The sequence below is a fragment of the Colletes latitarsis genome, unplaced genomic scaffold (assembly GCF_051014445.1).
Source record: "Colletes latitarsis isolate SP2378_abdomen unplaced genomic scaffold, iyColLati1 scaffold0025, whole genome shotgun sequence".
Classification (NCBI taxonomy): Eukaryota; Metazoa; Arthropoda; class Insecta; order Hymenoptera; family Colletidae; genus Colletes; species Colletes latitarsis.
Genome location: NW_027488375.1, coordinates 8851741 through 8923829, shown reverse-complemented (window position 1 = coordinate 8923829; position 72089 = coordinate 8851741).

Below are 72089 nucleotides of genomic sequence, written 5' to 3'. Positions count from 1 at the left end.
AGACCTAACCCTGACCTAACATGAATTATTCTCTAAAATATTGATCGAAACCAGGTTTAATTGACTGTTTCTGTGTGGTCCCACATTACTACGTGATCCAAACCAGAAAAAACCCAGGATCCGTTCAACAAGAATGTGAAGAATGCGAAAGTATGAGTCTGATGAGGTCAAAACCCAGACATATCCCAGACCTAACTTGCGTTGTCCTCTAAGATATTGATGGAAACCAGGTTTAATTGACTGTTTCAGTGTTGTACTTCATTACTACGTGATGCAATCCAGAAAAAGCCCAGGATCTAGCCATGAAGTATGAGAAATATGCGAAAGTATGAGCCTGATGAAGGCAAATCCTAGGCCTATCCCAGACCTAACTTGCGTTATCCTCCAAAATATTGATCGAAACCAAGTTTAATTGACTGTTTCAGCGTGGTACCACATTACTACGTGATACAATCCAGAAACAGCCCAGGATCTAGCCATGAAGTATGAGAAATATGCGAAAGTATGAGCCTGATGAGGGCAAATCCTAGACCTAACCCAGACCTAACATGCGTTATCCTCTAAAATATTTATCAAGATCAGGTTTAATTGACCGTTTCGGTGTGGTACCACATTACTACGTGATCCAAACCAGAAAAAACCCAGTATCTAGCCGTCAAGTATGAGTAATATGCGAAAGAATGAGCCTGATGAGAGTAAATCCCAGACCTAACCTAGACCTAACATGCGTTATCTTCTAAAATATTGATCGAAACCAGGTTTAATTGACTGTTTCAGTGTGGTCCCACATTACTACGTGATCCAAACCAGAAAAAACCCAGGATCCGTTCAACAAGTATGTGAAGAATGCGAAAGTATGAGTCTGATGAGCTCAAATCCCAGACCTATCCCAGACCTAACTTGCGTTATCCTCTAAAATATTGATCGAAACCAGGTTCAATTGACCGTTTCGGTGTGGTACCACATTACTACGTGATCCAAACCAGAAAAAACCCAGGATCCGTTCAACAAGTATGTGAAGAATGCGAAAGTATGAGTCTGATGAGTGAAAATCCCAGGCCTAACCTAGACCTAACATGCGTTAGCCTCAAAAATATTGATCGAAACCTGGTTTAATCGACTGTTTCAGTGTGGTACCACATTACTATGTGATCCAAACTAGAAAATAACCCAGGATCTGTTCAACGAGTATGTGAAGGGTGCGAAAGTATGAGTCTGATGAGGTCAAATCCCAGACCTATCCCAGACCTAACTTGCGTTATCCTCTAAAATATTGATCGAAACCAGGTTTAGTGGACTGTTTCAGTGTGGTACTACACTACTACGTGATGCAATCCAGAAAAAGCCCAGGATCTAGCCATCAAGTATGAGAAATATGCGAAAGAATGAGCCTGATGAGAGCAAAACCCAGACCTAACCTAGACCTAACATGCGTTATCCTCTAAAATATCGATCGAATCCAGGTTTAATTGACTGTTTCAGCGTCGTACCACATTACTACGTGATACAATCCAGAAACAGCCCAGCATCTAGCCATGAAGTATGAGAAATATGCGAAAGAATGAGCCTGATGAGAGTAAATACCAGACCTAACCCTGACCTAACATGAATTATTCTCTAAAATATTGATCGAAACCAGGTTTAATTGACTGTTTCTGTGTGGTCCCACATTACTACGTGATCCAAACCAGAAAAAACCCAGGATCCGTTCAACAAGAATGTGAAGAATGCGAAAGTATGAGTCTGATGAGGTCAAAACCCAGACATATCCCAGACCTAACTTGCGTTGTCCTCTAAGATATTGATGGAAACCAGGTTTAATTGACTGTTTCAGTGTTGTACTTCATTACTACGTGATGCAATCCAGAAAAAGCCCAGGATCTAGCCATGAAGTATGAGAAATATGCGAAAGTATGAGCCTGATGAAGGCAAATCCTAGGCCTATCCCAGACCTAACTTGCGTTATCCTCCAAAATATTGATCGAAACCAAGTTTAATTGACTGTTTCAGCGTGGTACCACATTACTACGTGATACAATCCAGAAACAGCCCAGGATCTAGCCATGAAGTATGAGAAATATGCGAAAGTATGAGCCTGATGAGGGCAAATCCTAGACCTAACCCAGACCTAACATGCGTTATCCTCTAAAATATTTATCAAGATCAGGTTTAATTGACCGTTTCGGTGTGGTACCACATTACTACGTGATCCAAACCAGAAAAAACCCAGTATCTAGCCGTCAAGTATGAGTAATATGCGAAAGAATGAGCCTGATGAGAGTAAATCCCAGACCTAACCTAGACCTAACATGCGTTATCTTCTAAAATATTGATCGAAACCAGGTTTAATTGACTGTTTCAGTGTGGTCCCACATTACTACGTGATCCAAACCAGAAAAAACCCAGGATCCGTTAAACAAGTATGTGAAGAATGCGAAAGTATGAGTCTGATGAGCTCAAATCCCAGACCTATCCCAGACCTAACTTGCGTTATCCTCTAAAATATTGATCGAAACCAGGTTCAATTGACCGTTTCGGTGTGGTACCACATTACTACGTGATCCAAACCAGAAAAAACCCAGGATCCGTTCAACAAGTATGTGAAGAATGCGAAAGTATGAGTCTGATGAGTGAAAATCCCAGGCCTAACCTAGACCTAACATGCGTTAGCCTCAAAAATATTGATCGAAACCTGGTTTAATCGACTGTTTCAGTGTGGTACCACATTACTATGTGATCCAAACTAGAAAATAACCCAGGATCTGTTCAACGAGTATGTGAAGGGTGCGAAAGTATGAGTCTGATGAGGTCAAATCCCAGACCTATCCCAGACCTAACTTGCGTTATCCTCTAAAATATTGATCGAAACCAGGTTTAGTGGACTGTTTCAGTGTGGTACTACACTACTACGTGATGCAATCCAGAAAAAGCCCAGGATCTAGCCATCAAGTATGAGAAATATGCGAAAGTATGAGTCTGATGAGCTCAAATCCCAGACCTATCCCAGACCTAACTTGCGTTATCCTCTAAAATATTGATCGAAACCAGGTTCAATTGACCGTTTCGGTGTGGTACCACATTACTACGTGATCCAAACCAGAAAAAACCCAGGATCCGTTCAACAAGTATCTGAAAAACGCGAAAGTATGAGCCTGATGAGGGCAAATCCCAGACATATCCCAGACCTAACTTGCGTTGTCCTCTAAGATATTGATCGAAACCAGGTTTAATCGACTGTTTTAGTCTGGCACCACATTACTACGTGATCCAAACCAGAAAAAACCCAGGATCCGTTCAACAAGTATGTAAAGACTGCGAAAGTATGAGTCTGATGAGGTCAAATCCCAGACCTATCCCAGACCTAACTTGCCTTATCCTCTAAAATATTGATCGAAACTAGGTTTAATCGACTGTTTTAGTCTGGCACCACATTACTACGTGATCCAAACCAGAAAAAACCCAGGATCCGTTCAACAAGTATGTAAAGACTGCGAAAGTATGAGTCTGATGAGTGAAAATCCCAGACCTAACCTAGACCTAACATGAATTATTCTCTAAAATATTGATCGAAACCAGGTTTAATTGACTGTTTCAGTGTGGTCCCACATTACTACGTGATCCAAACCAGAAAGAACCCAGGATCCGTTCAACAAGTATGTGAAGAATGCGAAAGTATGAGTCTGATGAGTGAAAATCCCAGGCCTAACCTAGACCTAACATGCTTTATCCTCTAAAATATTGATCCAAACCAGGTTTAATGGACTGTTTCAGTGTGGTACTACACTACTACGTGATGCAATCCAGAAAAAGCCCAGGATCTAGCCATGAAGTATGAGAAATATGCGAATGAATGAGCCTGATGAGAGCTAATCCCAGTCCTAACCTAGACCTAACATGCGTTATCCTCTAAAATATTGAGCGAAACCAGGTTTAATGGACTGTTTCAGTGTGGTACCACACTACTTCGTGATCCAAACCAGAAAAAACCCAGGATCTGTTCAAGAAGTATGTGAAAAACCCTAAACTGTGAGCCTGATGAGGGCGAATCGTAGACCTAACCCAGACCTAAGATGCGTTATCCTCTAAAATATTTATCCAGATCAGGTTTCATTAAATGTTTCAGTGTGGTATCACTTTACTACGTGATCCAATACAGAAATAGCCCAGGATCTAGCCATGAAGTATGAGAAATATGAGAAAGCAAGAGCCTGATGAGGGCAAATCCTAGACCTATCCCAAACCGAACTTGCGTTATCCTCCAAAATATTGATCGAAACCAAGTTTAATTGACTGTTTCAGCGTGGTACCACATTACTACGTGATACAATCCAGAAACAGCCCAGGATATGTTCAACATGTATGAGAAGTATGCGAAAGAAAGAGCCTGATGAGAGCAAATCCCAGACCTAACCTAGACCTAACATGAATTATTCTCTAAACTATTGATCGAAACCAGGTTTAATTGACTGTTTCAGTGTGGTACCACACTACTTCGTGATCCAAACCAGACAAAACCCAGGATTTTCAACAAGAAAGTGAAAAACGCGAAACTGTGAGCCTGATGAGGGCAAATCTTAGACCTAACCCAGACCTAAGATGCGTTATCCTCTAAAATATTTATCCAGACCAGGTTTCATTGAATGTTTCAGTGTGGTACCACATTACTATGTGATCCAAACCAGAAAATAACCCAGGATCTAGCCATCAAGTATGAGAAATATGCGAAAGAATGAGCCTGATGAGAGCAAATCCCAGACCTAACCTAGACCTAACATGAATTATTCTCTAAAATATTGATCGAAACCAGGTTTAATTGACTGTTTCAGTGTGGTCCCACATTACTACGTGATCCAAACCAGAAAAAACCCAGGATCCGTTCAACAAGTACGTGAAGAATGCGAAAGTATGAGTCTCATGAGTGAAAATCCCAGGCCTAACCTAGACCTAAAACGCGTTATCCTCTAAAATATTGATCGAAACCTGGTTTAATCGACTGTTTCAGTGTGGTACCACATTACTATGTGATCCAAACCAGAAAATAACCCAGGATCTGTTCAAGGAGTATGTGAAGTGTGCGAAAGTATGAGTCTGATGAGGTCAAATCCCAGACCTATCCCAGACCTAACTTGCGTTATCCTCTAAAATTTTGATCGAAACCAGGTTTAATCGACTGTTTCAGTGTGGTACCACATTACTACGTGATCCAAACCAGAAAAAACCCAGGATCCGTTCAACAAGTATGTGAAGAATGCGAAAGTATGAGTCTGATGAGTGAAAATCCCAGTCCTAACCTAGACCTAACATGCGTTATCCTCTAAAATATTGATCCAAACCAGGTTTAATGGACTGTTTCAGTGTGGTACCACACTACGACGTGATCCAAACCAGAAAAAACCTAGGATCTAGCCATGAAGTATGAGAAATATGCGAAAGTATGAGCCTGATGAGGGCAAATCCTAGACTTAACCCAACCCTAACATGCGTTATCCTCTCAAATATTTATCAAGATCAGGTTTAATTGAATGTTTCAGTGTGGTACCTCATTACTACGTGAAACAAACCAGAAAAAACCCAGGATCCGTTCAACAAGTATGTGAAGAATGCGAAAGTATGAGTCTGATGAGGGCGAATCCCAGACCTATGCCAGACCTAACTTGCGTTATCCTCTAAACTATTGATCGAAACCAGGTTTAATTGACTGTTTCAGCGTGGTACCACATTACTACGTGATACAATCCAGAAACAGCCCAGGATCTAGCCATCAAGTATGAGAAATATGCGAAAGTATGAGCCTGATGAGGGCAAATCCTAGACTTGACCCAAACCTAACATGCGTTATCCTCTCAAATATTTATCAAGATCAGGTTTAATTGAATGTTTCAGTGTGGTACCACATTACTACGTGAACCAAACCAGAAAAAACCCAGGATCCGTTCAACAAGTATGTGAAGAATGCGAAAGTATGAGTCTGATGAGTGATAATCCCAGGGCTAACCTAGACCTAGCATGCGTTATCCTCTAAAATATTGATCCAAACCAGGTTTAATGGACTGTTTCAGTGTGGTACCACTTTACTACGTGATGCAAAGCAGAAAAAACCCTCGATCAGGTCAACATGTATGCTAAAACTGCGAAAGAATGCCCCTGATGAGGGCAAATCCCAGGCCTAACCTAGACCAAGCATGCGTTGTCCTCTAAAATATTGATGGAAACCAGGTTTAATTGACTGTGTCAGTGTTGTACTTCATTACTACGTGATGCAATCCAGAAAAAGCCCAGGATCTAGCCATCAAGTATGAGAAATATGCGAAAGAATGAGCCTCATGAGAGCGAATCCCAGACCTAACCTAGACCTAACATGAATTATTCTCTAAAATATTTATCAAAACCAGGTTTAATTGACTGTTTCAGTGTGGTACCACATTACTACGTGATCCAATCCAGAAATAGCCCAGGATCTAGCCATGAAGTATGAGAAATATGCGAAAGTATGTGCCTGATGAGGGCAAATCCTAGACCTAACCCAGACCTAACATGCGTTATCCTCTAAAATATTGATGGAAACCAGGTTTAATTGACTGTTTCAGTGTTGTACTTCATTACTACGTGATTCAATCCAGAGAAAGCCCAGGATCTATCCAACAAGTATGAGAAACATGCGAAAGTATGAGCCTGATGAGGGCAAATCGTAGACCTAACCCAGACCTAACATGCGTTATCCTCTAAAATATTGATGGAAACCAGGTTTAATGGACTGTTTCAGCGTGGTACCACATTACTACGTGATGCAATCCAGAAACAGCCCAGGATCTAGCCATCAAGTATGAGAAATATGCGAAAGTATGAGCCTGATGAGGGCAAATCCTAGACTTAACCCAAACCTAACATGCGTTATCCTCTCAAATATTTATCAAGATCAGGTTTAATTGAATGTTTCAGTGTGGTACCACATTACTACGTGAACCAAACCAGAAAAAACCCAGGATCCGTTCAACAAGTATGTGAAGAATGCGAAAGTATGAGTCTGATGAGTGATAATCCCAGGGCTAACCTAGACCTAACATGCGTTATCCTCTAAAATATTGATCCAAACCAGGTTTAATGGACTGTTTCAGTGTGGTACCACTTTACTACGTGATGCAAAGCAGAAAAAACCCTCGATCAGGTCAACATGTATGTTAAAACTGCGAAAGTATGACCCTCATGAGAGCAAATCCCAGGCCTAACCTAGACCTAACATGTGTTGTCCTCTAAAATATTGTTGGAAACCAGGTTTGATTGACTGTTTCAGTGTTGTACTTCATTACTACGTGATGCAATCCAGAGAAAGCCCAGGATCTATCCATCAAGTATGAGAAATATGCGAAAGAATGAGCCTGATGAGAGCAAATCCCAGACCTAACCTAGACCTAACATGAATTATTCTCTAAAATATTGATCGAAACCAGGTTTAATTGAGTGTTTCAGTGTTGTACTTCATTACTACGTGATGCAATCCAGAAAAAGCCCAGGATCTAGCCGTCAAGTATGAGAAATATGCGAAAGAATGAGCCTGATGAGAGCAAATCCCAGACCTAATCTAGACCTAACATGAATTATTCTCTAAAATATTGATCAAAACCAGGTTTAATTGACTGTTTCAGTGTGGTACTTCATTACTACGTGATGCAATCCGGAAACAGCCCAGGATCTAGCCATGAAGTATGAGAAATATGCGAAAGTATGAGCCTGATGAGTGAAAATCCCCGGCCAAACCTAGACCTAACATGCGTTATCCTCAAAAATATTGATCCAAACCAGGTTTAATGGACTGTTTCAGTGTGGTACCACTTTACTACGTGATCCAAAGCAGAAAAAACACTCGATCAGGTCAACATGTATGTTAAAACTGCGAAAGTATGACCCTCATGAGAGCAAATCCCAGGCCTAACCTAGACCTAACATGTGTTGTCCTCTAAAATATTGTTGGAAACCAGGTTTAATTGACTGTTTCAGTGTTGTACTTCATTACTACGTGATGCAATCCAGAGAAAGCCCAGGATCTATCCATCAAGTATGAGAAATATGCGAAAGAATGAGCCTGATGAGAGCAAATCCCAGACCTAACCTAGACCTAACATGAATTATTCTCTAAAATATTGATCGAAACCAGGTTTAATCGACTGTTTCAGTGTGGTACCACATTACTACGTGATCCAAACCAGAAAAAACCCAGGATCCGTTCAACAAGTATGTGAAGAATGCGAAAGTATGAGCCTGATGAGAGCAAATCCCAGACCTAATCTAGACCTAACATGAATTATTCCCTAAAATATTGATCAAAACCAGGTTTAATTGACTGTTTCAGTGTGGTACCACATTACTACCTGATCCAATCCAGAAATAGCCCAGGATCCGTTCAACAAGTATGTGAGGAATGCGAAAGTATGAGTCTGATGAGTGAAAATCCCAGACCTAGCCTAGACCTAACATGCGTTATCCTCTAAAATATTGATCCAAACCAGGTTTAATGGACTGTTTCAGTGTTGTACTCCATTACTACGTGATGCAATTCAGAAAAAGCCCAGGATCTGTTCAACAAGTATGTGAAAAACGCGAAAGTATGAGCCTGATGAGGGCAAATCCTAGACCTAACCCAGACCTAACATGAATTATTCTCTAAAATATTGATCGAAACCAGGTTTAATTGACTGTTTCAGTGTGGTCCCACATTACTTCGTGATCCAAACGAGAAAAAACCCAGGATCCGTTCAACAAGTATGTGAAGAATGCGAAAGTATGAGCCTGATGAGTGAAAATCCCAGGCCTAACCTAGACCTAACATGCGTTATTCTCTAAAATATTGATCGAAACCTGGTTTGATCGACTGTTTCAGTGTGGTACCACATTACTATGTGATCCAAACCAGAAAATAACCCAGGATCTGTTCAAGGAGTATGTGAAGTGCGCGAAAGTATGAATCTGATGAGGTCAAATCCCAGACCTATCGCAGACCTAACTTGCGTTATCCTCTAAAATATTCATCGAAACCAGGTTTAATCGACTGTTTCAGTGTGGTACCACATTACTACGTGATCCAAACCAGAAAAAACCCAGGATCCGTTCAACAAGTATGTGGAGAATGCGAAAGTATGAGTCTGATGAGTGAAAATCCCAGACCTAACCTAGACCTAACATGCGTTATCCTCTAAAATATTGATCCAAACCAGGTTTAATGGACTGTTTCAGTGTGGTACCACACTACTACGTGATCCCAACCAGAAAAAACCCAGGATCTGTTCAACAAGTATGTGGAGAATGCGAAAGTATGAGTCTGATGAGTGAAAATCCCTGGGCTAACCTAGACCTAACATGCGTTATCGTCTAAAATATTGATCGAAACCAGGTTTAATCGACTGTTTCAGTGTGGTACCACATTACTACGTGATCCAAACCAGAAAAAACCCAGGATCAGTTCAACAAGTATGTGAAGAATGCGAAAGTATGAGTCTGATGTGTGAAAATCCCAGGGCTAACCTAGATCTAACATGCGTTATCCACTAAAATATTGATCGAAACCAGGTTTAATCGACAGTTTCAGTGTGGTATCACACTACTACGTGATCCAAACCAGACAAAACCCAGGATCTGTTCAACAAGAATGTGAAAAACGCGATACTGTGAGCCTGATGAGGGCAAATCTTAGACCTAACCCAGACCTAAGATGCGTTATCCTCTAAAATATTTATCCAGACCAGGTTTCATTGAATGTTTCAGTGTGGTACCACTTTACTACGTGATCCAATCCAGAAATAGCCCAGGATCTAGCCATGAAGTATGAGAAATATGCGAAAGTATGAGCCTGATGAGGGCAAATCCCAGACATATCCCAGACCTAACTTGCGTTGTCCTCTAAGATATTGATGGAAACCAGGTTTAATTGACTGTTTCAGTGTTGTACTTCATCACTACGTGATGCAATCCAGAAAAAGCCCAGGATCTAGCCATCAAGTATGAGAAATATGCGAAAGAATGAGCCTGATGAGAGCAAATCCCAGACCTAACCTAGACCTAACATGAATTATTCTCTAAAATATTTATCAAAACCAGGTTTAATTGACTGTTTCAGTGTGGTACCACATTACTACGTGATCCAATCCAGAAAAAGCCCAGGATCTAGCCATCAAGTATGAGAAATATGCGAAAGAATGAGCCTGATGAGAGCAAATCCCAGACCTAACCTAGACCTAACTTGCGTTGTCCTCTAAAATAGTGACGGAAACCGGGTTTCATTGACTGTTTCAGTGTGGTACTACATTACTACGTGATGCAATCCAGAAAAAGCCCAGGATCTAGCCATGAAGTATGAGAAATATGCGAAAGTAAGAGCCTGATGAGGGCAAATCCTAGACCTATCCCAGACCTAACTTGCGTTATCCTCTAAAATATTGATCGAAACCAGGTTTAATTGACTGTTTCAACGTGGTACCACACTACTTCGTGATCCAAACCAGTCAAAACCCAGGATCTGTTCAACAAGAATGTGAAAAACGCGAAACTGTGAGCCTGATGAGGGCAAATCTTAGACCTAACCCAGACCTAAGATGCGTTATCCTCTAAAATATTTATCCAGACCAGGTTTCATTGAATGTTTCAGTGTGGTACCACTTTACTGCGTGATCCAATCCAGAAATAGCCCAGGATCTAGCCATGAAGTATGAGAAATATGCGAAAGTGAGAGCCTGATGAGGGCAAATCCTAGACCTATCCCAGACCTAACTTGCGTTATCCTCTAAAATATTGATCGAAACCAGGTTTAATTGACTGTTTCAGCGTGGTACCACATTACTACGTGATACAATCCAGAAACAGCCCAGGATCTGTTCAACATGTATGAGAAATATGCGAAAGAAAGAGCCTGATGAGAGCAAATCCCAGACCTAACCTACACCTAACATGAATTATTCTCTAAAATATTGATCGAAACCAGGTTTAATTGACTGTTTCAGTGTGGTCCCACATTACTACGTGATCCAAACCAGAAAAAACCCAGGATCCGTTCAACAAGTATGTGAAGAATGCTAAAGTATGAGTCTGATGAGTGAAAATCCCAGGCCTAACCTAGCCAAACATGCGTTATCCGCTAAAATATTGATCGAAACCTGGCTTAATCGACTGTTTCAGTGTGGTACCACATTAATATGTGATCCAAACCAGAAAATAACCCAGGATCTGTTCAAGGAGTATGTGAAGTGTGCGAAAGTATGAGTCTGATGAGGTCAAATCCCAGACCTATCCCAGACCTAACTTGCGTTATCCTCTAAAATTTTGATCGAAACCAGGTTTAATCGACTGTTTCAGTGTGGTACCACATTACTACGTGTTCCAAACCAGAAGAAACCCAGGATCTGTTCAACAAGTATGTGAAAAACGCGAAAGTATGAGCCTGATGAGGGCAAATCCCAGACATATCCCAGACCTAACTTGCGTTGTCCTCTAAGATATTGATGGAAACCAGATTTAATTGACTGTTTCAGTGTTGTACTTCATTACTACGTGATGCAATCCAGAAAAAGCCCAGGATCTAGCCATCAAGTATGAGAAATATGCGAAAGAATGAGCCTGATGAGAGCAAATCCCAGACCTAACCTAGACCTAACATGAATTATTCTCTAAAATATTGACCGAAACCAGGTTTAATTGACTGTTTCAGTGTGGTCCCACATTACTACGTGATCCAAACCAGAAAATAACACAGGATCTGTTCAAGGAGTATGTGAAGTGTGCGAAAGTATGAGCCTGATGAGGTCAAATCCCAGACCTATGCCAGACCTAACTTGCGTTATCCTCTAAAATATTGATCGAAACCAGGTTTAAACGACTGTTTCAGTGAGGTACCACATTACTACGTGACCCAAACCAGAAAAAACCCACGATCTGTTCAACATATATGTGAAAGACGCGAAAGTATGAGCCTGATGAGGGCAAATCCCAGACCTATCCCAGACCAGACTTGCGTTATCCTCTAAAATATTGATCGAAACCAGGTTTAATTGACCGTTTCAGTGTGGTACCTCATTACTACGTGATCCAAACCAGAAAAAACCCAGGATCCGTTCAACAAGTATGTGAAGAATGCGAAAGTATGAGTATGATCAGTGAAAATCTCAGGCCTTACCTAGACCTAACTTGCGTTGTCCTCTAAAATAGTGATGGAAACCAGGTTTCATTGACTGTTTCAGTGTGGTACTACATTACTACGTGATGCAATCCAGAAAAAGCCCAGGATCTAGCCATCAAGTATGAGAAATATGCGAAAGTATGAGCCTGATGAGTGAAAAGCCCGGCCAAACCTAGACCTAACATGCGTTGTCCTCTAAAATATTGATGGAAACCAGGTTTAATTGACTGTTTCAGTGTTGTACTTCATTACTACGTGATGCAATCCAGAGAAAGCCCAGGATCTATCCATCAAGTATGAGAAATATGCGAAAGAATGAGTCTGATGAGGTCAAATCCCAGACCTATCCCAGACCTAACTTGCGTTATCCTCTAAAATATTGATCGAAACCAGGTTTAAACGACTGTTTCAGTGTGGTACCACATTACTACGTGACACAAACCAGAAAAAACCCACGATCTGTTCAACAAGTATGTGAAAAACGCGAAAGTATGAGCCTGATGAGGGCAAATCCTAGACCTAACCCAGACCTAACATGCGTTATCCTCTAAAATATTGATCGCAACCAGGTTTAATGGACTGTTTCAGTGTGGTACCACACTACTACGTGATGTAAACCAGAAAAAACCGAGGATCTGTTCAACAAGTATGTGAAAAACGCGAAAGTATGAGTCTGATGAGGTGAAATCCCAGACCTATCCCAGACGTAACTTGCGTTATCCTCTAAAATATTGATCGAAACCAGGTTTAATCGACTGTTTCAGCGTGGTACCACATTACTATGTGATACAATCCAGAAACTGCCCAGGATCTAGCCATGAAGTATGAGAAATATGCGAAAGAATGAGCCTGATGAGAGCAAATCCCAGACCTAACCTAGACCTAACATGAATTATTCTCTAAAATATTTATCAAAACCAGGTTTAATTGACTGTTTCAGTGTGGTACCACATTACTACGTGATCCAATCCAGAAAAAGCCCAGGATCTAGCCATCAAGTATGAGAAATATGCGAAAGAATGAGCCTGATGAGAGCAAATCCCAGACCTAACCTAGACCTAACTTGCGTTGTCCTCTAAAATAGTGACGGAAACCGGGTTTCATTGACTGTTTCAGTGTGGTACTACATTACTACGTGATGCAATCCAGAAAAAGCCCAGGATCTAGCCATGAAGTATGAGAAATATGCGAAAGTAAGAGCCTGATGAGGGCAAATCCTAGACCTATCCCAGACCTAACTTGCGTTATCCTCTAAAATATTGATCGAAACCAGGTTTAATTGACTGTTTCAACGTGGTACCACACTACTTCGTGATCCAAACCAGTCAAAACCCAGGATCTGTTCAACAAGAATGTGAAAAACGCGAAAATGTGAGCCTGATGAGGGCAAATCTTAGACCTAACCCAGACCTAAGATGCGTTATCCTCTAAAATATTTATCCAGACCAGGTTTAATTGACTGTTTCAGCGTGGTACCACATTACTACGTGATACAATCCAGAAACAGCCCAGGATCTGTTCAACATGTATGAGAAATATGCGAAAGAAAGAGCCTGATGAGAGCAAATCCCAGACCTAACCTACACCTAACATGAATTATTCTCTAAAATATTGATCGAAACCAGGTTTAATTGACTGTTTCAGTGTGGTCCCACATTACTACGTGATCCAAACCAGAAAAAACCCAGGATCCGTTCAACAAGTATGTGAGGAATGCTAAAGTATGAGTCTGATGAGTGAAAATCCCAGGCCTAACCTAGCCAAACATGCGTTATCCGCTAAAATATTGATCGAAACCTGGCTTAATCGACTGTTTCAGTGTGGTACCACATTAATATGTGATCCAAACCAGAAAATAACCCAGGATCTGTTCAAGGAGTATGTGAAGTGTGCGAAAGTATGAGTCTGATGAGGTCAAATCCCAGACCTATCCCAGACCTAACTTGCGTTATCCTCTAAAATTTTGATCGAAACCAGGTTTAATCGACTGTTTCAGTGTGGTACCACATTACTACGTGATCCAAACCAGAAAAAACCCAGGATCCGTTCAACAAGAATGTGAAGAATGCGAAAGTATGAGTCTGATGAGTGAAAGTCCCAGACCTAACCTAGACCTAACATGCGTTATCCTCTAAAATATTGATCCAACCCAGGTTTAATGGACTGTTTCAGTGTGGCACCACACTACTACGTGTTCCAAACCAGAAGAAACCCAGGATCTGTTCAACAAGTATGTGAAAAACGCGAAAGTATGAGCCTGATGAGGGCAAATCCCAGACATATCCCAGACCTAACTTGCGTTGTCCTCTAAGATATTGATGGAAACCTGATTTAATTGACTGTTTCAGTGTTGTACTTCATTACTACGTGATGCAATCCAGAAAAAGCCCAGGATCTAGCCATCAAGTATGAGAAATATGCGAAAGAATGAGCCTGATGCGAGCAAATCCCAGACCTAACCTAGACCTAACATGAATTATTCTCTAAAATATTGATCGAAACCAGGTTTAATTGACTGTTTCAGTGTGGTCCCACATTACTACGTGATCCAAACCAGAAAATAACACAGGATCTGTTCAAGGAGTATGTGAAGTGTGCGAAAGTATGAGCCTGATGAGGTCAAATCCCAGACCTATGCCAGACCTAACTTGCGTTATCCTCTAAAATATTGATCGAAACCAGGTTTAAACGACTGTTTCAGTGTGGTACCACATTACTACGTGACCCAAACCAGAAAAAACCCACGATCTGTTCAACATATATGTGAAAGACGCGAAAGTATGAGCCTGATGAGGGCAAATCCCAGACCTATCCCAGACCAGACTTGCGTTATCCTCTAAAATATTGATCGAAACCAGGTTTAATTGACCGTTTCAGTGTGGTACCTCATTACTACGTGATCCAAACCAGAAAAAACCCAGGATCCGTTCAACAAGTATGTGAAGAATGCGAAAGTATGAGTATGATCAGTGAAAATCTCAGGCCTTACCTAGACCTAACTTGCGTTGCCCTCTAAAATAGTGATGGAAACCAGGTTTCATTGACTGTTTCAGTGTGGTACTACATTACTACGTGATGCAATCCAGAAAAAGCCCAGGATCTAGCCATCAAGTATGAGAAATATGCGAAAGTATGAGCCTGATGAGTGAAAATCCCCGGCCAAACCTAGACCTAACATGCGTTGTCCTCTAAAATATTGATGGAAACCAGGTTTAATTGACTGTTTCAGTGTTGTACTTCATTACTACGTGATGCAATCCAGAGAAATCCCAGGATCTATCCATCAAGTATGAGAAATATGCGAAAGAATGAGCCTGATGAGAGCAAATCCCAGACCTAACCTAGACCTAACATGAATTATTCTCTAAAATATTGATCGAAACCAGGTTTAATTGACTGTTTCAGTGTGGTCCCACATTACTACGTGATCCAAACCAGAAAATAACCCAGGATGTGTTCAAGGAGTATGTGAAGTGTGCGAAAGTATGAGTCTGATGAGGTCAAATCCCAGACCTATCCCAGACCTAACTTGCGTTATCCTCTAAAATATTGATCGAAACCAGGTTTAAACGACTGTTTCAGTGTGGTTCCACATTACTACGTGACACAAACCAGAAAAAACCCACGATCTGTTCAACAAGTATGTGAAAAACGCGAAAGTATGAGCCTGATGAGGGCAAATCCTAGACCTAACCCAGACCTAACATGCGTTATCCTCTAAAATATTGATCGCAACCAGGTTTAATGGACTGTTTCAGTGTGGTACCACACTACTACGTGATGTAAACCAGAAAAAACCGAGGATCTGTTCAACAAGTATGTGAAAAACGCGAAAGTATGAGTCTGATGAGGTGAAATCCCAGACCTATCCCAGACGTAACTTGCGTTATCCTCTAAAATATTGATCGAAACCAGGTTTAATCGACTGTTTCAGCGTGGTACCACATTACTATGTGATACAATCCAGAAACTGCCCAGGATCTAGCCATGAAGTATGAGAAATATGCGAAAGTATGAGCCTGATGAGTGAAAATCCCCGGCCAAACCTAGACCTAACATGCGTTGTCCTCTAAAATATTGATGGAAACCAGGTTTAATTGACTGTTTCAGTGTTGTACTTCATTACTACGTGATGCAATCCAGAGAAAGCCCAGGATCTATCCATCAAGTATGAGAAATATGCGAAAGAATGAGCCTGATGAGAGCAAATCCCAGACCTAACCTAGACCTAACATGAATTATTCTCTAAAATATTGATCGAAACCAGGTATAATTGACTGTTTCAGTGTTGTACTTCATTACTACGTGATGCAATCCAGAAAAAGTCCAGGATCTAGCCGACAAGTATGAGAAATATGCGAAAGAATGAGCCTGATGTGAGCAAATCCCAGACCTAACCTAGACTTAACATGAATTATTCTCTAAAATATTGATCAAAACCAGGTTTAATCGACTGTTTCAGTGTTGTACTTCATTACTACGTGATGCAATCCAGAGAAAGCCCAGGATCTATCCATCAAGTATGAGAAATATGCGAAAGAATGAGCCTGATGAGAGCAAATCCCAGACCTAACCTAGACCTAACATGAATTATTCTCTAAAATATTGATCGAAACCAGGTTTAATGGACTGTTTCAGTGTGGTACCACACTACTCCGTGATCCAAACCAGAAAAAACCCAGGATCTGTTCAACAAGTATGTGAAAAACGCGAAAGTATGAGCCTGATGAGGGCAAATCCCAGACATATCCCAGACCTAACTTGCGTTGTCCTCTAAGATATTGATGGAAACCAGATTTAATTGACTGTTTCAGTGTTGTACTTCATTACTACGTGATGCAATCCAGAAAAAGCCCAGGATCTAGCCATCAAGTATGAGAAATATGCGAAAGAATGAGCCTGATGAGAGCAAATCCCAGACCTAACCTAGACCTAACATGAATTATTCTCTAAAATATTGATCGAAACCAGGTTTAATTGACTGTTTCAGTGTGGTCCCACATTACTACGTGATCCAAACCAGAAAATAACACAGGATCTGTTCAAGGAGTATGTGAAGTGTGCGAAAGTATGAGCCTGATGAGGTCAAATCCCAGACCTATGCCAGACCTAACTTGCGTTATCCTCTAAAATATTGATCGAAACCAGGTTTAAACGACTGTTTCAGTGTGGTACCACATTACTACGTGACCCAAACCAGAAAAAACCCACGATCTGTTCAACATATATGTGAAAGACGCGAAAGTATGAGCCTGATGAGGGCAAATCCCAGACCTATCCCAGACCAGACTTGCGTTATCCTCTAAAATATTGATCGAAACCAGGTTTAATTGACCGTTTCAGTGTGGTACCTCATTACTACGTGATCCAAACCAGAAAAAACCCAGGATCCGTTCAACAAGTATGTGAAGAATGCGAAAGTATGAGTATGATCAGTGAAAATCTCAGGCCTTACCTAGACCTAACTTGCGTTGTCCTCTAAAATAGTGATGGAAACCAGGTTTCATTGACTGTTTCAGTGTGGTACTACATTACTACGTGATGCAGTCCAGAAAAAGCCCAGGATCTAGCCATCAAGTATGAGAAATATGCGAAAGTATGAGCCTGATGAGTGAAAATCCCCGGCCAAACCTAGACCTAACATGCGTTGTCCTCTAAAATATTGATGGAAACCAGGTTTAATTGACTGTTTCAGTGTTGTACTTCATTACTACGTGATGCAATCCAGAGAAAGCCCAGGATCTATCCATCAAGTATGAGAAATATGCGAAAGAATGAGCCTGATGAGAGCAAATCCCAGACCTAACCTAGACCTAACATGAATTATTCTCTAAAATATTGATCGAAACCAGGTTTAATTGACTGTTTCAGTGTGGTCCCACATTACTACGTGATCCAAACCAGAAAATAACCCAGGATGTGTTCAAGGAGTATGTGAAGTGTGCGAAAGTATGAGTCTGATGAGGTCAAATCCCAGACCTATCCCAGACCTAACTTGCGTTATCCTCTAAAATATTGATCGAAACCAGGTTTAAACGACTGTTTCAGTGTGATACCACATTACTACGTGACACAAACCAGAAAAAACCCACGATCTGTTCAACAAGTATGTGAAAAACGCGAAAGTATGAGCCTGATGAGGGCAAATCCTAGACCTAACCCAGACCTAACATGCGTTATCCTCTAAAATATTGATCGCAACCAGGTTTAATGGACTGTTTCAGTGTGGTACCACACTACTACGTGATGTAAACCAGAAAAAACCGAGGATCTGTTCAACAAGTATGTGAAAAACGCGAAAGTATGAGTCTGATGAGGTGAAATCCCAGACCTATCCCAGACGTAACTTGCGTTATCCTCTAAAATATTGATCGAAACCAGGTTTAATCGACTGTTTCAGCGTGGTACCACATTACTATGTGATACAATCCAGAAACTGCCCAGGATCTAGCCATGAAGTATGAGAAATATGCGAAAGAATGAGCCTGATGAGAGCAAATCCCAGACCTAACCTAGACCTAACATGAATTATTCTCTAAAATATTTATCAAAACCAGGTTTAATTGACTGTTTCAGTGTGGTACCACATTACTACGTGATCCAATCCAGAAAAAGCCCAGGATCTAGCCATCAAGTATGAGAAATATGCGAAAGAATGAGCCTGATGAGAGCAAATCCCAGACCTAACCTAGACCTAACTTGCGTTGTCCTCTAAAATAGTGACGGAAACCGGGTTTCATTGACTGTTTCAGTGTGGTACTACATTACTACGTGATGCAATCCAGAAAAAGCCCAGGATCTAGCCATGAAGTATGAGAAATATGCGAAAGTAAGAGCCTGATGAGGGCAAATCCTAGACCTATCCCAGACCTAACTTGCGTTATCCTCTAAAATATTGATCGAAACCAGGTTTAATTGACTGTTTCAACGTGGTACCACACTACTTCGTGATCCAAACCAGTCAAAACCCAGGATCTGTTCAACAAGAATGTGAAAAACGCGAAACTGTGAGCCTGATGAGGGCAAATCTTAGACCTAACCCAGACCTAAGATGCGTTATCCTCTAAAATATTTATCCAGACCAGGTTTCATTGAATGTTTCAGTGTGGTACCACTTTACTACGTGATCCAATCCAGAAATAGCCCAGGATCTAGCCATGAAGTATGAGAAATATGCGAAAGTGAGAGCCTGATGAGGGCAAATCCTAGACCTATCCCAGACCTAACTTGCGTTATCCTCTAAAATATTGATGGAAACCAGGTTTAATTGACTGTTTCAGTGTTGTACTTCATTACTACGTGATGCAATCCAGAGAAAGCCCAGGATCTATCCATCAAGTATGAGAAATATGCGAAAGAATGAGCCTGATGAGAGCAAATCCCAGACCTAACCTAGACCTAACATGAATTATTCTCTAAAATATTGATCGAAACCAGGTTTAATTGACTGTTTCAGTGTGGTCCCACATTACTACGTGATCCAAACCAGAAAATAACCCAGGATGTGTTCAAGGAGTATGTGAAGTGTGCGAAAGTATGAGTCTGATGAGGTCAAATCCCAGACCTATCCCAGACCTAACTTGCGTTATCCTCTAAAATATTGATCGAAACCAGGTTTAAACGACTGTTTCAGTGTGGTACCACATTACTACGTGACACAAACCAGAAAAAACCCACGATCTGTTCAACAAGTATGTGAAAAACGCGAAAGTATGAGCCTGATGAGGGCAAATCCTAGACCTAACCCAGACCTAACATGCGTTATCCTCTAAAATATTGATCGCAACCTGGTTTAATGGACTGTTTCAGTGTGGTACCACACTACTACGTGATGTAAACCAGAAAAAACCGAGGATCTGTTCAACAAGTATGTGAAAAACGCGAAAGTATGAGTCTGATGAGGTGAAATCCCAGACCTATCCCAGACGTAACTTGCGTTATCCTCTAAAATATTGATCGAAACCAGGTTTAATCGACTGTTTCAGCGTGGTACCACATTACTATGTGATACAATCCAGAAACTGCCCAGGATCTAGCCATGAAGTATGAGAAATATGCGAAAGTATGAGCCTGATGAGTGAAAATCCCCGGCCAAACCTAGACCTAACATGCGTTGTCCTCTAAAATATTGATGGAAACCAGGTTTAATTGACTGTTTCAGTGTTGTACTTCATTACTACGTGATGCAATCCAGAGAAAGCCCAGGATCTATCCATCAAGTATGAGAAATATGCGAAAGAATGAGCCTGATGAGAGCAAATCCCAGACCTAACCTAGACCTAACATGAATTATTCTCTAAAATATTGATCGAAACCAGGTATAATTGACTGTTTCAGTGTTGTACTTCATTACTACGTGATGCAATCCAGAAAAAGTCCAGGATCTAGCCGACAAGTATGAGAAATATGCGAAAGAATGAGCCTGATGTGAGCAAATCCCAGACCTAACCTAGACTTAACATGAATTATTCTCTAAAATATTGATCAAAACCAGGTTTAATCGACTGTTTCAGTGTGGTACCACATTACTACCTGACCCAATCCAGAAATAGCCCAGGATCCGTTCAACAAGTATGTGAAGAATGCGAAAGTATGAGTCTGATGAGTGAAAATCCCAGACCTAACCTAGACCTAACATGCGTTATCCTCTAAAATATTGATCCAAACCAGGTTTAATGGACTGTTTCAGTGTGGTACCACACTACTCCGTGATCCAAACCAGAAAAAACCCAGGATCTGTTCAACAAGTATGTGAAAAACGCGAAAGTATTAGCCTGATGAGGGCAAATCCCAGACATATCCCAGACCTAACTTGAGTTGTCCTCTAAGATATTGATGGAAACCAGGTTTAATTGACTGTTTCAGTGCTGTACTTCATTACTACGTGATGTAATCCAGAAAAAGCCCAGGATCTGTTCAACAAGTATGTGGAGAATGCGAAAGTATGAGTCTGATGAGTGAAAATCCCTGGGCTAACCTAGACCTAACATGCGTTATCCTCAAAAATATTGATCGAAACCTGGTTTAATCGACTGTTTCACTGTGGTACCACATTACTATGTGATCCAAACCAGAAAATAACCCAGGATCTGTTCAAGGAGTATGTGAAGTGTGCGAAAGTATTAGTCTGATGAGGTCAAATCCCAGACCAATCCCAGACCTAACTTGCGTTATCCTCTAAAATATTGATCGAAACTAGGTTTAATCGACTGTTTCAGTGTGGTACCACATTACTACGTGATCCAAACCAGAAAAAACCCAGGATCAGTTCAACAAGTATGAGAAGAATGCGAAAGTATGAGTCTGATGAGTGAAAATCCCAGGGCTAACCTAGACCTAACATGCGTTATCCACTAAAATATTGATCGAAACCAGGTTTAATCGACTGTTTCAGTGTGGTATCACATTACTACGTGATCCAAACCAGACAAAACCCAGGATCTGTTCAACAAGAATGTGAAAAACGCGAAACTGTGAGCCTGATGAGGGCAAATCTTAGACCTAACCCAGACCTAAGATGCGTTATCCTCTAAACTATTTATCCAGACCAGGTTTCATTGAATGTTTCAGTGTGGTACCACTTTACTACGTGATCCAATCCAGAAATAGCCCAGGATCTAGCCATGAAGTATGAGAAATATGCGAAAGTATGAGCCTGATGAGGGCAAATCCCAGACATATCCCAGATCTAACTTGCGTTGTCCTCTAAGATATTGATGGAAACCAGGTTTAATTGACTGTTTCAGTGTTGTACTTCATTACTACGTGATGCAATCCAGAAAAAGCCCAGGATCTAGCCATCAAGTATGAGAAATATGCGAAAGAATGAGCCTGATGAGAGCAAATCCCAGACCTAACCTAGGCCTAACATGAATTATTCTCTAAAATATTGATCGAAACCAGGTTTAATTGACTGTTTCAGCGTGGTACCACACTACTTTGTGATCCAAACCAGTCAAAACCCAGGATCTGTTCAACAAGAATGTGAAAAACGCGAAACTGTGAGCCTGATGAGGGCAAATCTTAGACCTAACACAGACCTAAGATGCGTTATCCTCTAAAATATTTATCCAGACCAGGTTTCATTGAATGTTTCAGTGTGGTACCACTTTACAACGTGATCCAATCCAGAAATAGCCCAGGATCTAGCCATGAAGTATGAGAAATATGCGAAAGTGAGAGCCTGATGAGGGCAAATCCTAGACCTATCCCAGACCTAACTACCGTTGTCCTCTAAAACATTGATCGAAACCAGGTTTAATGGACTGTTTCAGTGTGGTACCACATTACTGCGTGATCCAAACCAGAAAAAACCCAGGATCCGTTCAACAAGTATGTGAAGAATGCGAAAGTATGAGTCTGATCAGTGAAAATCCCAGGCCTAACCTAGACCTAACATGAGTTATACTCTAAAATATTGATCGAAACCTGGTTTAATCGACTGTTTCAGTGTGGTACCACATTACTATGTGATCCAAACCAGAAAATAACCCAGGATCTGTTCAACGAGTAAGTGAAGTGTGCGAAAGTATGAGTCTGATGAGGTCAAATCCCAGACCTATCCCAGACATAACTTGCGTTATCCTCTAAAATATTGATCGAAACCAGGTTTAATCGACTGTTTCAGTGTGGTACCACATTACTACGTGATCCAAACCAGAAAAAACCCAGGATCAGTTCAACAAGTATGAGAAGAATGCGAAAGTATGAGTCTGATGAGTGAAAATCCCAGGGCTAACCTAGACCTAACATGCGTTATCCTCTAAAATATTGATCCAAACCAGGTTTAATGGACTGTTTCAGTGTGGTACCACACTACTACGTGATACAAACCAGAAAAAACCCAGGATCTGTTCAACAAGTATGTGAAAAACGCGAAAGTATGAGCCTGATGAGGGCAAATCCCAGACCTATCCCAGACCTAACTTGCGTTGTCCTCTAAGATATTGATGGAAACCAGGTTTAATTGACTGTTTCATTGTTGTACTTCATTACTACGTGATGCAATCCAGAAAAAGCCCAGGATCTAGCCATCAAGTATGAGAAATATGCGAAAGAATGAGCCTGATGAGAGCAAATCCCAGACCTAACCTAGACCTAACATGAATTATTCTCTAAAATATTGATCGAAACCAGGTTTAATTGACTGTTTCAGTGTGGTCCCACATTACTACGTGATCCAAACCAGAAAAAACCCAGGATCCGTTCAACAAGTATGTGATGAATGCGAAAGTATGAGCCCGATGAGTGAAAATCTCAGGCCTAACCTAGACCTAACATGCGTTATCCTCAAAAATATTGATCGAAACCTGGTTTAATCGACTGTTTCAGTGTGGTACCACATTACTATGTGATCCAATCCAGAAAATAACCCAGGATCTATTCAACAAGTATGTGAGGTGTGCGAATGTATGAGTCTGATGAGGTCAAATCCCAGAACAATCCCAGACTTAACTTGCGTTATCCTCTAAAATATTGATCGAAACCAGGTTTAATCGACCGTTTCAGTGTGGTACCACATTACTACGTGATCCAAACCAGAAAAAACCCAGGATCTGTTCAACAAGTATGTGAAGAATGCGAAATTATGAGTCTGATGAGTGAAAATCCCAGGGCTAACCTAGACCTAACATGCGTTATCCTCTAAAATATTGATCGAAACCAGGTTTAATCGACTGTTTCAGTGTGGTACCACATTACTACGTGATCCAAACCAGAAAAAACCCAGGATCAGTTCAACAAGTATGTGAAGAATGCGAAAGTATGAGTCTGATCAGTGAAAATCCCTGGCCTAACCTAGACCCAGCTTGCGTTATCCTCTAAAATATTGATCGAAACCAGGTTTAATCGACTGTTTCAGTGTGGTACCACATTACTACGTGACCCAAACCAGAAAAAACCCATGATCTGTTCAACAAGTATGTGAAAAACGCGAAAGTATGAGCCTGATTCCCTCAGGGGCTGCCAGCCTTTCAGCTGCAGTACGGGCTTAACGAACCCGGGGTACCCGAGTCATACACACACCGTAAGCCTCCTGTTGGTCGTCACAACGACCCATTCACAATTCCCTATTGGTTTTGTGAATGGTACGTGACGGCAGGAGGAACGGGGTTCTTGGCTTAACCGCCTGGGCCACGAGTATGGCGACTCTATAAAATCGCCCTCCAATCCTAAGCTATGGTGCGCGGCGATGGGATGCATGGTTGGGGGAGAAGGCCCAATCCCAAGCGACCACCTCCGGGGAACCTGCCGAACCCCCGGAGTATTAGGCTTACCCGGGTAAGGCGGCTCTGCCCGGGTGGACCTTTATTTCCGACCATCTCGTGGGATTTTTATGGACACAGAAAATAAAATGGGGATGGGGCGGGTTTTGTCGGTTGGGGAGGACGGAGACGGGCTTGGGGTTAGGGTGGCGGCGCTCGCGCCCCACTCAGCGCCAGGTCCGGCTTCGTGGAGGGTGGAGGAGGACGACGAGACGGCGTCGGTCTCGTCCTTCTCCTCCAGCACGAGCCACATAGGCTCTAAGAGGAAGAGGACGGGGCAGGCCGTCGTCGAGGTGGGCGGGGCGATGAGCCCGTCGGTGAGGCTGAGTTGCCTCAGGGACGAGGTGACCGAGGAGATATCGGAGAGGATCTCCTCGTCCCTGAGGCGGGTGGAGAAAGTCGCCGCTGCCTGCGCCTTTAAGGGGCAGAAAAGCGGTGGCGCGGAGGCCCTGAAGGCCGCGGCGGAGGAAATGAGGGAGGCGGCGCGGGAGCTCAGAGGGCGGAACGCCCGTCTGCAGCTCCTGTTGGAGGAGGAGCGACAGGGAAGGAGGAGGGCAGAGGCGCTGTGGAACAGCGCGGCCCTCCCTCCCATCCTCCCTCCTCCTCCACCGCCGCGTCCCTCGGCGGAGGTAAATAAGCGGAGTGCGGCGGCAGTGGTGCGGGGCACCGCGGGCCCCTCCACCCGCACTCCGCCCGTAAAGAAGTCCCCGTCCTCCTCAGAAGACGATCTTCTGAGGAGGATTGGGGACATGATTGATGGCAAGCTGGCCGCCTTCCGGGAGGAGCTCCTCGCCGGAAGAGCGGTCAGCAGGAAGGCGGTGCCTCCCCGACCTGTTCCGGTACAGTCGGGGAAGGCAAAGAAGGGCGGAGTGAAGGCTCCGCCCAGCGTTGCGGCACCAGGGCCACGGGTCGCGACCCCCAAGGGGGGTGGTGTACCCGTGGTCGCGGTGGTCGCGTCCTCCACAGCACCCTCTCAAGGGGGGGTGGCGTGGAGTGAGGTGGTGGGGCGGAAAGCGTAGCGGGCGGCGAGGAAGGCCTCGCAACCGCAGCCTCCGCCTCCGCCGCCGGCGGCCAAGGTAAAGGCCGCGAAGGTCGGGAAGGCACGACCAGGTCGTCCCCCTAAAACGGCAGCGGTGACGCTGACCGTTGCGCAGGGGGGCGACCTGACCCTCGCGGAGGCGATGCGGCTCGCCAGGGAGAATATCTCCCTGGAAGAGCTGGGCATCGCCTCCGTGAGGGCGAAGAGGGCCGTGACCGGGGGTCTCTTGCTGGAGATCCCCGGTGCAGAAGGCGGCGCGAAGGCGGATCGTCTCGCCCAGAGGCTCCGGGAGCAGCTGGGCGAGCGAGGTGTTCGGGTCGTCCGGCCCACGAAGCGCACGGAGATGCGCGTTTGTGGGCTGGACGACTCGGTCAGCGCACAGGATGTGTCCCGTGCCCTTGCGAGGGCGAGGGACTGTCCTGTGGAGGACCTGCGGATCGGAGAGATCCGCAGGTCGCCCTCCGGCCTCGGGTCGGTGTGGGCCCGGTGCCCCCTCTCCGCCGCCCGTAAGGTGGCGGAATCCGGGAGGGTGTTGGTGAGGTGGGTTTCGGCGCGAGTGGAAATCCTCGCGCCGCGCCCGCTCCAGTGTCACCGCTGCCTCGAATTGGGGCACGTGAGGCAGTGGAGCACCTCGCCGGTGGACCGCAGCGGTCAGTGTTACCGCTGCGGTGCCAAAGAGCACCGTGCGAGCCAGTGCTCGGCGGCCCCCCACTGCCCGCTGTGTGCGGACATGGGGAGGCCAGCCGATCACAGGGTGGGGATCAAGAAGTGCTCCTCCCCCTCCCGGAAGGAGAGGAAGAGGCGGGCTGCACCGGCTCCGGTGCCGAGGGCGGTGGCATCGTCCTCCATGGAGGTGGACGGTGCTACGGGGACGGACGGCCGGGAGGAGGCTGGCGCGGCCATTAATTAATGCCGCCCCGCCTCCTCCTCCAGGCCAACCTCAACCACTGCCGCGCGGCACAGGACTTGATGTCCCAAGTCCTCGCGGAGTGGGGGGTTGGCCTGGCGGTCGCCGCCGAGCCGTACCGCGTCCCTGATCACCCTCATTGGGTGGGCGACGCGGACGGCTTGGTGGCGACGGTATGGGGAGGAGGCGACCGGTCCCCACCGTTCTCCTTGTTGGAGCGCGGTCGGGGATTCGTCGCCGTGGACTGGGGGGGGAGTCGCTGTGGTGGGGTGCTACATTTCGCCCCGTAGCGGTCACGCTGCGTTCGAGCTGTACCTGGCCGAGGTCGCGGCATGCGTGCAGCGCTACGTGGCCCGGCCGGTGCTGGTCCTGGGGGATTTTAATGCCAAGTCGGTGGCTTGGGGATCCCCCAGGACCTCCGTTCGCGGCGGGATCCTGGGCGATTGGGCGGCGGGGCTCGACCTCCGGGTATTGAACCGGAGGTCGGAGCACACATGCGTGCGGCGATATGGGGTGTCCATCGTGGATGTTGGATTCGCGACCCCCAACGCCGTGCGCATGGTGTCGGGTTGGCACGTGGTCGCGGGGGCAGAGACACTCTCCGATCACCGGTACATCCGGATGGAGGTCTCTGCCGCCGCGAGTGCATCCCGACACGGCCGCCTGCGTGGCACCCCACCACGCCGCTGGGCGCTTCGGCGCCTGGACAAGGACGCCCTGATGGCAGCTGCCCTCGCTGCAACTTGGCCGCAGGGAGCGGCCGAGTTGCCGAGCATAGAGGAGGAGGTCGCCCGGCTCGGAGCATTGGTTGCGGGTATTTGCGACGCGGCGATGCCTCGGGTCGGGCGGGCTTCTCCTCGCCGGGCGGTGTACTGGTGGTCGGACGCGATCGCGGAGTTGCGAGTCGCGACTGTCCGCGCCCGACGCCAGTACACCCGCGCGCGCCGTCGTCAACGTACAGGCGACGGCGTGGCGCGAGCGAGGGCAGCTGATGACCTGTATGGAGCATACCGCGTGGCGCGGGTTGCTCTGCAGGTCGCCATCAAACGGGCCAAGACCCAGGCATGGAAGGAGCTCCTCCAGACCCTTGATGACGATCCATGGGGGCGCCCATATAAGGTGGTGCTGAATAAGCTCCGCCCGTGGGCGCCACCCGTCACCGAGGGTCTTGACCCCCGGCTGCTGGAGGACGTGGTCAATGCACTCTTCCCAATTGGGGAGAGGGGACCGCGTCCTCCGGCGGCGGCGGCTGTCCCAGTGGAGTGGACGGCCGAGCTGGGGGTCACGCAGGAGGAGCTGGCAGCGGCCATCAGACGGCTCGGGGTTCGTAACACGGCCCCGGGTCCGGATGGTGTGCCCGGCCGGGTTTGGGTCTTGACCCAGGGCGTCCTTGGGGCCGACCTCAGGCGGTTGTTCGACCGCTGCCTGAGGGACGGGCGATTCCCCCCCAGTTGGAAGGTGGCGAGGATGGTCCTCCTCCGGAAGGAGGGTCGGCCCGCGGAGTCTCCCTCCGCATACCGGCCCATTTGTCTCCTCGACGAGGTGGGCAAGCTCTTCGAGCGTGTGATTGCTGCCCGCCTCGTCGAGCACCTGTCGCGGGGTGATCCCGGTCTGGCCGACTGCCAGTTCGGTTTCCGGGGGGGCCGATCGACTATCGACGCGATAGGTCGTGTGAGGGCCCTCTCGGAGGCGGCCGTCTCCCGGGGAGGGGTGGCATTGGCAATATCCTTGGATATTGCCAATGCCCTTAACACCCTCCCCTGGGAAGAGATAAGGAGGGGACTCGAATATCATCGTGTCCCCCCTTGTCTCAGGGCGGTCGTCGGGGATTATCTCCACGGCAGGTGGATCGAGTATCCGGGCCGGGATGGTGATATGCGGAGGGAGGTGTACTGCGGTGTTCCGCAGGGATCGGTCCTTGGGCCACTCCTGTGGAGCTCGCGTACGACTCGGTGTTGCGGGCCGGCCTCCCCGACGGCGTCAGCACGGTGTGTTATGCGGATGACACACTGGTGCTGGCCGTCGGGGCGCACTGGGGGAGGGCCATGCGTCGCGCGGAGGAGGGGTCGCAACGCGTCGTCGACCGGATCAGGGGGATGGGGATGACGTTGGCGGTCCATAAGACCGAGGTGAATGCGTTTCATTCACCTCGGCAGGATCCGCCACCCCCTCTGATTCGGGTGGGTGGGGCTGACATCGAGGTGAAGCCCCAGATCAGGTATCTGGGGCTGATCCTCGATAGCCACTGGCGTTTCGAGAAGCATTTCCGCTGCCTGGTCCCCCGGTTGGAAAGGATGGTTGCGGCTCTGGGCCGGATCCTGCCCAACCTGGGGGGCCCGGCGGGCCGAGTTCGTCGCCTCTATGTGGCAATGGTCCAGTCGGTGGCCCTATACGGGGCCCCCGTCTGGGCGGACGACCTGGCTGCCTCCCAGCGCAGCATGACTATGCTGCGTCGGGTGCAGAGGCGCATGGCGCTCAGGGTCGTCCGCGGGTATCGGACCATGTCACATGAGGCGGCGACGGTTCTAGCGGGGATGCCGCCCATGGACCTGCTCGCGCGGTCGCACGCGGCGATGTACCGGCACCGCGTCGACCGTCGCGCGGGGGTGGGGGCGGTCCCGGGCGGGCAGGAACCTGCTTGGGGCGATTTGAATCGCCAGGCCCGGCAGTCCGTGTTGCTCGCGTGGCAGGAGCGGCTGGCTCTGCCAACCGCGGGGCACCGGACTGTCGGGGCTGTTCGGCCACTCCTGAAGGAGTGGCTGGACAGAGGCCATGGCAGCCTCACCTACCGGCTGGCACAGGTATTTTCCGGGCATGGCAGCTTCGGAAGATACCTGTGCCGGATAGGGAAGGAGCCGACGGCGCGTTGCTGCCACTGCGACGCTGAGCAGGACACGGCGGATCATACCCTGGAGGTATGCCCCGCGTGGGAGGGGGAGCGCCGTGTCCTGGTCGGCGTCGTCGGGCGGGATGTCTCGCTGCCGGGCGTGGTGCGCGCCATGCTCGGCAGCGAGGAGAAGTGGAGGGCCGTGGCCTCCTTCTGCGAGAACGTAATGTTGCAGAAGGAGGCCGCGGGGAGGGGGCGCGCTGAAGCTCGCGCTCGTGCGGTGGCCCGAGGTCGTCGCCCGGTCGCGAGGCGTCGCGGGCGGCCGCCTCGGCGTGGCGGATGACCTAGGCTGGGAGGGGGGTCCTGAGGGGACCCTCCTCCCGCCAGGCGGCGCCGGGTCGGACCGGTTGGGGGTAGGAGTGCCTCCCCCTACCGGTCCGACGCAAGGGGAGGCACCCTCGGCGGTCTGGTGCGGCCATGAACGCCCGGCCGCCGAGGGGTGGAAACGGGGTCGCGAGCGGTTGCGAGTTGGGGCTCGCAGCCGCCACTAAACGCGGCCCCGGGACGGATAGCGGCGGGATGGAGTGGCCCCGTCCCGCCGCTATGAGGCAGTGTGTCTACTGGGGGGACCGATTGTCCCCCCGGGGGATGGGCGCGAAAGCGCGGGCACGGGGAGGATACCGGAAGAATGCTTCGAGCGATTCCCGGTATCCTCCCAAAGCGTGCCGAAGGGTCACCGTGGGGTTTTTAGTGGGTAGGTCCCGCGCCTGTCGTTGTACGGGCGCGGGGAATCCCACACACCCCTCCAACCTCTCCCCAAGGAGGTGGGAGGGAGTCTTTAGAAGATTTTCCCCACGACAAAAAAAAAAAAAAAAAAAGTATGAGCCTGATGAGGGCAAATCCCAGACCTCTCCCAGACCTAACTTGCGTTATCCTCTAAAATATTGATCGAAACCAGGTTTAATCGACTGTTTCAGTGTGGTACCACATTACTACGTGATCCAAACCAGAAAAAACCCAGGATCAGTTCAACAAGTATGTGAAGAATGCGAAAGTATGAGTCTGATGTGTGAAAATCCCAGGGCTAACCTAGACCTAACATGTGTTATCCACTAAAATATTGATCGAAACCAGGTTTAATCGACTGTTTCAGTGTGGTATCACACTACTACGTGATCCAAACCAGACAAAACCCAGGATCTGTTCAACAAGAATGTGAAAAACGCGAAACTGTGAGCCTGATGACGGCAAATCTTAGACCTAACCCAGACCTAAGATGCGTTATCCTCTAAACTATTTATCCAGACCAGGTTTCATTGAATGTTTCAGAGTGGTACCACTTTACTACGTGATCCAATCCAGAAATAGCCCAGGATCTAGCCATGAAGTATGAGAAATATGCGAAAGTATGAGCCTGATGAGGGCAAATCCCAGACATATCCCAGACCTAACTTGCGTTGTCCTCTAAGATATTGATGGAAACCAGGTTTAATTGACTGTTTCAGTGTTGTACTTCATTACTACGTGATGCAATCCAGAAAAAGCCCAGGATCTAGCCATCAAGTATGAGAAATATGCGAAAGAATGAGCCTGATGAGAGCAAATCCCAGACCTAACCTAGGCCTAACATGAATTATTCTCTAAAATATTGATCGAAACCAGGTTTAATTGACTGTTTCAGCGTGGTACCACACTACTTCGTGATCCAAACCAGTCAAAACCCAGGATCTGTTCAACAAGAATGTGAAAAACGCGAAACTGTGAGCCTGATGAGGGCAAATCTTAGACCTAACCCAGACCTAAGATGCGTTATCCTCTAAAATATTTATCCAGACCAGGTTTCATTGAATGTTTCAGTGTGGTACCACTTTACAACGTGATCCAATCCAGAAATAGCCCAGGATCTAGCCATGAAGTATGAGAAATATGCGAAAGTGAGAGCCTGATGAGGGCAAATCCTAGACCTATCCCAGACCTAACTACCGTTATCCTCTAAAATATTGATCGAAACCAGGTTTAATTGACTGTATCAGCGTGGTACCATATTACTACGTGATACAATCCAGAAGCAGCCCAGGATCTGTTCAACATGTATGAGAAATATGCGAAAGAAAGAGCCTGGTGAGTGAAAATCCCAGACCTAACCTAGACCTAACATGCGTTATCCTCTAAAATATTGATCCAAACCAGGTTTAATGGACTGTTTCAGTGTGGTACCACTTTACTACGTGATCCAAAGCAGAAAATACCCTCGATCAGGTCAACATGCATGTTAGAACTGCGAAAGTATGGCCCTGATGAGGTCAAATCCCAGACCTGTCCCAGACCTGACATGCGTTATCCTCTAAAATATTGATCCAAACCAGGTTTAATTGACTGTTTCAGTGTGGTCCCACATTACTACGTGATACAATCCAGAAACAGCCCAGGATCTAGCCATGAAGTATGAGAAATATGCGAATGTATGAGCCTGATGATGACAAATTCTAGACCTAACCCAAACCTAACATGCGTTATCCTCCAAAATATTTATCAAGACCAGGTTTAATTGAATGTTTCAGTGTGGTACCACATTACTACGTGAACGAAACCAGAAAAAACCCACGATCCGTTCAACAAGTATGTGAAGAATGCGAAAGTATGAGTCTGATGAGTGAAAATCCCAGGGCTAACCTAGACCTAACATGTGTTATCCTCTAAAATATTGATCCAAACCAGGTTTAATTGACTGTTTCAGTGTGGTACCACATTGCTACGTGATCCAAACCAGAAAAAACCCAGGATCAGTTCAACAAGTATGTGAAAAACGCGAAAGTATGAGCCTGATGAGGGCAAATCCGAGACCTATCCCAGACCTAACATGCGTTATCCTCTAAAATATTTATCAAGACCAGTTTTAATTGACTGTTTCAGCGTGGTACCACGTTACTACGTGATACAATCCAGAAATAGCACAGGGTCTAGCCATCAAGTATGAGAAATATGCGAAAGAATGAGCCTGATGAGAGCAAATCCCAGACCTAACCTAGACATAACATGAATTATTCTCTAAAATATTGATCGAAACCAGGTTTAATTGACTGTTTCAGTGTGGTACCACATTACTACGTGATCCAATCCAGAAATAGCCCAGGATCTAGCAATGAAGTATGTGAAGAATGCGAAAGTATGAGTCTGATGAGGGCAAATCCTAGACCTATCCCAGACCTACCATGCGTTATCCTCTAAAATATTGATCCAAACCAGGTTTAGTGGACTGTTTCAGTGTGGTACCACATTACTACGTGATCCAAACCAGAAAATAACCCAGGATCTGTTCAACGAGTATGTGAAGTGTGCGAAAGTATGAGTCTGATGAGGGCAAATCCCAGACCTATCCCAGACCTAACATGCGTTATCCTCTAAAATATTTATCATGACCAGGTTTAATTGATTGTTTCAGTGTGGTCCCACATTACTACGTGATCCAAACCAGAAAAAACGCAGGATCCGTTCAACAAGTATGTGAAGAATGCGAAAGTATGAGTCTGATGAGGGCAAATCCTAGACCTGTCCCAGACCTACCATGCGTTATCCTCTAAAATATTGATCCAAACCAGGTATAGTGGACTGTTTCAGTGTGGTACCACATTACTACGTGATCCAAACCAGAAAATAACCCAGGATCTGTTCAACGAGTATGTGAAGAATGCGAAAGTATGAGTCTGATGAGGGCAAATCCTAGACCTATCCCAGACCTACCATGCGTTATCCTCTAAAATATTGATCGAAACCAGGTTTAATTGACTGTTTCAGTGTGGTACCACATTACTACGTGATCCAATCCAGAAATAGCCCAGGATCTAGCAATGAAGTATGTGAAGAATGCGAAAGTATGAGTCTGATGAGGGCAAATCCTAGACCTATCCCAGACCTACCATGCGTTATCCTCTAAAATATTGATCCAAACCAGGTTTAGTGGACTGTTTCAGTGTGGTACCACATTACTACGTGATCCAAACCAGAAAATAACCCAGGATCTGTTCAACGAGTATGTGAAGTGTGCGAAAGTATGAGCCTGACGAGGGCAAATCCTAGACCTAACCCAGACCTAACATGCGTTATCCTCTAAAATATTTATCATGACCAGGTTTAATTGATTGTTTCAGTGTGGTACCACACTACTACGTGATCCAAACCAGAAAAAACCCAGGATCTGTTCAACAAGTATGTGAAAACTGCGAAAGTATGACCCTAATGAGGGCAAATCCCAGGCCTAACCTTGACCTAACATGCGTTATCTTCTAAAATATTGAGCGAAACCAGGTTTAATTGACTGTTTCAGTGTCGTACCACATTACTACGTGATCCAATCCAGAAATAGCCCAGGATCTAGCCATGAAGTATGAGAAATATGCGAAAGTATGAGCCTGATGAGGGCAAATCCCAGACCTAACCCAGACCTAACATGCGTTGTCCTCTAAAATATTTATCAAGACCAGGTTTAATCGACTGTTTCAGTGTGGTCTCACATTACTACGTGATCCAAACCAGAAAAAACCCAGGATTCGTTCAACAAGTATGTGAAGAATGCGAAAGAATGAGTCAGATGCGTGAAAATCCCAGGCCTAACCTAGACCTAAAATGCGTTATCCTAAAAAATATTCATCGAAACCTGGTTTAATCGACTGCTTCAGTGTGGTACCACATTACTACGTGACCCAAACCAGAAAAAACCCAGGATCTCATCAACAAGTATGTGAAAAACGCAAAAGTATGAGCCTGATGAGGGCAAATCCCAGACCTATCCCAGACCAAACTTGCGTTATCCTCTAAAATATTGATCGAAACCTGGTTTAATCGACTGTTTCAGTGTGGTACCACATTACTATGTGATCCAAACCAGAAAATAACCCAGGATCTGTTCAACGAGTATGTGAAGTGTGCGAAAGTATGAGTCTGATGAGGGCAAATCCTAAACCTATCCCAGACCTAACATGCGTTATCCTCTAAAATATTTATCAAGACCACGTTTAATTGACTGTTTCAGTGTGGTACCACATTACTATGTGATCCAAACCAGAAAAAGCCCAGGATCTGTTCAACAAGTATGTGAAAAACACGAAAGTATGAGCCTAATGAGGGCAAATCCTAGACCTATCCCAGACCTAACATGCGTTATCCTCTAAAATATTTATCAAGACAAGGTTTAATTGACTGTTTCAGCGTGGTACCACGTTACTACGTGATACAGTCCAGAAATAGCCCAGGATCTAGTCATGAAGTATGAGAAATATGCGAAAGTATGAGTCTGATGAGGGCAAATCCCAGACCTATCCCAGACCTAACATGCGTTATCCTCTAAAATATTTATCAAGACCGGGTTTAATTGACTGTTTCAGTGTGGTACCACATTGCTACGTGATCCAAACCAGAAAAAGCCCAGGATCTGTTCAACAAGTATGTGAAAAACACGAAAGTATGAGCCTGGTGAGGGCAAATCCTAGACCTATCCTAGACCTAACATGCGTTATCCTCTAAAATATTTATCAAGACAAGGTTTAATTGACTGTTTCAGTGTGGTACCACATTGCTACGTGATCCAATCCAGAAATACCCCAGGATCTAGCAATGAAGTATGAGAAATATGCGAAAGTATGAGCCTGACGAGGGCAAATCCTACACCTAACGCAGACCTAACATGCGTTATCCTCTAAAATATTTATCAAGACCAGGTTCATTTGATTGTTTCAGTGTGGTCCCACATTACTACGTAATCCAAACCAGAAAAAACACAGGATCCGTTCAACAAGTATGTGAAAAACGCGAAAGTATGAGCCTGATGAGGGCAAATCCCAGACCTATCCCAGACCTAACTTGCGTTATCCTCTAAAATATTGATCGAAACCTGGTTTAATCGACTGTTTCAGTGTGGTACTACATTACTATGTGATCCAAACCAGAAAATAACCCAGGATCTGTCCAACGAGTATGTGAAGTGTGCGAAAGTATGAGTCTGATGAGGGCAAATCCTAGACCTATCCCAGACCTACCATGCGTTATTCTCTAAAATATTGATCCAAACCAGGTTTAGTGGACTGTTTCAGTGTGGTACCACATTACTACGTGATCCAAACCAGAAAATAACCCAGGATCTGTTCAACAAGTATGTGAAGAATGCGAAAGTATGAGTCTGATGAGTGAAAATCCCAGACCTAACCTAGACCTAACATGCGTTATCCTCAAAAATATTGATCGAAACCTGGTTTAATTGACTGTTTTAGTTGTGGTACCACATTACTACGTGATCCAATCCAGAAATAGCCCAGGATCTAGCAATGAAGTATGTGAAGAATGCGAAAGTATGAGTCTGATGAGGGCAAATCCTAGACCTATCCCAGACCTACCATGCGTTATCCTCTAAAATATTGATCCAAACCAGGTTTAGTGGACTGTTTCAGTGTGGTACCACATTACTACGTGATCCAAACCAGAAAATAACCCAGGATCTGTTCAACGAGTATGTGAAGTGTGCGAAAGTATGAGTCTGATGAGGGCAAATCCCAGACCTATCCCAGACCTAACATGCGTTATCCTCTAAAATATTTATCATGACCAGGTTTAATTGATTGTTTCAGTGTGGTCCCACATTACTACGTGATCCAAACCAGAAAAAACCCAGGATCCGTTCAACAAGTATGTGAAGAATGCGAAAGTATGAGTCTGATGAGGGCAAATCCTAGACCTGTCCCAGACCTACCATGCGTTATCCTCTAAAATATTGATCCAAACCAGGTATAGTGGACTGTTTCAGTGTGGTACCACATTACTACGTGATCCAAACCAGAAAATAACCCAGGATCTGTTCAACGAGTATGTGAAGAATGCGAAAGTATGAGTCTGATGAGGGCAAATCCTAGACCTATCCCAGACCTACCATGCGTTATTCTCTAAAATATTGATCCAAACCAGGTTTAGTGGACTGTTTCAGTGTGGTACCACTTTACAACGTGATCCAAAGCAGAAAAAACCCTCGATCACGTCAACATGTATGATAAAACTGCGAAAGTATGACCCTGATGAGGGCAAATCCCAGACCTATCCCAGACCTAACTTGCGTTATCCTCTAAAATATTGATTGAATCCAGGTTTAATTGACTGTGTCAGTGTGGTACCACATTACTACGTGATCCAATCCAGAAATAGCCCAGGATCTAGCAATGAAGTATGAGAAATATACTTAAGTATGAGCCTGACGAGGGCAAATCCTAGACCTAACCCAGACCTAACATGCGTTATCCTCTAAAATATTTATCATGACCAGGTTTAATTGATTGTTTCAGTGTGGTCCCACATTACTACGTGATCCAAACCAGAAAAAACCCCGGATCCGTTCAACAAGTATGTGAAGAATGCGAAAGTATGATTCTGATGAGGGCAAATCCTAGACCTGTCCCAGACCTAACATGCGTTATCCTCTAAAATATTAATCCAAACCAGGTTTAATGGACTGTTTCAGTGTGGTACCACACTACTACGTGATCCAAACCAGAAAAAACCCAGGATCTGTTCAACAAGTATGTGAAAACTGCGAAAGTATGACCCTAATGAGGGCAAATCCCAGGCCTAACCTTGACCTAACATGCGTTATCTTCTAAAATATTGAGCGAAACCAGGTTTAATTGACTGTTTCAGTGTCGTACCACATTACTACGTGATCCAATCCAGAAATAGCCCAGGATCTAGCCATGAAGTATGAGAAATATGCGAAAGTATGAGCCTGATGAGGGCAAATCCCAGACCTAACCCAGACCTAACATGCGTTGTCCTCTAAAATATTTATCAAGACCAGGTTTAATCGACTGTTTCAGTGTGGTCTCACATTACTACGTGATCCAAACCAGAAAAAACCCAGGATTCGTTCAACAAGTATGTGAAGAATGCGAAAGAATGAGTCAGATGCGTGAAAATCCCAGGCCTAACCTAGACCTAAAATGCGTTATCCTAAAAAATATTCATCGAAACCTGGTTTAATCGACTGCTTCAGTGTGGTACCACATTACTACGTGACCCAAACCAGAAAAATCCCAGGATCTCATCAACAAGTATGTGAAAAACGCAAAAGTATGAGCCTGATGAGGGCAAATCCCAGACCTATCCCAGACCAAACTTGCGTTATCCTCTAAAATATTGATCGAAACCTGGTTTAATCGACTGTTTCAGTGTGGTACCACATTACTATGTGATCCAAACCAGAAAATAACCCAGGATCTGTTCAACGAGTATGTGAAGTGTGCGAAAGTATGAGTCTGATGAGGGCAAATCCTAAACCTATCCCAGACCTAACATGCGTTATCCTCTAAAATATTTATCAAGACCACGTTTAATTGACTGTTTCAGTGTGGTACCACATTACTATGTGATCCAAACCAGAAAAAGCCCAGGATCTGTTCAACAAGTATGTGAAAAACACGAAAGTATGAGCCTAATGAGGGCAAATCCTAGACCTATCCCAGACCTAACATGCGTTATCCTCTAAAATATTTATCAAGACAAGGTTTAATTGACTGTTTCAGCGTGGTACCACGTTACTACGTGATACAGTCCAGAAATAGCCCAGGATCTAGTCATGAAGTATGAGAAATATGCGAAAGTATGAGTCTGATGAGGGCAAATCCCAGACCTATCCCAGACCTAACATGCGTTATCCTCTAAAATATTTATCAAGACCGGGTTTAATTGACTGTTTCAGTGTGGTACCACATTGCTACGTGATCCAAACCAGAAAAAGCCCAGGATCTGTTCAACAAGTATGTGAAAAACACGAAAGTATGAGCCTGGTGAGGGCAAATCCTAGACCTATCCCAGACCTAACATGCGTTATCCTCTAAAATATTTATCAAGACCGGGTTTAATTGACTGTTTCAGTGTGGTCCCACATTACTACGTAATCCAAACCAGAAAAAACACAGGATCCGTTCAACAAGTATGTGAAAAACGCGAAAGTATGAGCCTGATGAGGGCAAATCCCAGACCAATCCCAGACCTAACTTGCGTTATCCTCTAAAATATTGATCGAAACCTGGTTTAATCGACTGTTTCAGTGTGGTACTACATTACTATGTGATCCAAACCAGAAAATAACCCAGGATCTGTCCAACGAGTATGTGAAGTGTGCGAAAGTATGAGTCTGATGAGGGCAAATCCTAGACCTAACCCAAACCTAACATGCGTTATCCTGTAAAATATTTATCAAGACCAGGTTTAATTGAATGCTCCAGTGTGGTACCACATTACTACGTGAACCAAACCAGAAAAAACCCAGGATCCGTTCAACAAGTATGTGAAGAGTGCGAAAGTATGAGTTTGATGAGTGAAAATCCCAGGCCTAACCTAGACCTAACATGCGTTATCCTCAAAAATATTGATCGAAACCTGGTTTAATCGACTGTCTCAGTGTGGTACCACATTACTATGTGATCCAAACCAGAAAATAACCCAGGATCTGTTCAACGAGTATGTGAAGTGTGCGAAAGTATGAGCCTGACGAGGGCAAATCCTAGACCTAACCCAGACCTAACATGCGTTATCCTCTAAAATATTTATCATGAGCAGGTTTAATTGATTGCTTCAGTGTGGTACCACATTACTACGTGATCCAAACCAGAAAATAACCCAGGATCTGTTCAACGAGTATGTGAAGTGTGCGAAAGTATGAGTCTGATGAGGGCAAATCCCAGACCTATCCCAGACCTAACATGCGTTATCCTCTAAAATATTTATCATGACCAGGTTTAATTGATTGTTTCAGTGTCGTCCCACATTACTACGTGATCCAAACCAGAAAAAACCCAGGATCCGTTCAACAAGTATGTGAAGAATGCGAAAGTATGAGTCTGATGAGTGAAAATCCCAGGGCTAACCTAGACCTAACATGTGTTATCCTCTAAAATATTGATCCAAACCAGGTTTAATTGACTGTTTCAGCGTGGTACCACGTTACTACGTGATACAATCCAGAAATAGCACAGGATCTAGCCATCAAGTATGAGAAATATGCGAAAGAATGAGCCTGATGAGAGCAAATCCCAGACCTAACCTAGACATAACATGAATTATTCTCTAAAATATTTATCAAGACCAGGTTTAATTGACTGTTTCAGTGTGGTACCACATTGCTACGTGATCCAAACCAGAAAAAGCCCAGGATCTGTTCAACAAGTATGTGAAAAACACGAAAGTATGAGCCTGGTGAGGGCAAATCCTAGACCTATCCCAGACCTAACATGCGTTATCCTCTAAAATATTTATCAAGACAAGGTTTACTTGACTGTTTCAGTGTGGTACCACATTGCTACGTGATCCAATACAGAAATACCCCAGGATCTAGCCATGAAGTATGAGAAATATGCGAAAGTATGAGCCTGACGAGGGCAAATCCTACACCTAACGCAGACCTAACATGCGTTATCCTCTAAAATATTTTTCAAGACCAGGTTCATTTGATTGTTTCAGTGTGGTCCCACATTACTACGTAATCCAAACCAGAAAAAACACAGGATCCGTTCAACAAGTATGTGAAAAACGCGAAAGTATGAGCCTGATGAGGGCAAATCCCAGACCTATCCCAGACCTAACTTGCGTTATCCTCTAAAATATTGATCGAAACCTGGTTTAATCGACTGTTTCAGTGTGGTACCACATTACTATGTGATCCAAACCAGAAAATAACCCAGGATCTGTCCAACGAGTATGTGAAGTGTGCGAAAGTATGAGTCTGATGAGGGCAAATCCTAGACCTAACCCAAACCTAACATGCGTTATCCTGTAAAATATTTATCAAGACCAGGTTTAATTGAATGCTCCAGTGTGGTACCACATTACTACGTGAACCAAACCAGAAAAAACCCAGGATCCGTTCAACAAGTATGTGAAGAATGCGAAAGTATGAGTCTGATGAGTGAAAATCCCAGGCCTAACCTAGACCTAACATGCGTTATCCTCAAAAATATTGATCGAAACCTGGTTTAATCGACTGTTTCAGTGTGGTACCACATTACTATGTGATCCAAACCAGAAAATAACCCAGGATCTGTTCAACGAGTATGTGAAGTGTGCGAAGGTATGAGTCTGATGAGGGCAAATCCTAGACCTATCCCAGACCTAACATGCGTTATCCTCTAAAATATTTATCAAGACCAGGTTTAATTGACTGTTTCAGCGTGGTACCACGTTACTACGTGATACAATCCAGAAATAGCGCAGGATCTAGCCATCAAGTATGAGAAATATGCGAAAGAATGAGCCTGATGAGAGCAAATCCCAGACCTAACCTAGACATAACATGAATTATTCTCTAAAATATTGATCCAAACCAGGTTTAATGGACTGTTTCAGTGTGGTACCACTTTACTACGTGATCCAAAGCAGAAAATACCCTCGATCAGGTCAACATGCATGTTAAAACTGCGAAAGTATGACCCTGATGAGGTCAAATCCCAGACCTATCCCAGACCTGACATGCGTTATCCTCTAAAATATTGATCCAAACCAGGTTTAATTGACTGTTTCAGTGTGGTCCCACATTACTACGTGATACAATCCAGAAACAGCCCAGGATCTAGCCATGAAGTATGAGAAATATGCGAATGTATGAGCCTGATGATGACAAATTCTAGACCTAACCCAAACCTAACATGCGTTATCCTCCAAAATATTTATCAAGACCAGGTTTAATTAAATGTTTCAGTGTGGTGCCACATTACTACGTGAACCAAACCAGAAAAAACCCACGATCCGTTCAACAAGTATGTGAAGAATGCGAAAGTATGAGTCTGATGAGTGAAAATCCCAGGGCTAACCTAGACCTAACATGTGTTATCCTCTAAAATATTGATCCAAACCAGGTTTAATTGACTGTTTCAGCGTGGTACCACGTTACTACGTGATACAATCCAGAAATAGCACAGGATCTAGCCATCAAGTATGAGAAATATGCGAAAGAATGAGCCTGATGAGAGCAAATCCCAGACCTAACCTAGACATAACATGAATTATTCTCTAAAATATTGATCGAAACCAGGTTTTATTGACTGTTTCAGTGTGGTGCCACATTACTACGTGATCCAATCCAGAAATAGCCCAGGATCTAGCCATGAAGTATGAGAAATATGCGAAAGTATGAGCCTGACGAGGGCAAATCCTAGACCTAACCCAGACCTAACATGCGTTATCCTCTAAAATATTTATCACGAGCAGGTTTAATTGATTGCTTCAGTGTGGTCCCACATTACTACGTGATCCAAACCAGAAAATAACCCAGGATCTGTTCAACGAGTATGTGAAGTGTGCAAAAGTATGAGTCTGATGGGGGCAAATCCTAGACCTATCCCATGCCTAACATGCGTTATCCTCTAAAATATTTATCAAGACCAGGTTTAATTGTCTGTTTCAGTGTGGTACCACATTGCTACGTGATCCAAACCAGAAAAAACCCAGGATCCGTTCAACAAGTATGTGAAGAATGCGAAGGTATGAGTCTGATGAGGGCAAATCCTAGACCTATCCCAGACCTACCATGCGTTATCCTCTAAAATATTGATCCAAACCAGGTTTAGTGGACTGTTTCAGTGTGGTACCACATTACTACGTGATCCAAACCAGAAAATAACCCAGGATCTGTTCAACGAGTATGTGAAGTGTGCGAAAGTATGAGTCTGATGAGGGCAAATCCCAGACCTATCCCAGACCTAACATGCGTTATCCTCTAAAATATTTATCATGACCAGGTTTAATTGATTGTTTCAGTGTGGTCCCACATTACTACGTGATCCAAACCAGAAAAAACCCAGGATCCGTTCAACAAGTATGTGAAGAATGCGAAAGTATGATTCTGATGAGGGCAAATCCTAGACCTATCCCAGACCTAACATGCGTTATCCTCTAAAATATTGATCCAAACCAGGTTTAATGGACTGTTTCAGTGTGGTACCACACTACTACGTGATCCAAACCAGAAAAAACCCAGGATCTGTTCAACAAGTATGTGAAAACTGCGAAAGTATGACCCTAATGAGGGCAAATCCCAGGCCTAACCTTGACCTAACATGCGTTATCTTCTAAAATATTGATGGAAACCAGGTTTAATTGTCTGTTTCAATGTTGTTCTCCATTACTACGTGATACAATCCAGAAAAAGCCCAGGATCTAGCCATCAAGTATGAGAAATATGCGAAAGAATGAGCCTGATGAGAGCATATCCAAGACCTAACATAGACCTAACATGAATTATTCTCTAAAATATTGATCAAAACCAGGTTTAATTGACTGTTTCAGTGTGGTACTACATTACTACGTGATCCAAACCAGTAAAAACCCAGGATCTGTTCAACAAGTATGTGAAGAATGCGAAAGTATGTGTCTGATGAGGGCTAATCCCAGACCTATCCCAGACCTAACTTGCGTTATCCTCTAAAATAATGATCGAAACCAGGTTTAATTGACTGTTTTAGTAGTGGCACCACTTTACTACGTGACCCAAACCAGAAAAAACCCAGGATCTCTTCAACAAGTATGTGAAAAACGCAAAAGTATGAGCCTGATGAGGGCAAATCCCAGACCTATCCCAGACCAAACTTGCGTTATCCTCTAAAATATTGATCGAAACTTGGTTTAATCGACTGTTTCAGTGTGGTACCACATTACTATGTGATCCAAACCAGAAAATAACCCAGGATCTGTTCAACGAGTATGTGAAGTGTGCGAAAGTATGAGTCTGATGAGGGCAAATCCTAGACCTATCCCAGATCTAACATGCGTTATCCTCCAAAATATTTATCAAGGCCAGGTTTAATTAAATGTTTCAGTGTGGTACCACATTACTACGTGAACCAAACCAGAAAAAACCCACGATCCGTTCAACAAGTATGTGAAGAATGCTAAAGTATGAGTCTGATGAGTGAAAATCCCAGGGCTAACCTAGACCTAACATGTGTTATCCTCTAAAATATTGATCCAAACCAGGTTTAATTGACTGTTTCAGTGTGGTACCACATTGCTACGTGATCCAAACCAGAAAAAACCCAGGATCAGTTCAACAAGTATGTGAAAAACGCGAAAGTATGAGCCTGATGAGGGCAAATCCGAGACCTAGCCCAGACCTAACATGCGTTATCCTCTAAAATATTTATCAAGACCAGGTTTAATTGACTGTTTCAGCGTGGTACCACGTTACTACGTGATACAATCCAGAAATAGCACAGGATCTAGCCATCAAGTATGAGAAATATGCGAAAGAATGAGCCTGATGAGAGCAAATCCCAGACCTAACCTAGACATAACATGAATTATTCTCTAAAATATTGATCGAAACCAGGTTTAATTGCCTGTTTCAGTGTGGTACCACATTACTACGTGATCCAATCCAGAAATAGCCCAGGATCTAGCCATGAAGTATCAGAAATTTGCGAAAGTAAGAGCCTGACGAGGGCAAATCCTAGACCTAACCCAGACCTAACATGCGTTATCCTCTAAAATATTTATCATGAGCAGGTTTAATTGATTGCTTCTGTGTGGTCCCACATTACTACGTGATCCAAACCAGAAAATAACCCAGGATCTGTTCAGCGAGTATGTGAAGTGTGCGAAAGTATGAGTCTGATGGGGGCAAATCCTAGACCTATCCCATACCTAACATGCGTTATCCTCTAAAATATTTATCAAGACCAGGTTTAATTGTCTGTTTCAGTGTGGTACCACATTGCTACGTGATCCAAACCAGAAAAAACCCAGGATCCGTTCAACAAGTATGTGAAGAATGCGAAAGTATGAGTCTGATGGGGGCAAATCCTAGACCTATCCCATACCTAACATGCGTTATCCTCTAAAATATTGATCCAAACCAGGTTTAGTGGACTGTTTCAGTGTGGTACCACTTTACAACGTGATCCAAAGCAGAAAAAACCCTCGATCACGTCAACATGTATGATAAAACTGCGAAAGTATGACCCTGATGAGGGCAAATCCCAGACCTATCCCAGACCTAACTTGCGTTATCCTCTAAAATATTGATTGAATCCAGGTTTAATTGACTGTTTCAGTGTGGTACCACATTACTACGTGATCCAATCCTGAAATAGCCCAGGATCTAGCAATGAAGTATGAGAAATATGCGAAAGTATGAGCCTGACGAGGGCAAATCCTAGACCTAACCCAGACCTGACATGCGTTATCCTCTAAAATATTTATCATGACCAGGTTTAATTGATTGTTTCAGTGTGGTCCCACATTACTACGTGATCCAAACCAGAAAAAACCCAGGATCCGTTCAACAAGTATGTGAAGAATGCGAAAGTATGATTCTGATGAGGGCAAATCCTAGACCTATCCCAGACCTAACATGCGTTATCCTCTAAAATATTGATCCAAACCAGGTTTAATGGACTGTTTCAGTGTGGTACCACACTACTACGTGATCCAAACCAGAAAAAACCCAGGATCTGTTCAACAAGTATGTGAAAACTGCGAAAGTATGACCCTAATGAGGGCAAATCCCAGGCCTAACCTTGACCTAACATGCGTTATCTTCTAAAATATTGATGGAAACCAGGTTTAATTGTCTGTTTCAATGTTGTTCTCCATTACTACGTGATACAATCCAGAAAAAGCCCAGGATCTAGCCATCAAGTATGAGAAATATGCGAAAGAATGAGCCTGATGAGAGCATATCCAAGACCTAACATAGACCTAACATGAATTATTCTCTAAAATATTGATCAAAACCAGGTTTAATTGACTGTTTCAGTGTGGTACTACATTACTACGTGATCCAAACCAGTAAAAACCCAGGATCTGTTCAACAAGTATGTGAAGAATGCGAAAGTATGTGTCTGATGAGGGCTAATCCCAGACCTATCCCAGACCTAACTTGCGTTATCCTCTAAAATAATGATCGAAACCAGGTTTAATTGACTGTTTTAGTAGTGGCACCACTTTACTACGTGACCCAAACCAGAAAAAACCCAGGATCTCTTCAACAAGTATGTGAAAAACGCAAAAGTATGAGCCTGATGAGGGCAAATCCCAGACCTATCCCAGACCAAACTTGCGTTATCCTCTAAAATATTGATCGAAACTTGGTTTAATCGACTGTTTCAGTGTGGTACCACATTACTATGTGATCCAAACCAGAAAATAACCCAGGATCTGTTCAACGAGTATGTGAAGTGTGCGAAAGTATGAGTCTGATGAGGGCAAATCCTAGACCTATCCCAGATCTAACATGCGTTATCCTCCAAAATATTTATCAAGGCCAGGTTTAATTAAATGTTTCAGTGTGGTACCACATTACTACGTGAACCAAACCAGAAAAAACCCACGATCCGTTCAACAAGTATGTGAAGAATGCTAAAGTATGAGTCTGATGAGTGAAAATCCCAGGGCTAACCTAGACCTAACATGTGTTATCCTCTAAAATATTGATCCAAACCAGGTTTAATTGACTGTTTCAGTGTGGTACCACATTGCTACGTGATCCAAACCAGAAAAAACCCAGGATCAGTTCAACAAGTATGTGAAAAACGCGAAAGTATGAGCCTGATGAGGGCAAATCCGAGACCTAGCCCAGACCTAACATGCGTTATCCTCTAAAATATTTATCAAGACCAGGTTTAATTGACTGTTTCAGCGTGGTACCACGTTACTACGTGATACAATCCAGAAATAGCACAGGATCTAGCCATCAAGTATGAGAAATATGCGAAAGAATGAGCCTGATGAGAGCAAATCCCAGACCTAACCTAGACATAACATGAATTATTCTCTAAAATATTGATCGAAACCAGGTTTAATTGCCTGTTTCAGTGTGGTACCACATTACTACGTGATCCAATCCAGAAATAGCCCAGGATCTAGCCATGAAGTATCAGAAATTTGCGAAAGTAAGAGCCTGACGAGGGCAAATCCTAGACCTAACCCAGACCTAACATGCGTTATCCTCTAAAATATTTATCATGAGCAGGTTTAATTGATTGCTTCTGTGTGGTCCCACATTACTACGTGATCCAAACCAGAAAATAACCCAGGATCTGTTCAGCGAGTATGTGAAGTGTGCGAAAGTATGAGTCTGATGGGGGCAAATCCTAGACCTATCCCATACCTAACATGCGTTATCCTCTAAAATATTTATCAAGACCAGGTTTAATTGTCTGTTTCAGTGTGGTACCACATTGCTACGTGATCCAAACCAGAAAAAACCCAGGATCCGTTCAACAAGTATGTGAAGAATGCGAAAGTATGAGTCTGATGGGGGCAAATCCTAGACCTATCCCATACCTAACATGCGTTATCCTCTAAAATATTGATCCAAACCAGGTTTAGTGGACTGTTTCAGTGTGGTACCACTTTACAACGTGATCCAAAGCAGAAAAAACCCTCGATCACGTCAACATGTATGATAAAACTGCGAAAGTATGACCCTGATGAGGGCAAATCCCAGACCTATCCCAGACCTAACTTGCGTTATCCTCTAAAATATTGATTGAATCCAGGTTTAATTGACTGTTTCAGTGTGGTACCACATTACTACGTGATCCAATCCTGAAATAGCCCAGGATCTAGCAATGAAGTATGAGAAATATGCGAAAGTATGAGCCTGACGAGGGCAAATCCTAGACCTAACCCAGACCTGACATGCGTTATCCTCTAAAATATTTATCATGACCAGGTTTAATTGATTGTTTCAGTGTGGTCCCACATTACTACGTGATCCAAACCAGAAAAAAACCCAGGATCCGTTCAACAAGTATGTGAAGAATGCGAAAGTATGAGTCTGATGAGGGCAAATCCTAGACCTATCCCAGACCTAACATGCGTTATCCTCTAAAATATTGATCCAAACCAGGTTTAATGGACTGTTTCAGTGTGGTACCACACTACTACGTGATCCAAACCAGAAAAAACCCAGGATCTGTTCAACAAGTATGTGAAAACTGCGAAAGTATGACCCTAATGAGGGCAAATCCCAGGCCTAACCTTGACCTAACATGCGTTACCTTCTAAAATATTGATGGAAACCAGGTTTAATGGTCTGTTTCAATGTTGTTCTTCATTACTACGTGATACAATCCAGAAAAAGCCCAGGATCTAGCCATCAAGTATGAGAAATATGCGAAAGAATGAGCCTGATGAGAGCAAATCCAAGACCTAACATAGACCTAACATGAATTATTCTCTAAAATATTGATCAAAACCAGGTTTAATTGACTGTTTCAGTGTGGTACCACATTACTACGTGATCCAATCCAGAAATAGCCCAGGATCTAGCCATGAAGTACGAGAAATATGCGAAAGTATGAGCCTGATGAGGGCAAATCCCAGACCTAACCTAGACCTAAAATGCGTTATCCTAAAAAATATTGATCGAAACCTGGTTTAATCGACTGCTTCAGTGTGGTACCACATTACTACGTGACCCAAACCAGAAAAACCCCAGGATCTCTTCAACAAGTATGTGAAAAACGCAAAAGTATGAGCCTGATGAGGGCAAATCCCAGACCTATCCCAGACCAAACTTGCGTTATCCTCTAAAATATTGATCGAAACCAGGTTTAATCGACTGTTTCTGTGTGGTCCCACATTACTACGTGATCCAAACCAGAAAAAACCCAGGATCCGTTCAACAAGTATGTGAAGAATGCGAAAGTATGAGTCTGATGAGGGCTAATCCCAGACCTATCCCAGACCTAACTTGCGTTATCCTCTAAAATAATGATCGAAACCAGGTTTAATTGACTGTTTTAGTTGTGCTACCACTTTACTACGTGATCCAAAGCAGAAAAAACCCTCGATCAGGTCAACATGCATGTTAAAACTGCGAAAGTATGACCCTGATGGGGGCAAATCCTAGACCTATCCCATACCTAACATGCGTTATCCTCTAAAATATTTATCAAGACCAGGTTTAATTGTCTGTTTCAGTGTGGTACCACATTGCTACGTGATCCAAACCAGAAAAAACCCAGGATCCGTTCAAGAAGTATGAGAAGAATGCGAAAGTATGAGTCTGATGAGGGCAAATCCCAGACCTATCCCAGACCTAACATGCGTTATCCTCTAAAATATTTATCATGACCAGGTTTAATTGATTGTTTCAGTGTGGTCCCACATTACTACGTGATCCAAACCAGAAAAAACCCAGGATCCGTTCAACAAGTATGTGAAGAATGCGAAAGTATGAGTCTGATGAGGGCAAATCCTAGACCTATCCCAGACCTAACATGCGTTATCCTCTAAAATATTGATCCAAACCAGGTTTAATGGACTGTTTCAGTGTGGTACCACACTACCACGTGATCCAAACCAGAAAAAACCCAGGATCTGTTCAACAAGTATGTGAAAACTGCGAAAGTATGACCCTAATGAGGGCAAATCCCAGGCCTAACCTTGACCTAACATGCGTTATCTTCTAAAATATTGAGCGAAACCAGGTTTAATTGACTGTTTCAGTGTGGTACCACATTACTACGTGATCCAATCCAGAAATAGCCCAGGATCTAGCCATGAAGTATGAGAAATATGCGAAAGTATGACCCTGATGAGGGCAAATCCCAGACCTAACCCAGACCTAACATGCGTTGTCCTCTAAAATATTTATCAAGACCAGGTTTAATCGACTGCTTCAGTGTGGTACCACATTACTACGTGACCCAAACCAGAAAAAACCCAGGATCTCTTCAACAAGTATGTGAAAAACGCAAAAGTATGAGCCTGATGAGGGCAAATCCCAGACCTATCCCAGACCAAACTTGCGTTATCCTCTAAAATATTGATCGAAACCAGGTTTAATCGACTGTTTCAGTGTGGTCCCACATTACTACGTGATCCAAACCAGAAAAAACCCAGGATCCGTTCAACAAGTATGTGAAGAATGCGAAAGTATGAGTCTGATGAGGGCTAATCCCAGACCTATCCCAGACCTAACTTGCGTTATCCTCTAAAATAATGATCGAAACCAGGTTTAATTGACTGTTTTAGTTGTGCTACCACTTTACTACGTGATCCAAAGCAGGTAAAACCCTCGATCAGGTCAACATGCATGTTAAAACTGCGAAAGTATGACCCTGATGAGGTCAAATCCCAGACCTATCCCAGACCTGACATGCGTTATCGTCTAAAATATTGTTCCAAACCAGGTTTAATGGATTGTTTCAGTGTGGTACCACCTTACTACGTGAACCAAACCAGAAAAAACCCAGGATCCGTTCAACAATTATGTGAAGAATGCGAAAGTATGAGTCTGATGAGTGAAAATCCCAGGGCTAACCTAGACCTAACATGCGTTATCCTCTAAAATATTGATCCAAACCAGGTTTAATTGACTGTTTTAGTTGTGGTACCACTTTACTACGTGATCCAAAGCAGAAAAAACCGTCGATCAGGTCAACATGCATGTTAAAACTGCGAAAGTATGACCCTGATGAGGTCAAATCCCAGACCTATGCCAGACCTGACATGCGTTATCCTCTAAGATATTGATCCAAACCAGGTTTAATGGACTGTTTCAGTGTGGTACCACTTTACTACGTGATCCAAAGCAGAAAAAACCCTCGATCAGGTCAACATGCATGTTAAAACTGCGAAAGTATGACCGTGATGAGGGCTAATCCCAGGCCTTACCTAGACCTAACATGCGTTGTCCTCTAAAATATTGATGGAAATCAGGTTTAATTGACTGTTTCAGTGTGGTACCACCTTTCTACGTGAACCAAACCAGAAAAAACCCAGGATCCGTTCAACAAGTATGTGAGGAATGCGAAAGTATGAGTCTGATGAGTGAAAATCCCAGGGCTAACCTAGACCTAACATGCGTTATCCTCTAAAATATTGATCCAAACCAGGTTTAATTGACTGTTTTAGTTGTGGTACCACTTTACTACGTGATCCAAAGCAGAAACAACCCTCGATCAGGTCAACATGCATGTTAAAACTGCGAAAGTATGACCCTGATGAGGTCAAATCCCAGACCTATCCCAGACCTGACATGCGTTATCCTCCAAAATATTGATCCAAACCAGGTTTAATGGACTGTTTCAGTGTGGTATCACTTTACTACGTGATCCAAAGCAGAAAAAACCCTCGATCAGGTCAACATGCATGCTAAAACTGCGAAAGTATGACCCTGATGAGGTCAAATCCCAGACCTATCCCAGACCTGACATGCGTTATCCTCTAAAATATTGATCCAAACCAGGTTTAATTGACTGTTTCAGTGTGGTCCCACATTATTACGTGATACAATCCAGAAAAAACCCAGGATCCGTTCAACAATTATGTGAAGAATGCGAAAGTATGAGTCTGATGAGTGAAAATCCCAGGGCTAACCTAGACCTAACATGCGTTATCCTCTAAACTATTGATCCAAACCAGGTTTAATTGACTGTTTTAGTTGTGGTACCACTTTACTACGTGATCCAAAGCAGAAAAAACCGTCGATCAGGTCAACATGCATGTTAAAACTGCGAAAGTATGACCCTGATGAGGTCAAATCCCAGACCAATGCCAGACCTGACATGCGTTATCCTCTAAGATATTGATCGAAACCAGGTTTAATGGACTGTTTCAGTGTGGTACCACTTTACTACGTGATCCAAAGCAGAAAAAACCCTCGGTCAGGTCAACATGCATGTTAAAACTGCGAAAGTATGACCCTGATGAGGTCAAATCCCAGACCTATCCCAGACCTGACATGCGTTATCCTCTAAAATATTGATCCAAACCAGGTTTAATTGACTGTTTCAGTGTGGTCCCACATTACTACGTGATCCAAACCAGAAAAAACCCAGGATCCGTTCAACAAGTATGTGAAGAATGCGAAAGAGTGAGTCTGATGCGTGAAAATCCCAGGCCTAACCTAGACCTAACATGCGTTATCCTAAAAAATATTGATCGAAACCAGGTTTAATCGACTGCTTCAGTGTGGTACCACTTTACTACGTGATCCAAAGCAGAAAAAACCCTCGATCAGGTCAACATGCATGTTAAAACTGCGAAAGTATGACCCTGATGAGGTCAAATCCCAGACCTATCCCAGACCTGACATGCGTTATCCTCTAAAATATTGATCCAAACCAGGTTTAATTGACTGTTTCAGTGTGGTCCCACATTACTACGTGATACAATCCAGAAACAGCCCAGGATCTAGCCATCAAGTATGAGAAATATGCGAATGTATGAGCCTGATGAGGACAAATCCTAGACCTAACCCAAACCTAACATGCGTTATCCTCCAAAATATTTATCAAGACCAGGTGTAATTGAATGTTTCAGTAAGGTACCACATTACTACGTGAATCAAACCAGAAAAAACCCAGGATCCATTCAACAAGTATGTGAAGAATGCGAAAGTATGAGTCTGATGAGTGAAAATTTCAGGTCTAACCCAGACCTAACATGCGTTATCCTCCAAAATATTGATCCACACCAGGTTTAATGGACTGTTTCAGTGTGGTACCACTTTACTACGTGATCCAAAGCATTAAGAATCCTCGATCAGGTCAACATGCATGTTAAAACTGCGAAAGTATGACCGTGATAAGGGCTAATCCCAGGCCTTACCTAGACCTAACATGCGTTGTCCTCTAAAATATTGATGGAAATCAGGTTTAATTGACTGTTTCAGTGTGGTACCACCTTTCTACGTGAACCAAACCAGAAAAAACCCAGGATCCGTTCAACAAGTATGTGAGGAATGCGAAAGTATGAGTCTGATGAGTGAAAATCCCAGGGCTAACCTAGACCTAACATGCGTTATCCTCTAAAATATTGATCCAAACCAGGTTTAATTGACTGTTTTAGTTGTGGTACCACTTTACTACGTGATCCAAAGCAGAAACAACCCTCGATCAGGTCAACATGCATGTTAAAACTGCGAAAGTATGACCCTGATGAGGTCAAATCCCAGACCTATCCCAGACCTGACATGCGTTATCCTCCAAAATATTGATCCAAACCAGGTTTAATGGACTGTTTCAGTGTGGTATCACTTTACTACGTGATCCAAAGCAGAAAAAACCCTCGATCAGGTCAACATGCATGCTAAAACTGCGAAAGTATGACCCTGATGAGGTCAAATCCCAGACCTATCCCAGACCTGACATGCGTTATCCTCTAAAATATTGATCCAAACCAGGTTTAATTGACTGTTTCAGTGTGGTCCCACATTATTACGTGATACAATCCAGAAACAGCCCAGGATCTAGCCATGAAGTATGAGAAATATGCGAATGTATGAGCCTGATGAGGACAAATCCTAGACCTAACCCAAACCTAACATGCGTTATCCTCCAAAATATTTATGAAGACCAGGTTTAATTGAATGTTTCAGTGTGGTACCACATTACTACGTGAACCAAACCAGAAAAAACCCAGGATCCGTTCAACAAGTATGTGAAGAATGCGAAAGTATGAGTCTGATGAGTGAAAATCCCAGGGCTAACCTAGACCTAACATGCGTTATCCTCTAAAATATTGATCCAAACCAGGTTTAATTGACTGTTTTAGTTGTGCTACCACTTTACTACGTGATCCAAAGCAGGTAAAACCCTCGATCAGGTCAACAGGCATGTTAAAACTGCGAAAGTATGACCCTGATGAGGTCAAATCCCAGACCTATCCCAGACCTGACATGCGTTATCGTCTAAAATATTGATGGAAACCAGGTTTAATTGACTGTTTCAGTGTTGTACTTCATTACCACGTGATGCGATCCAGAAAAAGCCCAGGATCTAGCCATCAAGTATGAGAAATATGCGAAAGAATGAGCCTGATGAGAGCAAATCCCAGACCTAACCTAGACATAACATGAATTATTCTCTAAAATATTGATCAAAACCAGGTTTAATTGACTGTTTCAGTGTGGTACCACATTACTACGTGATCCAATCCAGAAATAGCCCAGGATCTAGCCATGAAGTATGAGAAATATGCGAAAGTATGAGCCTGACGAGGGCAAATCCTAGACCTTACCCAGACCTAACATGCGTTATCCTCTAAAATATTTATCATAACCAGGTTTAATTGATTGTTTCGGTGTGGTCCCACATTACTACGTGATCCAAACCAGAAAAAACCCAGGATCCGTTCAACAAGTATGTGAAGAATGCGAAATTATGAGTCTGATGAGTGAAAATCCCAGACATAACTTAGACCTAACATGCGTTATCCTCTAAAATATTGATCCAAACCAGGTTTAATGGAATGTTTCAGTGGGGTACCACTTTACTACGTGATCCAAAGCAGAAAAAAGACTCGATCAGGTCAACATGTATGTTAAAACTGCGAAAGTATGACCCTGATGAGGGCAAATCCCAGACCAATCCGAGACCTAACTTGCGTTGTCCTCTAAGATATTGATCCAAACCAGGTTTAATTGACCGTTTCAGTGTGGTCCCACATTACTACGTGATCCAAACCAGAAAAAACCCAGGATCTAGCCATCAAGTATGAGAAACATTGCGAAAGAATGAGCCTGATGATAGCAAATCCCAGACCTAACCTAGACCTAACATGAATTATTCTCTAAAATATTGATCGAAACCAGGTTTAATTGACTGTTTCAGTGTGGTCCCACATTACTACGTGATCCAAACCAGAAAAAACCCAGGATCCATTCAACAAGTATGTGAAGAATGCGAAAGTATGAGTCTGATGAGTGAAAATCCCAGGCCTAACCTAGACCTAACATGAATTATTCTCTAAAATATTGATCGAAACCTGGTTTAATCTATTGTTTCAGTGTGGTACCACATTACTATTAGATCCAAACCAGAAAATAACCCAGGATCTGTTCAACGAGTATGTGAAGTGTGCGAAAGTATGAGTCTGATGAGGTCAAATCCCAGACCTATCCCAGACTTAACATGCGTTATCCTCTAAAATATTGATCGAAACCGGGTTTAATCGACTGATTCAGTGTAGTACCACATTACTACGTGATCCAAACCAGAAAAAACCCAGGATCCGTTCAACAAGTATGTGAAGAATGCGAAAGTATGAGTCTGATGAGTGAAAATCCCAGGGCTAACCTAGACCTAACATGCGTTATCCTCTAAAATATTGATCCAAACCAGGTTTAATTGACTGTTTTAGTTGTGCTACCACTTTACTACGTAATCCAAGGCAGGTAAAACCCTCGATCAGGTCAACATGCATGTTAAAACTGCGAAAGTATGACCCTGATGAGGTCAAATCCCAGACCTATCCCAGACCTGACATGCGTTATCGTCTAAAATATTGATCCAAACCAGGTTTAATGGATTGTTTCAGTGTGGTACCACCTTACTACGTGAACCAAACCAGAAAAAACCCAGGATCCGTTCAACAATTATGTGAAGAATGCGAAAGTATGAGTCTGATGAGTGAAAATCCCAGGGCTAACCTAGACCTAACATGCGTTATCCTCTAAAATATTGATCCAAACCAGGTTTAATTGACTGTTTTAGTTGTGGTACCACTTTACTACGTGATCCAAAGCAGAAAAAACCGTCGATCAGGTCAACATGCATGTTAAAACTGCGAAAGTATGACCCTGATGAGGTCAAATCCCAGACCTATGCCAGACCTGACATGCGTTATCCTCTAAGATATTGATCCAAACCAGGTTTAATCGACTGCTTCAGTGTGGTACCACTTTACTACGTGATCCAAAGCAGAAAAAACCCTCGATCAGGTCAACATGCATGTTAAAACTGCGAAAGTATGACCCTGATGAGGTCAAATCCCAGACCTATCCCAGACCTGACATGCGTTATCCTCTAAAATATTGATCCAAACCAGGTTTAATTGACTGTTTCAGTGTGGTCCCACATTACTACGTGATACAATCCAGAAACAGCCCAGGATCTAGCCATCAAGTATGAGAAATATGCGAATGTATGAGCCTGATGAGGACAAATCCTAGACCTAACCCAAACCTAACATGCGTTATCCTCCAAAATATTTATCAAGACCAGGTTTAATTGAATGTTTCAGTGTGGTACCACATTACTACGTGAACCAAACCAGAAAAAACCCAGGATCCGTTCAACAAGTATGTGAAGAATGCGAAAGTATGAGTCTGATGAGTGAAAATCCCAGGGCTAACCTAGACCTAACATGCGTTATCCTCTAAAATATTGATCCAAACCAGGTTTAATGGACTGTTTCAGTGTGGTACCACTTTACTACGTGATCCAAAGCATTAAGAACCCTCGATCAGGTCAACATGTATGTTAAAACAGCGAAAGTATGACCCTGATGAGGGCAAATCCCAGGCCTTACCTAGACCTAACATGCGTTGTCCTCTAAAATATTGATGGAAACCAGGTTTAATTGACTGTTTCAGTGTTGTACTTCATTACCACGTGATGCGATCCAGAAAAAGCCCAGGATCTAGCCATCAAGTATGAGAAATATGCGAAAGAATGAGCCTGATGAGGGCAAATCCCAGACCAATCCGAGACCTAACTTGCGTTGTCCTCTAAGATATTGATCCAAACCAGGTTTAATTGACCGTTTCAGTCTGGTTCCACATTACTACGTGATCCAAACCAGAAAAAACCCAGGATCTAGCCATCAAGTATGAGAAACATTGCGAAAGAATGAGCCTGATGATAGCAAATCCCAGACCTAACCTAGACCTAACATGAATTATTCTCTAAAATATTGATCGAAACCAGGTTTAATTGACTGTTTCAGTGTGCTCCCACATTACTACGTGATCCAAACCAGAAAAAACCCAGGATCCATTCAACAAGTATGTGAAGAATGCGAAAGTATGAGTCTGATGAGTGAAAATCCCAGGCCTAACCTAGACCTAACATGAATTATTCTCTAAAATATTGATCGAAACCTGGTTTAATCTATTGTTTCAGTGTGGTACCACATTACTATTAGATCCAAACCAGAAAATAACCCAGGATCTGTTCAACGAGTATGTGAAGTGTGCGAAAGTATGAGTCTGATGAGGTCAAATCCCAGACCTATCCCAGACTTAACATGCGTTATCCTCTAAAATATTGATGGAAACCGGGTTTAATCGACTGATTCAGTGTGGTACCACATTACTACGTGATCCAAACCAGAAAAAACCCAGGATCCGTTCAACAAGTATGTGAAGAATGCGAAAGTATGAGTCTGATGAGTGAAAATCCCAGACCTAACCTAGACCTAACATGAATTATTCTCTAAAATATTGATCGAAACCTGGTTTAATCTATTGTTTCAGTGTGGTACCACATTACTATTAGATCCAAACCAGAAAATAACCCAGGATCTGTTCAACGAGTATGTGAAGTGTGCGAAAGTATGAGTCTGATGAGGTCAAATCCCAGACCTATCACAGACCTAACTTGCGTTATCCTCAAAGATATTGATCGAAACCTGGTTTAATTGAATGTTTCAGTGTGGTACCACATTACTACGTGAATCAAACCAGAAAAAACCCAGGATCCGTTCAACAAGTATGTGAAGAATGCGAAAGTATGAGTCTGATGAGTGAAAATCCCAGGTCTAACCCAGACCTAACATGCGTTATCCTCCAAAATATTGATCCAAACCAGGTTTAATGGACTGTTTCAGTGTGGTACCACTTTACTACGTGATCCAAAGCATTAAGAATCCTCGATCAGGTCAACATGCATGTTAAAACTGCGAAAGTATGGCCCTGATGAGGGCAAATCCCAGGCCTTACCTAGACCTAACATGCGTTGTCCTCTAAAATATTGATGGAAACCAGGTTTAATTGACTGTTTCAGTGTGGTACCACCTTACTACGTGAACCAAACCAGAAAAAACCCAGGATCCGTTCAACAAGTATGTGAGGAATGCGAAAGTATGACCCTGATGAGGTCAAACCCCAGACCTATCCCAGACCTGACATGCGTTATCCTCTAAAATATTGATCCAAACCAGGTTTAATGGACTGTTTCAGTGTGGTACCACTTTACCACGTGATCCAAAGCAGAAAAAACCCTCGATCAGGTCAACATGCATGTTAAAACTGCGAAAGTATGACCCTGATGAGGGCAAATCCCAGACCAATCCGAGACCTAACTTGCGTTGTCCTCTAAGATATTGATCCAAACCAGGTTTAATTGACCGTTTCAGTCTGGTTCCACATTACTACGTGATCCAAACCAGAAAAAACCCAGGATCTAGCCATCAAGTATGAGAAACATTGCGAAAGAATGAGCCTGATGATAGCAAATCCCAGACCTAACCTAGACCTAACATGAATTATTCTCTAAAATATTGATCGAAACCAGGTTTAATTGACTGTTTCAGTGTGGTCCCACATTACTACGTGATCCAAACCAGAAAAAACCCAGGATCCATTCAACAAGTATGTGAAGAATGCGAAAGTATGAGTCTGATGAGTGAAAATCCCAGGCCTAACCTAGACCTAACATGAATTATTCTCTAAAATATTGATCGAAACCTGGTTTAATCTATTGTTTCAGTGTGGTACCACATTACTATTAGATCCAAACCAGAAAATAACCCAGGATCTGTTCAACGAGTATGTGAAGTGTGCGAAAGTATGAGTCTGATGAGGTCAAATCCCAGACCTATCCCAGACTTAACATGCGTTATCCTCTAAAATATTGATGGAAACCGGGTTTAATCGACTGATTCAGTGTGGTACCACATTACTACGTGATCCAAACCAGAAAAAACCCAGGATCCGTTCAACAAGTATGTGAAGAATGCGAAAGTATGAGTCTGATGAGTGAAAATCCCAGACCTAACCTAGACCTAACATGAATTATTCTCTAAAATATTGATCGAAACCTGGTTTAATCTATTGTTTCAGTGTGGTACCACATTACTATTAGATCCAAACCAGAAAATAACCCAGGATCTGTTCAACGAGTATGTGAAGTGTGCGAAAGTATGAGTCTGATGAGGTCAAATCCCAGACCTATCACAGACCTAACTTGCGTTATCCTCAAAAATATTGATCGAAACCTGGTTTAATTGAATGTTTCAGTGTGGTACCACATTACTACGTGAATCAAACCAGAAAAAACCCAGGATCCGTTCAACAAGTATGTGAAGAATGCGAAAGTATGAGTCTGATGAGTGAAAATCCCAGGTCTAACCCAGACCTAACATGCGTTATCCTCCAAAATATTGATCCAAACCAGGTTTAATGGACTGTTTCAGTGTGGTACCACTTTACTACGTGATCCAAAGCATTAAGAATCCTCGATCAGGTCAACATGCATGTTAAAACTGCGAAAGTATGGCCCTGATGAGGGCAAATCCCAGGCCTTACCTAGACCTAACATGCGTTGTCCTCTAAAATATTGATGGAAACCAGGTTTAATTGACTGTTTCAGTGTGGTACCACCTTACTACGTGAACCAAACCAGAAAAAACCCAGGATCCGTTCAACAAGTATGTGAGGAATGCGAAAGTATGAGTCTGATGAGTGAAAATCCCAGGGCTAACCTAGACCTAACATTCGTTATCCTCTAAAATATTGATCCAAACCAGGTTTAATTGACTGTTTTAGTTGTGGTACCACTTTACTACGTGATCCAAAGCAGAAAAAACCCTCGATCAGGTCAACATGCATGTTAAAACTGCGAAAGTATGACCCTGATGAGTGAAAATCCCAGGGCTAACCTAGACCTAACATGCGTTATCCTCTAAAATATTGATCCAAACCAGGTTTAATTGACTGTTTTAGTTGTGGTACCACTTTACTACGTGATCCAAAGCAGAAAAAACCGTCGATCAGGTCAACATGCATGTTAAAACTGCGAAAGTATGACCCTGATAAGGTCAAATCCCAGACCTATCCCAGACCTGACACGCGTTATCCTCTAAAATATTGATCCAAACCAGGTTTAATTGACTGTTTCAGTGTGGTCCCACATTATTACGTGATACAATCCAGAAACAGCCCAGGATCTAGCCATGCGGTATGAGAAATATGCGAATGTATGAGCCTGATGAGGACAAATCCTAGACCTAACCCAAACCTAACATGCGTTATCCTCCAAAATATTTATCAAGACCAGGTTCAATTGAATGTTTCAGTGTGGTACCACATTACTACGTGAACCAAACCAGAAAAAACCCAGGATCCGTTCAACAAGTATGTGAAGAATGCGAAAGTATGAGTCTGATGAGTGAATATCCCAGGGCTAACCTAGACCAAACATGCGTTATCCTCTAAAATATTGATCCAAACCAGGTTTAATGGACTGTTTCAGTGTGGTACCACTTTACTACGTGATCGAAAGCATTAAGAACCCTCGATCAGGTCAACATGTATGTTAAAATTGCGAAAGTATGACCCTGATGAGGGCAAATCCCAGGCCTTACCTAGACCTAACATGCGTTGTCCTCTAAAATATTGATGGAAACCAGGTTTAATTGACTGTTTCAGTGTTGTACTTCATTACCACGTGATGCGATCCAGAAAAAGCCCAGGATCTAGCCATCAAGTATGAGAAATATGCGAAAGAATGAGCCTGATGAGAGCAAATCCCAGACCTAACCCAGACCTAACATGCGTTATCCTCTAAAATATTTATCATAACCAGGTTTAATTGATTGTTTCAGTGTGGTCCCACATTACTACGTGATCCAAACCAGAAAAAACCCAGGATCCGTTCAACAAGTATGTGAAGAATGCGAAAGTATGAGTCTGATGAGGGCTAATCCCAGACCTATCCCAGACCTAACTTGCGTTATCCTCTAAAATAGTTATCAAGACCAGGTTTAATTGATTGTTTCGGTGTGGTCCCACATTACTACGTGATCCAAACCAGAAAAAACCCAGGATCCGTTCAACAAGTATGTGAAGAATGCGAAAGTATGAGTCTGATGAGTGAAAATCCCAGACATAACTTAGACCTAACATGCGTTATCCTCTAAAATATTGATCCAAACCAGGTTTAATGGACTGTTTCAGTGGGGTACCACTTTACTACGTGATCCAAAGCAGAAAAAACACTCGATCAGGTTAACATGTATGTTAAAACTGCGAAAGTATGACCCTGATGACGGCAAATCCCAGACCAATCCGAGACCTAACTTGCGTTGTCCTCTAAGATATTGATCCAAACCAGGTTTAATTGACCGTTACAGTGTGGTCCCACATTACTACGTGATCCAAACCAGAAAAAACCCAGGATCTAGCCATCAAGTATGAGAAACATTGCGAAAGAATGAGCCTGATGATAGCAAATCCCAGACCTAACCTAGACCTAACATGAATTATTCTCTAAAATATTGATCGAAACCAGGTTTAATTGACTGTTTCAGTGTGGTCCCACATTACTACGTGATCCAAACCAGAAAAAACCCAGGATCCATTCAACAAGTATGTGAAGTGTGCGAAAGTATGAGTCTGATGAGGTCAAATCCCAGACCTATCCCAGACCTAACTTGCGTTATCCTCAAAAATATTGATCGAAACCAGGTTAAATTGACTGTTTCAGCGTGGTACCACATTACTACGTGATACAATCCAGAAACAGCCAAGGATCTAGCCATGAAGTATGAGAAATATGCGAATGTATGAGCCTGATGAGGATAAATCCTAGACCTAACCCAAACCTAACATGCGTTATCTTCTAAAATATTTATCAAGACCAGGTGTAATTGAATGTTTCAGTGTGGTACCACATTACTACGTGAATCAAACCAGAAAAAACCCAGGATCCATTCAACAAGTATGTGAAGAATGCGAAAGTATGAGTCTGATGAGTGAAAATTTCAGGTCTAACCCAGACCTAACATGCGTTATCCTCCAAAATATTGATCCAAACCAGGTTTAATGGACTGTTTCAGTGTGGTACCACTTTACTACGTGATCCAAAGCATTAAGAATCCTCGATCAGGTCAACATGCATGTTAAAACTGCGAAAGTATGACCCTGATGAGGGCAATTCCCAGGCCTTACCTAGACCTAACATGCGTTGTCCTCTAAAATATTGATGGAAACCAGGTTTAATTGACTGTTTCAGTGTGGTACCACCTTACTACGTGAACCAAACCAGAAAAAACCCAGGATCCGTTCAACAAGTATGTGAGGAATGCGAAAGTATGAGTCTGATGAGTGAAAATCCCAGACCTAACCTAGACCTAACATGCGTTATCCTCTAAAATATTGATCCAAACCAGGTTTAATTGACTGTTTTAGTTGTGGTACCACTTTACTACGTGATCCAAAGCAGAAAAAACCCTCGATCAGGTCAACATGCATGTTAAAACTGCGAAAGTATGACCCTGATGAGGTCAAATCCCAGACCTATCCCAGACCTGACATGCGTTATCCTCCAAAATATTGATCCAAACCAGGTTTAATGGACTGTTTCAGTGTGGTATCACTTTACTACGTGATCCAAAGCAGAAAAAACCCTCGATCAGGTCAACATGCATGCTAAAACTGCGAAAGTATGACCCTGATGAGGTCAAATCCCAGACCTATCCCAGACCTGACATGCGTTATCCTCTAAAATATTGATCCAAACCAGGTTTAATTGACTGTTTCAGTGTGGTCCCACATTATTACGTGATACAATCCAGAAACAGCCCAGGATCTAGCCATGAAGTATGAGAAATATGCGAATGTATGAGCCTGATGAGGACAAATCCTAGACCTAACCCAAACCTAACATGCGTTATCCTCCAAAATATTCATCAAGACCAGGTTTAATTGAATGTTTCAGTGTGGTACCACATTACTACGTGAACCAAACCAGAAAAAACCCAGGATCCGTTCAACAAGTATGTGAAGAATGCGAAAGTATGAGTCTGATGAGTGAAAATCCCAGGGCTAACCTAGACCTAACATGCGTTATCCTCTAAAATATTGATCCAAACCAGGTTTAATGGACTGTTTCAGTGTGGTACCACTTTTTACGTGATCGAAAGCATTAAGAACCCTCGATCAGGTCAACATGTATGTTAAAACTGCGAAAGTATGACCCTGATGAGGGCAAATCCCAGGCCTCACCTAGACCTAACATGCGTTGTCCTCTAAAATATTGACGGAAACCAGGTTTAATTGACTGTTTCAGTGTTGTACTTCATTACCACGTGATGCGATCCAGAAAAAGCCCAGGATCTAGCCATCAAGTATGAGAAATATGCGAAAGAATGAGCCTGATAAGAGCAAATCCCAGACCTAACCTAGACATAACATGAATTATTCTCTAAAATATTGATCAAAACCAGGTTTAATTGACTGTTTCAGTGTGGTACCACATTACTACGTGATCCAATCCAGAAATAGCCCAGGATCTAGCCATGAAGTATGAGAAATATGCGAAAGTATGAGCCTGACGAGGGCAAATCCTAGACCTTACCCAGACCTAACATGCGTTATCCTCTAAAATATTTATCATAACCAGGTTTAATTGATTGTTTCGGTGTGGTCCCACATTACTACGTGATCCAAACCAGAAAAAACCCAGGATCCGTTCAACAAGTATGTGAAGAATGCGAAAGTATGAGTCTGATGAGTGAAAATCCCAGACATAACTTAGACCTAACATGCGTTATCCTCTAAAATATTGATCCAAACCAGGTTTAATTGACTGTTTTAGTTGTGCTACCACTTTACTACGTGATCCAAAGCAGGTAAAACCCTCGATCAGGTCAACATGCATGTTAAAACTGCGAAAGTATGACCCTGATGAGGTCAAATCCCAGACCTATCCCAGACCTAACTTGCGTTGTCCTCTAAGATATTGATCCAAACCAGGTTTAATGGATTGTTTCAGTGTGGTACCACCTTACTACGTGAACCAAACCAGAAAAAACCCAGGATCCGTTCAACAATTATGTGAAGAATGCGAAAGTATGAGTCTGATGAGTGAAAATCCCAGGGCTAACCTAGACCTAACATGCGTTATCCTCTAAAATATTGATCCAAACCAGGTTTAATTGACTGTTTTAGTTGTGGTACCACTTTACTACGTGATCCAAAGCAGAAAAAACCGTCGATCAGGTCAACATGCATGTTAAAACTGCGAAAGTATGACCCTGATGAGGTCAAATCCCAGACCTATGCCAGACCTGACATGCGTTATCCTCTAAGATATTGATCCAAACCAGGTTTAATGGACTGTTTCAGTGTGGTACCACTTTACTACGTGATCCAAAGCAGAAAAAACCCTCGATCAGGTCAACATGCATGTTAAAACTGCGAAAGTATGACCCTGATGAGGTCAAATCCCAGACCTATCCCAGACCTGACATGCGTTATCCTCTAAAATATTGATCCAAACCAGGTTTAATTGACTGTTTCAGTGTGGTCCCACATTACTACGTGATCCAAACCAGAAAAAACCCAGGATCCGTTCAACAAGTATGTGAAGAATGCGAAAGAGTGAGTCTGATGCGTGAAAATCCCAGGCCTAACCTAGACCTAACATGCGTTATCCTAAAAAATATTGATCGAAACCAGGTTTAATCGACTGCTTCAGTGTGGTACCACTTTACTACGTGATCCAAAGCAGAAAAAACCCTCGATCAGGTCAACATGCATGTTAAAACTGCGAAAGTATGACCCTGATGAGGTCAAATCCCAGACCTATCCCAGACCTGACATGCGTTATCCTCTAAAATATTGATCCAAACCAGGTTTAATTGACTGTTTCAGTGTGGTCCCACATTACTACGTGATACAATCCAGAAACAGCCCAGGATCTAGCCATCAAGTATGAGAAATATGCGAATGTATGAGCCTGATGAGGACAAATCCTAGACCTAACCCAAACCTAACATGCGTTATCCTCCAAAATATTTATCAAGACCAGGTTTAATTGAATGTTTCAGTGTGGTACCACATTACTACGTGAACCAAACCAGAAAAAACCCAGGATCCGTTCAACAAGTATGTGAAGAATGCGAAAGTATGAGTCTGATGAGTGAAAATCCCAGGGCTAACCTAGACCTAACATGCGTTATCCTCTAAAATATTGATCCAAACCAGGTTTAATGGACTGTTTCAGTGTGGTACCACTTTACTACGTGATCCAAAGCATTAAGAACCCTCGATCAGGTCAACATGTATGTTAAAACTGCGAAAGTATGACCCTGATGAGGGCAAATCCCAGGCCTTACCTAGACCTAACATGCGTTGTCCTCTAAAATATTGATGGAAACCAGGTTTAATTGACTGTTTCAGTGTGGTACCACCTTACTACGTGAACCAAACCAGAAAAAACCCAGGATCCGTTCAACAAGTATGTGAGGAATGCGAAAGTATGAGTCTGATGAGTGAAAATCCCAGGGCTAACCTAGACCTAACATTCGTTATCCTCTAAAATATTGATCCAAACCAGGTTTAATTGACTGTTTTAGTTGTGGTACCACTTTACTACGTGATCCAAAGCAGAAAAAACCCTCGATCAGGTCAACATGCATGTTAAAACTGCGAAAGTATGACCCTGATGAGGTCAAACCCCAGACCTATCCCAGACCTGACATGCGTTATCCTCTAAAATATTGATCCAAACCAGGTTTAATGGACTGTTTCAGTGTGGTACCACTTTACTACGTGATCCCAAGCAGAAAAAACCCTCGATCAGGTCAACATGCATGTTAAAACTGCGAAAGTATGACCCTGATAAGGTCAAATCCCAGACCTATCCCAGACCTGACATGCGTTATCCTCTAAAATATTGATCCAAACCAGGTTTAATTGACTGTTTCAGTGTGGTCCCACATTATTACGTGATACAATCCAGAAACAGCCCAGGATCTAGCCATGCGGTATGAGAAATATGCGAATGTATGAGCCTGATGAGGACAAATCCTAGACCTAACCCAAACCTAACATGCGTTATCCTCCAAAATATTTATCAAGACCAGGTTTAATTGAATGTTTCAGTGTGGTACCACATTACTACGTGAACCAAACCAGAAAAAACCCAGGATCCGTTCAACAAGTATGTGAAGAATGCGAAAGTATGAGTCTGATGAGTGAATATCCCAGGGCTAACCTAGACCAAACATGCGTTATCCTCTAAAATATTGATCCAAACCAGGTTTAATGGACTGTTTCAGTGTGGTACCACTTTACTACGTGATCGAAAGCATTAAGAACCCTCGATCAGGTCAACATGTATGTTAAAACTGCGAAAGTATGACCCTGATGAGGGCAAATCCCAGGCCTTACCTAGACCTAACATGCGTTGTCCTCTAAAATATTGATGGAAACCAGGTTTAATTGACTGTTTCAGTGTTGTACTTCATTACCACGTGATGCGATCCAGAAAAAGCCCAGGATCTAGCCATCAAGTATGAGAAATATGCGAAAGAATGAGCCTGATGAGAGCAAATCCCAGACCTAACCCAGACCTAACATGCGTTATCCTCTAAAATATTTATCATAACCAGGTTTAATTGATTGTTTCAGTGTGGTCCCACATTACTACGTGATCCAAACCAGAAAAAACCCAGGATCCGTTCAACAAGTATGTGAAGAATGCGAAAGTATGAGTCTGATGAGGGCTAATCCCAGACCTATCCCAGACCTAACTTGCGTTATCCTCTAAAATAGTTATCAAGACCAGGTTTAATTGATTGTTTCGGTGTGGTCCCACATTACTACGTGATCCAAACCAGAAAAAACCCAGGATCCGTTCAACAAGTATGTGAAGAATGCGAAAGTATGAGTCTGATGAGTGAAAATCCCAGACATAACTTAGACCTAACATGCGTTATCCTCTAAAATATTGATCCAAACCAGGTTTAATGGACTGTTTCAGTGGGGTACCACTTTACTACGTGATCCAAAGCAGAAAAAACTCTCGATCAGGTCAACATGTATGTTAAAACTGCGAAAGTATGACCCTGATGACGGCAAATCCCAGACCAATCCGAGACCTAACTTGCGTTGTCCTCTAAGATATTGATCCAAACCAGGTTTAATTGACCGTTACAGTGTGGTCCCACATTACTACGTGATCCAAACCAGAAAAAACCCAGGATCTAGCCATCAAGTATGAGAAACATTGCGAAAGAATGAGCCTGATGATAGCAAATCCCAGACCTAACCTAGACCTAACATGAATTATTCTCTAAAATATTGATCGAAACCAGGTTTAATTGACTGTTTCAGTGTGGTCCCACATTACTACGTGATCCAAACCAGAAAAAACCCAGGATCCATTCAACAAGTATGTGAAGTGTGCGAAAGTATGAGTCTGATGAGGTCAAATCCCAGACCTATCCCAGACCTAACTTGCGTTATCCTCAAAAATATTGATCGAAACCAGGTTAAATTGACTGTTTCAGCGTGGTACCACATTACTACGTGATACAATCCAGAAACAGCCAAGGATCTAGCCATGAAGTATGAGAAATATGCGAATGTATGAGCCTGATGAGGATAAATCCTAGACCTAACCCAAACCTAACATGCGTTATCCTCTAAAATATTTATCAAGACCAGGTGTAATTGAATGTTTCAGTGTGGTACCACATTACTACGTGAATCAAACCAGAAAAAACCCAGGATCCATTCAACAAGTATGTGAAGAATGCGAAAGTATGAGTCTGATGAGTGAAAATTTCAGGTCTAACCCAGACCTAACATGCGTTATCCTCCAAAATATTGATCCAAACCAGGTTTAATGGACTGTTTCAGTGTGGTACCACTTTACTACGTGATCCAAAGCATTAAGAATCCGCGATCAGGTCAACATGCATGTTAAAACTGCGATAGTATGACCCTGATGAGGGCAATTCCCAGGCCTTACCTAGACCTAACATGCGTTGTCCTCTAAAATATTGATGGAAACCAGGTTTAGTTGACTGTTTCAGTGTGGTACCACCTTACTACGTGAACCAAACCAGAAAAAACCCAGGATCCGTTCAACAAGTATGTGAGGAATGCGAAAGTATGAGTCTGATGAGTGAAAATCCCAGGGCTAACCTAGACCTAACATGCGTTATCCTCTAAAATATTGATCCAAACCAGGTTTAATTGACTGTATTAGTTGTGGTACCACTTTACTACGTGATCCAAAGCAGAAAAAACCCTCGATCAGGTCAACATGCATGTTAAAACTGCGAAAGTATGACCCTGATGAGGTCAAATCCCAGACCTATCCCAGACCTGACATGCGTTATCCTCCAAAATATTGATCCAAACCAGGTTTAATGGACTGTTTCAGTGTGGTATCACTTTACTACGTGATCCCAAGCAGAAAAAACCCTCGATCAGGTCAACATGCATGCTAAAACTGCGAAAGTATGACCCTGATGAGGTCAAATCCCAGACCTATCCCAGACCTGACATGCGTTATCCTCTAAAATATTGATCCAAACCAGGTTTAATTGACTGTTTCAGTGTGGTCCCACATTATTACGTGATACAATCCAGAAACAGCCCAGGATCTAGCCATGAAGTATGAGAAATATGCGAATGTATGAGCCTGATGAGGACAAATCCTAGACCTAACCCAAACCTAACATGCGTTATCCTCCAAAATATTCATCAAGACCAGGTTTAATTGAATGTTTCAGTGTGGTACCACATTACTACGTGAACCAAACCAGAAAAAACCCAGGATCCGTTCAACAAGTATGTGAAGAATGCGAAAGTATGAGTCTGATGAGTGAAAATCCCAGGGCTAACCTAGACCTAACATGCGTTATCCTCTAAAATATTGATCCAAACCAGGTTTAATGGACTGTTTCAGTGTGGTACCACTTTACTACGTGATCGAAAGCATTAAGAACCCTCGATCAGGTCAACATGTATGTTAAAACTGCGAAAGTATGACCCTGATGAGGGCAAATCCCAGGCCTCACCTAGACCTAACATGCGTTGTCCTCTAAAATATTGATGGAAACCAGGTTTAATTGACTGTTTCAGTGTTGTACTTCATTACCACGTGATGCGATCCAGAAAAAGCCCAGGATCTAGCCATCAAGTATGAGAAATATGCGAAAGAATGAGCCTGATGAGAGCAAATCCCAGACCTAACCTAGACATAACATGAATTATTCTCTAAAATATTGATCAAAACCAGGTTTAATTGACTGTTTCAGTGTGGTACCACATTACTACGTGATCCAATCCAGAAATAGCCCAGGATCTAGCCATGAAGTATGAGAAATATGCGAAAGTATGAGCCTGACGAGGGCAAATCCTAGACCTTACCCAGACCTAACATGCGTTATCCTCTAAAATATTTATCATAACCAGGTTTAATTGATTGTTTCGGTGTGGTCCCACATTACTACGTGATCCAAACCAGAAAAAACCCAGGATCCGTTCAACAAGTATGTGAAGAATGCGAAAGTATGAGTCTGATGAGTGAAAATCCCAGACATAACTTAGACTTAACATGCGTTATCCTCTAAAATATTGATCCAAACCAGGTTTAATGGAATGTTTCAGTGGGGTACAACTTTACTACGTGATCCAAAGCAGAAAAAACACTCGATCAGGTCAACATGTATGTTAAAACTGCGAAAGTATGACCCTGATGAGGGCAAATCCCAGACCAATCCGAGACCTAACTTGCGTTGTCCTCTAAGATATTGATCCAAACCAGGTTTAATTGACCGTTTCAGTGTGGTCCCACATTACTACGTGATCCAAACCAGAAAAAACCCAGGATCTAGCCATCAAGTATGAGAAACATTGCGAAAGAATGAGCCTGATGATAGCAAATCCCAGACCTAACCTAGACCTAACACGAATTATTCTCTAAAATATTGATCGAAACCAGGTTTAATTGACTGTTTCAGTGTGGTCCCACATTACTACGTGATCCAAACCAGAAAAAACCCAGGATCCATTCAACAAGTATGTGAAGAATGCGAAAGTATGAGTCTGATGAGTGAAAATCCCAGACCTATCCCAGACTTAACATGCGTTATCCTCTAAAATATTGATGGAAACCGGGTTTAATCGACTGATTCAGTGTGGTACCACATTACTACGTGATCCAAACCAGAAAAAACCCAGGATCCGTTCAACAAGTATGTGAAGAATGCGAAAGTATGAGTCTGATGAGTGAAAATCCCAGACCTAACCTAGACCTAACATGAATTATTCTCTAAAATATTGATCGAAACCTGGTTTAATCTATTGTTTCAGTGTGGTACCACATTACTATTAGATCCAAACCAGAAAATAACCCAGGATCTGTTCAACGAGTATGTGAAGTGTGCGAAAGTATGAGTCTGATGAGTGAAAATCCCAGGTCTAACCCAGACCTAACATGCGTTATCCTCCAAAATATTGATCCAAACCAGGTTTAATGGACTGTTTCAGTGTGGTACCACTTTACTACGTGATCCAAAGCATTAAGAATCCTCGATCAGGTCAACATGCATGTTAAAACTGCGAAAGTATGACCCTGATGAGGGCAAATCCCAGGCCTTACCTAGACCTAACATGCGTTGTCCTCTAAAATATTGATGGAAACCAGGTTTAATTGACTGTTTCAGTGTGGTACCACCTTACTACGTGAACCAAACCAGAAAAAACCCAGGATACGTTCAACAAGTATGTGAGGAATGCGAAAGTATGAGTCTGATGAGTGAAAATCCCAGGGCTAACCTAGACCTAACATTCGTTATCCTCTAAAATATTGATCCAAACCAGGTTTAATTGACTGTTTTAGTTGTGGTACCACTTTACTACGTGATCCAAAGCAGAAAAAACCCAGGATCCATTCAACAAGTATGTGAAGAATGCGAAAGTATGAGTCTGATGAGTGAAAATTTCAGGTCTAACCCAGACCTAACATGCGTTATCCTCCAAAATATTGATCCAAACCAGGTTTAATGGACTGTTTCAGTGTGGTACCACTTTACTACGTGATCCCAAGCAGAAAAAACCCTCGATCAGGTCAACATGCATGTTAAAACTGCGAAAGTATGACCCTGATAAGGTCAAATCCCAGACCTATCCCAGACCTGACATGCGTTATCCTCTAAAATATTGATCCAAACCAGGTTTAATTGACTGTTTCAGTGTGGTCCCACATTATTACGTGATACAATCCAGAAACAGCCCAGGATCTAGCCATGCGGTATGAGAAATATGCGAGTGTATGAGCCTGATGAGGACAAATCCTAGACCTAACCCAAACCTAACATGCGTTATCCTCCAAAATATTTATCAAGACCAGGTTTAATTGAATGTTTCAGTGTGGTACCACATTACTACGTGAACCAAACCAGAAAAAACCCAGGATCCGTTCAACAAGTATGTGAAGAATGCGAAAGTATGTGTCTGATGAGTGAAAATCCCAGGGCTAACCTAGACCAAACATGCGTTATCCTCTAAAATATTGATCCAAACCAGGTTTAATGGACTGTTTCAGTGTGGTACCACTTTACTACGTGATCGAAAGCATTAAGAACCCTCGATCAGGTCAACATGTATGTTAAAACTGCGAAAGTATGACCCTGATGAGGGCAAATCCCAGGCCTTACCTAGACCTAACATGCGTTGTCCTCTAAAATATTGATGGAAACCAGGTTTAATTGACTGTTTCAGTGTTGTACTTCATTACCACGTGATGCGATCCAGAAAAAGCTCAGGATCTAGCCATCAAGTATGAGAAATATGCGAAAGAATGAGCCTGATGAGAGCAAATCCCAGACCTAACCCAGACCTAACATGCGTTATCCTCTAAAATATTTATCATAACCAGGTTTAATTGATTGTTTCAGTGTGGTCCCACATTACTACGTGATCCAAACCAGAAAAAACCCAGGATCCGTTCAACAAGTATGTGAAGAATGCGAAAGTATGAGTCTGATGAGGGCTAATCCCAGACCTATCCCAGACCTAACTTGCGTTATCCTCTAAAATAGTTATCAAGACCAGGTTTAATTGATTGTTTCGGTGTGGTCCCACATTACTACGTGATCCAAACCAGAAAAAACCCAGGATCCGTTCAACAAGTATGTGAAGAATGCGAAAGTATGAGTCTGATGAGTGAAAATCCCAGACATAACTTAGACCTAACATGCGTTATCCTCTAAAATATTGATCCAAACCAGGTTTAATGGACTGTTTCAGTGGGGTACCACTTTACTACGTGATCCAAAGCAGAAAAAACACTCGATCAGGTCAACATGTATGTTAAAACTGCGAAAGTATGACCCTGATGACGGCAAATCCCAGACCAATCCGAGACCTAACTTGCGTTGTCCTCTGAGATATTGATCCAAACCAGGTTTAATTGACCGTTACAGTGTGGTCCCACATTACTACGTGATCCAAACCAGAAAAAACCCAGGATCTAGCCATCAAGTATGAGAAACATTGCGAAAGAATGAGCCTGATGATAGCAAATCCCAGACCTAACCTTGACCTAACATGAATTATTCTCTAAAATATTGATCGAAACCAGGTTTAATTGACTGTTTCAGTGTGGTCCCACATTACTACGTGATCCAAACCAGAAAAAACCCAGGATCCATTCAACAAGTATGTGAAGTGTGCGAAAGTATGAGTCTGATGAGGTCAAATCCCAGACCTATCCCAGACCTAACTTGCGTTATCCTCAAAAATATTGATCGAAACCAGGTTAAATTGACTGTTTCAGCGTGGTACCACATTACTACGTGATACAATCCAGAAACAGCCAAGGATCTAGCCATGAAGTATGAGAAATATGCGAATGTATGAGCCTGATGAGGATAAATCCTAGACCTAACCCAAACCTAACATGCGTTATCCTCTAAAATATTTATCAAGACCAGGTGTAATTGAATGTTTCAGTGTGGTACCACATTACTACGTGAATCAAACCAGAAAAAACCCAGGATCCATTCAACAAGTATGTGAAGAATGCGAAAGTATGAGTCTGATGAGTGAAAATTTCAGGTCTAACCCAGACCTAACATGCGTTATCCTCCAAAATATTGATCCA